General features: G+C 53.0%; 1 protein-coding gene across 1 annotated transcript; it reads left to right on the top strand.

Moving 5' to 3' along the window:
• Window positions 1–18149: 18149 nt before the first annotated feature.
• ATP6V0D2 (ATPase H+ transporting V0 subunit d2) lies at window positions 18150–48120 on the top strand. The gene is made up of 8 exons (XM_059672652.1): window positions 18150–18449; window positions 29783–29954; window positions 36884–37062; window positions 38059–38138; window positions 39363–39440; window positions 45111–45287; window positions 46094–46171; window positions 47690–48120. Exons 1-8 carry the CDS (start codon window positions 18320–18322, stop codon window positions 47849–47851), a joined length of 1056 nt encoding a protein of 351 aa, XP_059528635.1. The 5' UTR covers window positions 18150–18319; the 3' UTR covers window positions 47852–48120.
• The last annotated feature ends 22472 nt before the right edge of the window (window positions 48121–70592 follow it).

Here is a 70592-nt window from a genome sequence, read left to right as displayed (position 1 = left end):
GAAAAAAATGAACCACAGTGAGGGAACACTTCACTATCCTATCTAATAAAGATGGAATATGCAAATTGACCATCACTCCATGACAAAGATGGTGGCACCCACAGCCAATAAAGAGGGAATATGCAAATTGACACGACAAAGATGGCGGCAGCCCGGATAGGATGCTTGCGTTGTCACCATGGCCCTTCTGGGCCTCTGGGCAGTGCACAGGGCCAGGGTGGGGTGGGACGCCTGCTATGAGGGTGGATGTGGGGGGTGGAGGGAACTACAGGAGGGTGGCAGGGCCAGAGCGAAGGTGGAAGGCAGCTCCAGCAGGAGCAAAGGCAGAAGGTGGCAGCCGGAGCAAAGGCCCGGGTCCCAGGTGCCAGAGGGAAGCCGGTGCTGGCAGCCAGGGGAAGGAAGGCCTATTCTTGCATGAATCTTCGTGCATCAGGCCTCTAATATATTACAAATGTGTGAAGACCCCCAGGCAGTGCACTGCCTGTGCCCTGCGTAACCCCAGGCCGTGAGCAGGACAGGAAGACACAGGCAGGGAGAGGTGGGAGCTGCCCAGGCGAAGGGAGTGAGGGGACAGGGGAGGAGACAGGCTGGCTCTCGGGCGGGCGGGAGAAAGCACATGAGCTTCCACCCACGGGGTCTCAGGTGCTGATGGTCTCTGGTTTTCTTGGAGGTTTGTGAAGATGAGTAGAAAAACAACTCACTTATCTCCTCTGGAAGGAAAAGACTGCGGGGTCCATTTTAATTATTTAAGTCCTGTTTCCATGAAAGACTTGGGCACAGACTGTACCTTCTCTGCTCCCTGTTAGGAAGAGGCTGACGGTGTGACGACACAGCAGGAGCTCAGTAATGAACCCCTTAGAGATGACAGAGGTGCAACCAGTGGCTGTTGCTCGAGGCGTCGCTGGAGAGGTATTCTAAGAGCCTGGTTTCATAACTTACACGGGAGGAGAGAATGTGCCATCGCGGGAAGTGCGGAGGCACTGGAGCGCTGGAACGAGGGTGTGCTGATACAGACAGTGCATCCCGTCCCTGAGGGCTGCGGAGAGGCTAGGTGATGGCGTGTCCAGGTAGGCCAGCGCCTGGGGGAGGGGGAGGCGGGTCAGGAGTGGTCAGCCAAGCCCTGTCTGGCATCTCTGACCAGCCTGTGCCCTCATCCCGGGAGGAGCAGTGAGGAGCCACAGGCTGTCCCTGTTCAGGGGCTGTGAAACCCAGGCCAGTGGAGCTGAGTGGCGCCGAACCCCGAGGCTGTAAGGAAAGTTCCGGATCTGGCAGGGGAGCAGCCTGTGAACACCTGAGGGGCTTAGGAAGCTGTTCTCTCTCCCAGGCCCAGTGGCGATGCTTCCTCCGGCTCAGAGAGCAGTCCCAGGAGCACAGCATGATGGCCAGCACAGGGCTCCCAGCTGAGCCGCAGGCCAAGTCCAGTGCCGGCCCGGGCGGTTCTGTGTGTTTCCCAGGGCATGGCCATCGGACGCGGCAGCTGGCCCTGGGCTGTGCCCGGTGCTGTGGACGGAGAACGGCTTGCAGCCAGGAGAGCACTGCTGTAGCTTCACTAAGACACCCCAGGAGGGGCTCCGCGCCGCGGCTTGTCGGGCGGCACAGGAGAGGCGGCAGCGCCAGCCATGTGTCCTGCGCTGGTCACCGGACCTCCGGGCCCGGAGCTGCAGCTACTCAAGGAAGGTAAGGACCCTGGTCCACAGCGGGCGCGGTGGGCAGGCAGCTGGCTGCTCTGGGCCAAGGAAGGCAGCTCCGCACCATGCGTGTTGTCATTGGTTTCTTTTCCCATAGCTTTAATAGACAGTAATTTACATATAAACTACACTGTACTTTTCAGTATATTTTTATTTATTTCAGAGAAAGGAAGGGAGAGGGAGAGATAGGAAGACTGATGAGGGAGAAACACTGATTGGCGGCCTCTTGCATGTCCCCCACTGGGGTTCGGGCATGTGTCCTGACCGGGAATGGAACTGGCTACCTCCTGGTGCATGGGACACGCCCAAACACCTCAGCCACACTGGCTGGGCAGCTACAGATATTTTAAGTGTACGTTGTGATGCTTGGCAGGTGTGTACAACCGTGAAACAGTCAAGGTCAGGAGACTGGGCACACCCATCGCCCCCAAAAGTTCCTCAGCCCTTTGCTCCCCGTCCTCCCCCCCCCACCCCCGCATCCCTTCGCGTCGCTGGGGTCCCTGAGCAACTACTGATCTGCAATCCATTACTACAGTTCAGTTGCATTCTCTAAAGTTTGCATAAATGGTATCATCCAGTACATACTCTTTTTTGTCTAACTCCTCTCACTCAGTGTAATTATTTTGATTCGTCCATATCGTTCCATGTATCAAGAGTTCATTCTGTGTATGATTCTATCAAGTTTTCCCATCCAACGTCCCGAAACTTTTACTCCACCGTGAGGCATCCCTTTGAGTCAAGAAAAGTGTAGGGGGGCACCTGTTGCTCTTAAAAACTCAAATCTGCCCCCTGAGGTGTCCACTGACAACTGCTAGCGGTTAGGTGGTCGCCTGCTGTGAGTCTGACACACGGAGGAGATGCCAAGGGAAGAGGACGGAGGTTCCTCTTCTGGGGACTGGAAGGGTTGGAGTTGGGCTGGTCACACAGAACTGACTCAAGGCTCAGAGTAAAAAACTGATGCGTATTCAGGCACCTGGGTGCAGGTGGACTGGTTCCGAGGGAACAGTCAGTGGCGAATGGGAAAGGAGCAGGCTTTGTATGTGCGTGGGAGAGCTGCCGGCAGCTTCTGCTGGCGGGTACCGGGACCGTGCTGCCCGTTGTAGTTTTAGGGCCGTTTGCCCTTTGTCCTTCCGCTGGCGCCAGATGCCCTCCCCCTGGGGGCTGCGAAAGGGTTATGGTCTCACAAGTTCCTGTGAGATACTCACTCAGGGGGACATGTTTGTGCAAAGCTTAGGCTTGCGAATGAGTTTCCCTTTGACATTTGTTAGATTTTGTAAGACTCAAGCCTTGTGTTCTCCAGTTTACCCTTTCCGGGACCTACCCCCAAAATTTGAGAACATTTATTGACAAAGACATATGTTCATTGCAGCATTATTCACAATGGTTAGGACATGGAAACAACCAAATGTCCCTCAATAGGTCGTTAGGTAAAGAAGATGTGGTACATATATACTATGCAATACTACTCAGCCATAAAGAAAGGTGAAATACTGCCATTTGTGACAACGTGGATGGACCTGGAGAATATTATGCTAAGCGAAATAAGTCAGACAGAAAAGCTAAGAACCAAGTGATCTCACTCACATGGGGAATAGTAAACTGAAAGCCACAAATGAACAAACAAACAAACAAAAACTCATAGACACAGAAGCCGTGTGGTGGTTACCGGAGGGAAGGGGTTGGGGTAGTAAAGGGTCGAGGGGGTCAACTATATGGTGATGGAAGAATTGACTTGGGGGAGGGGGCAGGCATACAATGCAATATACAGATGATGTGATTACACACTGGAAACCTATATAATCCTATTAACCAATGTCACCCCAATACGTTCGGTTACAATTATTTTTGGAAAGAATATGAGCACTGCCTGGGCAGCAGGAGGTGCCGCAGAGGGACTCTGAGTCTTTGCTGCTTAGCGGTGCCCGCACTCACTGTCTCGCGGCGCTCTGACGAAGGAGCTGAGTACTCCCGCTGGCCAGGCTCCCGCAGTGTCGGGGCACCTTCCCCTCCACACCCCCTTCCCGTTGGCAGACTGCGGTGCCCGCCTCTGCTGCAGGAGCATCGCCTGTGCTGAGACCCCCGGAGTCATCCAAGGCTCCTCCAATGAAGGAACAGATGTCCCACCCGGTGGGCTTCCCTGGCGGCTTGCCAGCCTCGCGGCACGCGGTCCCAGCAGTCCCCTGCCCACCCCCTGCCTCCTGTACGTTCCTCACTCCTGCTCCGACACCCTCCTTCTGAGCTACAGGGAGGGGGGCCTGGGTCCGGCCAGGGTCCCTCCATTTCTTCCCAAATCTACTGTTAGTTCCCAGCGCCTGGGTGTCTCCCTCGGGCCATTCTTCCTGGGTGTGACGTGTGTAACTGAAAAAAACAAAAAAAACGATGGACAAGCTGCTTCTTGACCTTTTGTGGCCAGAAAACAGTCTTATTTCTCGAATTAATGTGGAAGCAGGGTCCTGGGGAAGCAAGTGGGGAAGTAAAACACAGCATTAACCTTTCCAGATATTATCTTAGTACATGCATTTAAATCATTTACATGCACTTGCAATCCCTTAATTTTAATGGACCAGAGCCACTGTAAAATGAAATTTAGTAAAATGCTCCCCAGTCTGAGCCCAGAGCGGCAGAGGGCTCACTCACTGGGTCCGCTGTTTGACCTGGGAGCCAGCTTGGCTGCGGTTAAACTGAAAGAGTACTTTGCGGCCTTTTAGACAAAAATCTGAAATTTTTTAAAAGAATCGATATTGTCATTATCCAAAACCACTTACCAAGCATCGCATTCCTGTGCTACTTTGAGCCAGGGCTGAGCCGAGAGGCCCCGGACACGCTAATGCCGCCCCGTCCCAGCCCGACAGGAGAGCCTCCTGCAGAGCAACCAGGACCTTCCACCCCTGGTTTCCAGGTTTTCAAGGGAGTGAACCCCAAGGCCCCTGCCTGGTGAGGGTCCCATCCACCCTGAGACCCCCGTGTCACGGACACCACGATGCCAAAGGCCTGCAGGCTCCGGAAACCCACCACAGAAGCCACGTCAGTGACCTCCACCCACAAATGGGCCCTTGAGTCCCGTCTGGAAGGTTCAGTCACTCATTCATCGAGGGCTGCGTCCAGGACCAGCTCAGGCAGAGGGCACAGGAGAGGGTCCCCCTCACGGACGCACTGCCTTCCTGCCTCAGCAGCCTCAGCCACGCACCCCGTGCGCTCCGACGTCCCTTCACTTTCACGCGCCGTTCCTGAGCTTGCCTGACGCTTCAGGCCCACAGAGCTCAGGCGCCAGGAATGCCGGCTCAGCCGCTCTCATATGTAGGAGAGATTCATTGATCGGCTGCCTCCTGCAGGCCCCCCAGGGATGGGGCCCGCAGCCCGGGCATGTGCCCTGACTGGAGACCCAGCCGTGACTGTGACCTCTTGCTCACGGTCAATGCTGGGCTCATGTGCATTGCTGTGCAGGCTGGTCTGTATGCTGGTGGTGGTCACAGGGCCTGCATTTGTCAGAAGTCCTAGAACTGAAGGTTTCTGGACATAATTACCAACGAAGGTGCCGGGGTCCTATTAAAGGGGTTCCTGAAGAAGGAGTTTGGGAAACTAGTTGAAATCATAGGGCTTCCACTCCTGCTTTTCTCGAGACATTGGGGAAATCGCTTGTTTCTGTGCTGTCACTCAAATAACCCCTGATCCTCGTCTTCCAGCGCGCCGTGCGGACAGCACCGCACACGGAGACGCAGGGCGAGCGCACCGCAGCCAGGCCCTGTGCGAACACTCGGCGTTTCCCAGCCTCCATCCAACCTCCCCTTCCTCCTCCAGCCCCTTCCAGCCCCTTCCAGCCCCCGGCTTTTCCCCGAAGGGTCTGTATTTCTTCTGCATCATGAAACACTGGGTGCTGAGCAGGCCATGCGCCCCCCGGCAGGGAGAGAATAGTCTCATCCACACGGAGTGCTCATGACAGAAGCCGTGGGCTCTGGAGTCTCACTCATCCCGGGGCCCAGAAGCAGGAGTGCTCCGGCCGGGCCTTCCCGGGGGACTGCGCACGGTCGTGCCGTGACCAGCACACCTGCCTCAGCTCCTCTCAGACCTGCCCCAGCATCTTCCATCCCACACCCGACTACTGGGCCTGCGCTCACCCCGCTTTCTACAGCCTCTTTGTGTGTAGGGTGTGTGTGGGCAGGGGATGCAGGGGCGTGTGTGTGGTGGTGTGTGTGTGTGATGTGTGTATATGTTGTGTGTGGGGTGTGTATGTGTGTGTGTGTGTGTGTGTGTGTGTGGTGTGGTGTGGTATGTGTGGCGGTGTGTGTATGTGTGATGTGGGTGTGTGGGGTGTGTATGTGTAGGGTGTGTGGGGTACATATGTGTATGTGTGTGCAGTGTGTGGTGTGCATGTGGGTATGTGTGGTGTGTGTGGGATGTGTGTATATGTTGTGTGGTGGTGTGTGTGTAGGGTATGTGTGATGTAGTATATCTATGTGCTGGTGTGTGTGTGATATGTGCATATGGTGTGTAGGGGTATGTGTGTGTGTGTAGGGTGTTTGTGTGGTATGTATATATGTGTGTGTGTGGTGCGCATGTGTGTGTGGTGTGTGTGTGATGTGTGTATAAGTTGTGTGGGGGGATGTGTAGGGGGTGTGTGGTATGGTGTGGTGTGTGTTTGTGTGGTGTGTGTGGTGGTATATATGTGTGGTGTGTGTATATGGTGTGTGTGTGCATGTCTATTTGGTATGTATGTGTGTCTGTGTGGTGCGTATGTGTGTGGTGTGTGTATGGTATGTGTGTGTGCATGTCTGTATGGTATGTGTGTATGTGTGTCTGTGTGGTGTGTCTGTGTGTGGTGTGTGTATGCATATAGTGTGTGTATGAGTATGGTGTGTGTGGTTGTGTATGTGTATGTTGTGTATGTTGTGTGTCTGCATGTGTAGTGTGTGTGGTGTGTATGTGTGTCTGTGGTGTATATGTGTGGTGTGTGTATGTGTATGGTGTATGTGATGTATGTGGTGTGGTGTGTGATGTATGGTGTGTGGTATGTGTGTGTGTGGTGTGATGTGTGTGCTGTGGTGTGTTGTATGTGTGGTGTGTGGTGTGTGTATGTATATGGTGTGTGTGGTGTGTGTGTATGTGGTGTGGGGTGTGTGTGGTGTGATGTGTGTGGTGTGGTGTATGTGTGGTGTGTGGTGTGTGTATGTGTATGGTGTGTGTGGTGTGTGGTGTGCATATGTGGTGTGTGTGGTGTGTTTGGTGTGGGGTGTGTGTGTGGTGTGATGTGTGTGGTGTGGTGTGTTGTATGTGTGGTATGTGGTGTGCGTATGTGTTTGGTGTGGGGTGTGTGTGTGTGTGGTGTGGGGTGTGTGTGTGGTGTGATGTGTGTGGTGTGGTGTATGTGTGGTGTGTGGTGTGCGTATGTGTCTGGTGTGTGTGGTGTGTTTGGTGTGGGGGGGGTGTGTGTGGTGTGATGTGTGGTGTGGTGTGTTGTATGTGTGGTGTGTGGTGTGCGTATGTGTCTGGTGTGTGTGTGTGGTGTGATGTGTGTGGTATGATGTATGTGTGGTGTGTGGTGTGCGTATGTGTCTGGTGTGTGGGGGGTGTGTTTGGTGTGGGGTGTGTGTGCGTTTGGTGTGTGTGGTGTGTGGTGTGCGTATGTGTCTGGTGTGTGGGGGGGGTGTTTGGTGTGGGGTGTGTGTGTTTGGTGTGATGTGTGTGGTATGTGTATGTGTATGGTGTGTGTGGTGTGTGGTGTGCGTATGTGTCTGGTGTGTGGGGGGTGTGTTTGGTGTGGTGTGTGTGTGTTTGGTGTGATGTGTGTGGTATGTGTATGTGTATGGTGTGTGTGGTGTGTGGTGTGCGTATGTGTCTGGTGTGTGGGGGTGTGTGTTTGGTGTGGTGTGTGTGTGTTTGGTGTGATGTGTGTGGTGTGCGTATGTGTCTGGTGTGTGTGGTGTGTTTGGTGTGGGGTATGTGTGTGTGGTGTGATGTGTGTGGTGTGGTGTGTTGTATGTGTGGTGTGTGGTGTGCGTATGTGTCTGGTGGGGGGGGGTGTTTGGTGTGGGGTGTGTGTGTGCGTTTGGTGTGTGTGGTGTGTGGTGTGCGTATGTGTCTGGTGTGTGTGGTGTGTTTGGTGTGGGGTGTGTGTGTGTGGTGTGATGTGTGTGGTGTGTGTTGTATGTGTGGTGTGTGGTGTGCGTACGTGTCTGGTGTGTGTGTGGGGGGTGTTTGGTGTGGGGTTTGTGTGCGCGTTTGGTGTGTGTGGTGTGTGGTGTGCGTATGTGTCGTGTGTGTGTGTATGTGTATGGTGTGTGTATGTGTATGGTGTGTGTGGTGTGTGGTGTGCGTACGTGTCTGGTGTGTGGGGGGTGTGTTTGGTGTGGGGTGTGTGTGTGTGTTTAGTGTGTACTCCATTACAACAATGAGTGGAGGACTCTGGACACTCATGTAACAATCTCTGACGGAAGTAACAGCCGTTTTTTTCAATAAAGGAAGTCCCCAGTCAGTATGTGGAGACAAGTAATGTCACTAAGAAAGATGTAGGCGGTATCTCCCACCCACTTCAAAGGAGCACCGGCTGGTTTAAACTGGATATCCCTGCGGGGATATTCCTTACGGTTCACTGTCAGCCTATAGAAACAACGTACGAAAGGTCCCCCAGCCGCTCCTGCTCCTCGTCCTGTCTCGTCTCCCTCGGAGCCCATCTCAGAATCAATGTCACGGTGAGGGCTAGCAGGGTAGAAACGCACCGTCCCTGCTCATGTTCTTGAAGCCATAGCTTTCCTGGCATCGGGCCTGGCGCTGCGGAGACCCTGGGGGTGTTTCCAGATCTGGGCTTCCATTCAAAGGGAGAACTGGCCGTTAAACAGGAGGTGACTTGGCTTTGGGTTCATAATCGCAGAAACTTATAAGCTACTGAAGCGTCACAAAACATCCGAGAGACTGACTGGAGTTCACAAATCTACATTCTTTCCACCGACCTCAGGGCTGGGATTGTATTTCTCTGTGGCCTCAGAGTGCGTCACTGTAGTCCTGACGACAAGGGAGCCATTGACTGGGAAACAGAGGGAGGGGGACCGCCCCAGCACCGCGACGCCCAGCGCCTGTGGGAAACCTCTACGCTCTCTACACGCAATCTGACAAGAGCTCCTCGTGGTGAACAATCCACATTCATCCCCCTTACCTGCGGTTGTCTGAAGATGTATCAACATGCGAAAACAAACCTCCCACAATGATTTCGGCAGGTTCATGGCTCCTTGGCATCTCAGCCCGGTTTTGGACTGAGATCATGTTCTCTGGCTGTGAAAGAAAATGTCTGACTTCCCACCATGGGTAATAAAAAGGTATTTAAATTTGTGTTTACATAATTAAATAGAAATGCATGCAATAAAGACACAGAAAATTAAAAAAAGGCATGATTTCCCACCATGTTTCTGAGTTTCTCCTTTTGGTCTTGCACTAAATTTTTTTCATATTTATGTGTGTCTAGGGTTTGCAGTTCAAAGTCAATAATACCATCTTTTATTCTGAAGTAAATAATAATAATCTTCCCAAAAGCCTTATAAAAAGAACTCCTGACGTGCACAGACATCCTGAGATCAACCATGTCGGTATCCGGTCCCTGTCAGAGTCTTCATCCAGTTCTCAAACACCAGCAGCCAGAAGTTGAGCCCGATTCCTCAGAAGCCATTCTATAAACCACTGTGGTTACCGTGTTCCAGGTTATGAGGATCGATGTTACCCAGGTCTCTCCCATCTGTGGGGGAAACATACCCAGAGCGGAAGTCGCTATGCCATTGGGCGGGGTCTTCATAGTCTGGCTTCAGAAACCAGACCAAGACAAGCATCTAAGTGCCAGCACGACGTCAGCTTGCTCCTGCAGGGACTCCTGGTGGCCCCCGAGTAAGTCCAAATGCTTAGCACCAAGGCCACCAACAATCTGCCCCTGCTTCTTCAACACGTTCGCTCCCACCCTGTGCTTTCCAAGATTGCTCACTCTATAAAGTCAACTAACTCGTGTTTCTAAATTGTTATGAAGCCCTTGCGAGGAGCCAAGCTCTTGTTCAGCACTGGAAGTTCATCAGCGCACAGAACAGACAGAAATGCCTGCTACATGGGCCTCACATTCCAACGGAGAGAGAAAGACAGCAAATAAATGATTCATTCAGACCATCTCTTTTTCAATCAGCACTCTCACTTATGGCTACCTGTTTGAAATAATTACCAAAAAATAAATCAGCCCTAGCCAGTTTGGCTCAGTGGCTAGAGCCAACGAGCTAAAGGGCTGTGAATTCGATTCTGGTCAAGGGCACGACCTCAGTTTCACCTTGATCCCTGGCCTGGTCATAGCGTGTTCGGGAGGCAACCAATCGATGTGTCTCTCTCATATCTATGTTTCTCTCTCTCTCTCCCCCTCCCTTCCACTCTCTAAAAAAAAAAAGCAATGGAAAAAATATCCTTGGGTGAGGATTAACAAACCTATATAAGTAAACAAGTAAATTGTAACTTTTATGTTGATATAAAAATAAACACATTAAAGATTTTATTTCATTCAATCAGTGGGGTAACCATGTGCATTTTCTAACTGATTCAAAAGAGAATCCAAAAAGTAGACCCAACCTTTACACAAAAGAAAACACGACATTATCTTTGGGAAAATTCACCAGAGCCAAGTGACCAACTTTCACTTTCTGAGATGATATTAATGACTTTGACTTTGGATAAATTGCAACTTAGTTCTGACTTCATCAAGATCCCAAAATGTTGTTTTTTGTTTGCTTGTTTGTGTTTAAAAAGGAGATTGCCTTGCTAAAGTGGTGGGCCTCCTCCAATCAGTAGAAGAACAAAAGCTGCTATTTCCCAGAGAAGGAATTCTCCCTCAAGACAGTAGCAGCCAAATCTTGCCTGGGCTTGCAGCCTACCTGCAGGCCCTGCACACTTCGCTCTAAGGCTACAGCACCCACTCTTCCTCCTCTAGTTTGTGACTTTGTAATTGACCCTATTCACCACCCTAGACCTTCAGGAGGCCAATATTACCTGTGCTCAAGCCTGCCATCTAGTGGTGGAAATAGAGAGGACTCTGGAGGAAGGGTTTCCCTCCTGGAAAAAAATCCTATATAATAAAGAGCTAATATGCAAATGATTGTCATGCCCTTGCACCGGAGCTGGGGGACCTGAGGCTGCGCCCCCCTGCCCTGTGGGGCTTGACAGGGGTGGGACCGGCTGGGTCTGGGTCTTGCGCAATTTTGAGGCGCACGCGGGTGGGCAGGGACTTGACTCTGGGTCCCATGGCGTGCCCCAGACTCTGAAAGGCGGGAGAGTTTCATACACATTTTACTAATTTTCTTTCATCTCTGACACTTCTATTATAGAGAAAGGGCAAATAGCAATATTAAAATATTTCCTCTAATTAATTCCCTTTTAATGTGCACGAATTTCATGCACCAGGCCACTAGTAAGTAAATAAAATAAAAACACCACTTGAGAATACAGCTCTAGAGTAAATTGTCTAATAGTAAACTCATATTTGTCTAAAGTTATGACTACTTTATAAATCACTTTTAAAATAGTGGAGCGAATCATAAGCCAGGAGTCAGAACATCTTCCTTCCATGCCCCAGCTCTGCCATTATTGAGTTATGGTTCTGTTACAAGTCCTTAACCTTTCTTTCGGAAGTTGGGCTTCCCTCTCTTTAAGGTAATAAGACTGTCTTTGATGTTCCTAAATGCTTTGTTATTTCCAATACGTTTTATAATTATAATTCTATATGGCATTTGAAGAACTCTTCCATCAAGAAACTTCCAGAAAAAAAGAAAAGTCACTTCAAATATTTTTAAAACCTATTTTGTAACAATTTTTAAGAGAAATTTGCAAACCAAATAAAATAAACTTTTTTAAAACCTTATATCTTGCAGAAATAGAGCTAGTTAATTGGAATTGTATGGGGCACATTTTTCTTTATTAGAAAAGAGGTATTTCTATTATTTGGAAATACCTGTAAATGTAATGATTAGCCTCAAAAAGCACAAGTCCTTCCCTATCTCTGCAGTTGGTGTGACATTATATCAAATGGCCTCTGAGGTCCCTTCCTTTTATAAGACTACTAGAGGCCCGGTGCACAAAATCCATGCATGGGAGGGGGTCCCCCTCAGTCCAGCCTGCACCCTCTCCAATCCAGGACCCCTCGGGGGATGTCCGACTTCCAGTTTAGAACAGGCAGTCGGACATCCCTCTCACAATCCTGGACCACTGGCTTCTAATCGCTCACCTGCCTGCCAGCCTGGTCGCCCCCAACTGCCCCCCCTGCTGGCCTGGTTGCCCCCAACTGTACCCCCCCCACCAGTCTGGTCGCCCCCAACTGCCCCCTCCCTGCTGACCTGATCACCCCTAACTGCCCCCCCTGCCAGCCTAATTGCCCCCAACTGCCCCCCTGCCGGCCTGGTTGTCCCCAATGCACACCCCCCCAGTCTGGTCACCCCCAACTGCCCCCTCCCTGCCAAACTGGTTGCCCCTAACTGCCCCCCCTGCCGGCCTGGTCACCCCCAACTGACCCCCCCATCGGCATAGTCACCCCTCACTGCCCCCCTGCCAGCCTAATTGCCCCCAACGCCCCCCCTTGCTGGCCTGGTTGCCCCCAACTGCCCCCCCTGCTGGCCTAATCACCCCCAACTGCCCTCCTCCCCTGCCCCCCGCCAGCCTGGTCACCCCAGGCAGCCTGCTTATTCAGTTGTTTGGTTGTCCCTCACTAACCCCCCTGCCTGACAGGTGGTAGGCAGCCATCTTGTGAGGGTGTGAGGGTTAATTTGCATATTACTCTTTATTATATAGGATAAGTTTTGTTAGTGTAAAAGCTTTTCTGATTACAAATCTGTCTTCTGTGACATTTCATTAGACTTATAATAACAAAATAATGAGTTTCCTATCTATAGTAATTTATTTTCCTTAGTTCCTACTTTCTCATAGAAATACAGGGTGTCCCCAAAAATGTACACACACACTGTAACAACTGATAGCTCAATGTTGAAAATGAAATGCATTTTAATAAACACTTTCTTTATAATTATTCAAAGTGTGTGCACACGTTTGGGGGGGCATCCTAGAGTATTTTCAGCATAATAACGTCATTTATTATTTCTACTGGCGAATTTTTCATCATCAGTTCATGTAATCACCATGCAACAGGTCCTGGGATCTGTGCCATCAAGAAAGAAAAAAAATTTAAAATGGGGACTATTTGGAGGGGCGAAGAAAGCATTGTAAAGCTACCGAGTTTTAAAATACATGTGAATTCAAAAAGATACAATTTCTTCGGTTGTTGAAAGAACTGAGGCCCGGAGTTGTGCGGCCAGGGTCCGCAGGGCGGGCGGTGTGGGGCGCGCCCCGCCCTCTCTCCCGGCGCCCGGCACCGGGGCAGGGATGCTGCCGAGGGCGAGCAAACCGATGCAAAGGACGGTCTCCAAGGTCCGGGACTCAGCACAGCCTCGGCCCCGCCGGGCGTGCCTGGGAGACGCCGCTGGTCCCGGGGCTGCAGCCCGGGAAGCTGACCCGCCTGCGCGCGAGAAGCGGGTCTCCCTCCGCCAGACCAGCCTCGCTGCAGCTCTCGGTCCGCCCGAGGGCACCACCCGCGGAGAAGCTCCTCAGTTCCCCTGCGGACAGGCGGTGCCGCCCAGATGGGGCGGGGCCTGGCACCCAGCCTCCCGGAGCGCGGGGCGCCGCGCCTACTGAGAGGCCATCCCGCCCCGGCACGGGGCTCCCACCGCACAGGAGGGAACTGGTTGGGGATCGAATTCTTGGTTGACTGATCTGACCTCCATGACCCGCTGGAGGGCGCGGCTGCAGCGCCTCCCCTGCGGGGCCGTGGGGAGGCTGCACCCTGCGGGGCCGGGGGGAGGCTGCACCCTGCGAGGGGTCGGCCCGCTGAGCTGCGCGGCTGTGCCCGCGGGTCCCTCGGCTCCCGGCCTCCGCCGCGTTCTCGCCCGCAGCCCCGGCTCTGCGGGGCCCTGGGACCTCCCGGAGGAGCCCTTCCCCGCCCGGGCAGGCAGAGTAGACACGGCGGGAACAGGTGTCCGGGCTCGAGTCGCCCTGACCGGACGCTCACCTGTGACCCGCACCGGCCGAGGACGAGCGTGGGAGTCGGACTGAGCTCGGCGGCGGGGACCGCGCCCCTCCCCCATCACTGCCCCGCACGGCCACGCCAATCACCTGCGGCCAGGTGGGCGGGCCGAGCTCGCTGCCCGCTGTGATTGGATGCGCGGCCTCTTGGCCCCTCCCACGAGTGCCGGCCCTGCCTCAGGGTTGTGGTTCCCAGGATGCAGCCGTTCACTGAAGATACCTTACTGAAATGCGTATTTTACTTAATATAAGTATATTTTGGAACAGAGAGAAATGAGTTGAATGCTTATATAATAGTGTGATGCATGAGCTTTGTAACACCTTAAAAATAATTAATGTGCCCCGGCCGGTTCGGCTCAGTGCATGGAGCGTCAGCCTGCGGGCTGAAGGGTCCCGGGTTGAATTCCAGTCAAGGGCACATGCCCGGGTTGCCAGCTAGGTCCCCAGTAGGGGGCGTGCAGGAGGCAGACAATCAGGATTCCCTCTCATCATTGATGTTTCTATCGCTCTCTTCCTCTTCCTTCCTCTCTGAAATCAATAATAAAAAAAAATACTTTTAAAAAAGCTTTTTAAAAAAATAACGATTAATGTTATAAGTCAGAATTTCTCAAATAATGTTCCAAAGAATACTACTTCAGGTTGTAAAGGCCTGGCGTGCCCGAGGAGAGGCAGCCATTGTCCAATCAGGTGTTTGGAAAACACGGTTTCTAGGTCACGCCAAGGACTTCTCGGAGACTCCACTCCGGGATGCTCACTCTATGTCCAAGGGGGGACCTGCTACCTATTGCATTTCCCAAACCTGTTTGTTCACAGGGCTTGTCACCCCCACCCCAACCCACTTCACAGAGCATCTCGGGATGTGACACGTCTCTGTGGATAAACGTGGTCATGAAACCAGGCTGGGAAGTCACCGGTGAAAAGGAGAAGTGATTTGCTGTTTAGGAGGCAGAGGCTTGCTTGCGTCAGTGATGAGACCAACGATGTTTGGAGGTGGGGAACAGAGGGCTCCTGGTGTCTTAAAAAACCTCTTGACAGAAGCCACTGGAAGCCCCTTTAAACTGATGTGACATTCTCCAAGTGAAAAACTGTACAGTTAAGGTGACGCCAACGACAACTGCTATGATGTTCTGGTGACCTCTTGTGGCTCAAAACCAAAATGACCTTTTGAAAGATGAATGCTGCACCATGAGCATCACACATTTTGGAGCCTAAGTCACCTTTTTCAGTGCTCACCCAAACTACTGTTAGTGTTTTCTCTTCAGGCTGGTGTTAGAGGACACCCCACCTCAGATCTTTCTCTAATGGTTGGATTTTTGCAAAAAGCATGCTTTGCTCAGTTGAGCAGAAAATAAAACAATAAAGACAGAACAAAATATAAAATACAGAAAAAAGTAATCACCTTGCTGGCTCGGGCAATTATCCACTTCTCTGCAAGTCAGGATATAAAATTTGGATAAAAGTGTTACCGGAAAGGGGACCAGGTCGGAGCGGGTCGGCCCCGAGCTGTTGGTAGTGTGTGGGTTCTGGAATTCGTGTAGAAAAGATTTCACAATATGAGTCCACGTGACATTGAGAGGACATTTATTAAAGCTGGGACAGAAGACACAACAGGAGACTGGGCAGGGCTGCTGTGGCTCTTAGAAACGTTAAGGGAAGATAGTGAGACAAGGCACGCTGCCGTCAGAAGGGTCATGGGAATCGCTGGCTTCCAGGGCCCATCACTGGAAAGTCAGAGAAAGGGCGCCCTGGAGACAGGTTGGGGTTACCCGGACAAGCTGCTACTGCCCACTGCTCCCCTTGTTGCAAGTCTGTGGGCACCTCGGAGTTTAGGGGGGAGGAGAAAGGCAGGGGCGAGATCCCAGGGTCTTTGTGTTGAGGGTTTTAAGGGTTTGGAGTTTAGGCTCTCAGGGAGATCTCAGTAGAATACTCATCAGCTTTCCAAGTGCCCTTTCAAGGCTGTGGGCTCCACTGATGGCCAGCGCCAGGCAGGGTCGTATCATCGCAGCCCGCCCGGCTCGCCCACCTGGTTTTGCTGCTTTTCTGAGCCTGGAGCTGAAATGCAACTGAGGCCTAGATGTTCTCTCTAGGAGGCAACCTGTATCTGCTGTAAATTGCTCCGCCACTTTTGTTCAGCTGCCTGCCTCAGTTTCCCCATTCCACTTGCCAAGGAATTTTTCTACCTTCTTACTATGCTGCCTCAAGAATACGAATTAATGACCTTAAGCTTTTGAAATAAAGTCATCCTAGGATTTTGAACTTTTTTACCTGCACTTTATAGTGATACCTATGTAAATATTATGAGTAACAATTGATTCTTTCCTGATGGGATTAAAAACTGTTGCCATTAGAGCAGGTTTTGTTTCCAGAAATGAAACAGGGTCACTAAAGAACAGGGAGACATGTGCTATCCCAGGCCCGGGTGTAATTGATACCACATAAAGGCAAAACTGTTATTTTGTTAAATACGACAGGTGGACCATCAGGGCAAACAGCACATGGCCCGTCACTGGCAGCTCAAGTTCACAGCCAGCACCTGAGGTGCTCTGTCATCTCTTCAGGAAGAAGGAATTCTCCCAGCTCAGCAAGGTGCAGTCCCATCCCTCACCTCAAACTAAGAGCCCTCCTGCCGAAGGCCCCGAAAGACTGAGTCCCAGGACCATCCACAGACGCTCCTGACTGTGAGAAGCAACGGAAAGCAGGCCCCCTCCCCCAGGTGACGAGAATCGGGGAGGGGAGGCACCCCAGGTTTGCCTGGAGCGCCAGCCTGAGCCACCCCGGCTTTCTGGTTCCTCACTGGATCCACTTGGATCCGTTGGGGTTTCTTTTTTTTTTTAAAATATATTTTATTGATTTTTTACTAAGAGGAAGGGAGAGGGATAGAGAGTTAGAAACATCGATGAGAGAGAAACATCGATCAGCTGCCTCCTGCATACTCCCTCCTGGGTATGTGCCCGCAACCCAGGTACATGCCCTTGACCGGAATCGAACCTGGGACCCTTGAATCTGCAGGCCGATGCTCTGTCCACTGAGCCACACCGGTTAGGGCCGTTGGGGTTTCTTAAACAGCACAGGAGCCGGTTCATGTGCTTTGACCCGTTCCCTGGCGGAGGGCTTCCCGTGGGCAGGTGTCGGAGGTGTGTTCTGTTCTATTAGAAAAGTTAAGTGCTGGACAAGTTAAGAAAGGTGACCTTGGGCCCGCCCACCCAAGCCCTGCCGTGCTGAGCAAGACTGCTCCCAGCACCCGCTGCAGTGCCCCACCCTGCTTCCCACCCTGTGGGCTCACCCAGCCCGCCGCACTGCAGATGCTGGTCTTGTGGTTGGCAGTCAGACACGAGCAGAGCAAGGACGATGGGCCAGGTAAGAAGGTCACCAGGATGGACAAGCCATTGTAGGGAGGACCTTGTCCCCAGGGTGACCTCTCCCCCCTAGCATATGGCAGGTCATGCGGTTTGGACCCCTGACCTTCCCTCCGTAGAGACAACATCTAGGCCTCAGTTGTATCTCAGCTCCAGGCCCAGGGAAGCAGCAAAACCAGCCACAGCTAACATCAGGACCAGCTGCATTGGACAGTGACCCCCTGCCCAGGTGCCGGCCAATCCATCATGGAGACCACAGCCCTGAAAGGACACCCTGGGAAAGCTGCTGAATATTCTACTGAGATCTTCCCTGGGACGTCCCCTAAGGTCTCCACCCTTAAAGCCCATAGGATGGAGGGCCCAGTGAGCGCTCCCACCCAGGAGCACGCCCACGCCTTTCCCGCCCCCTCCCTTCCCCCGCCCCCAGTGGGGAGGTGTGGAGGGCAACCAATCATTGTGTCTCTCTCAAATAGATGTTTCTCTCCCTTTCTCTTCCCCACGCTCCACTCTCTAAAAATCAATGGGAAAAATAAATATCCTCACTCCTTGGGTGAGGATTTTTTTTTTTTTTTTTTAAAGGCCCTTGCCTGGCCGGTGTGGCTCAGTGGTTGGGCAGCGACCTCTGAAGCAGGAGGTCACAGTTCAGTTCCCCGTCAGGGCACATGCCCGGGGTGTGGGCTGGATCCTCAGTGGGGGGCATGCAGGAGGCAGCCCATCAATGATTCTCTCTCATCATTCATGTTTCTGTCTCTCCCTTTCTCTCTAAAATCAGATTTTAAAAAGGCCCTCTCTTTCTTCACACTGCTAGTCACTGCTAGTCCTGAAGACATGAGGACAAATGTGGTTTACATTCCAAAGCTCCGGGGGAGGGATGTTTACAAAACACTCGGGTGTTTCTCCTTCCCTTCCCTGGCAAAGCTGGGGCGGGGGGGCCCTGGGCACCGCAGCCCGCCCCGCCCCTCCCCCCACCCCCAGTGGGCTCCTGGGCTGATGGGTCATCCAGCTTATTCACTGTTGCCACCAACACCACTGAGCCCTCTGCTCAAAGCCACTGACCCCGGAGAAAACCAGTCACAAACCCGACTGTCAGCTGACAGTGACTCTGTGCAGCCAGTGCATTTCCAGGCTGCAAGGCTCCAGGGCCCAGGACGCCGCTCCCGCCAGACCCGCTGACCCCACCTGGGACCCCCAGCCGTCCCCATGCTGGGAAGCGCCGAGCTGTGCTTCAATGTGGACCACGGCTACCTGGAGGGGCTGGTGCGAGGCTGCAAGGCCGGCCTCCTGACCCAGCAGGACTACCTCAACCTGGTCCAGTGCGAGACCCTGGAGGGTGAGCTGACCCCAGCGGTGGCGTGGCGGGAAGGGCTGCGGGAAGGGCTGCCGCGGGGGGAGCAGGGGAGGGCCGGTCCCAGCAGGAGCCCAGAGCAGGTCCGCCTCCAGGGCCGGGACCTCAGGGGTCCTGAGCTTGGACCAGGAGACAGTTAATCTCCGTGTTCAGGATTCTCTGTGTGAAGTGTGCACTTCCTTCCCTTACGAACGTAGGGGCTTTGTCACCAGTAGAAAGTCAGTATTTTCAGATGCTGGCAGTTCTGCCGGAGTTTGAAATACCACTGTTTTCCCTGTTTCAAAGCCACAGGGAACTGCCCTCCCTTCAGCCCTGGTCTCCACTGTCCAGCAGGAGCACAATGCCGTACATATCTTGGTAACCGTGCTGTAATGTATTTGGTTTCCTTTGAAGTCCCACCTGTTATCACTCTGCATATCTGTAGATATTATTTGGATAAAGGCATCCCCAAATTGCCCAGGGATCTATGGAAAAGGAAAAAAAGCTCCGAGCCTTGGCCCAGAGAATGCACGCTCTCCCAGTTCCCCAGCCTCGCTTTCAGGAGGGTTTTCTGGGTTTGTCTCCGCTGCTTACAAACAGCACAGCGGCCTGAGGTGAGCCGCGGGCGGGCGCGGGCGGCCCTGCAGGTGCCGTGGAGACCTGGGCCTTCGTTCCTAACGTGCGATGGTCGCGCCGCTCAGTCCAGCTGTTTGGAGAAATCGATGAGCTGTACGTGGGAGAATGTTGTCAGAATGGGAAAGACGCTGCAAAGGGACATTATCTGTGTTTTGAAACCAGTGGGTTGAGGTCTGGTCAACATGAAAAGCTGTACATGTGTATTGTAGACAACACGGTGAGTTTAGAGATTCGTGTCCACCTGTGAAACCACCACCACCTCTGCCACAAACCTGCCCCTCACTCCACACACTTCCCCCTTCATCATCATCACCACTATTATGACTGTTATTGTTGGGGGTGTTAAGGACAGGCTCCCGGCTACTCTGTAGATCCCACGACCTGCTCCCCTTGTAAAACTGAAACTCTCTGCCCTTTGACACCGCCCAGGCCCCCTCTCCGGAGATTATCTCTGAGCTACAATATTTTCAAAACCTTATCGAAGACATCACATGGTACAGTATTATTATTCTTAAAAACAGCTACTCACTCATTTCGAAACACACTTATAAAATCAGTACTGGGTGTGTCCCTAAGAAGGTGCTTTAAAGCTTCCAGATTATTCTAGAAAAAGCAAGAAAGCTGCAAGGATCCAGACTGCAAAAGCAAAGCGGGAGAAGGTGAAGGTGACTTTGCAGGTGGCTGGGGGGGGGGGGGGGGGCGGGGGGGAGGGGGACCTGAGGTCGGTCACTTGTGGACGGCCTGACCGGTCGGAGCCGGTGGGGCCCAGCCGCCCAGGAGAGATGCACATCTCCTTTCATGGCGATGGGAACAGCCGGGAACAGCTTCCAGACGCCAACTAATGCTGTTGGCTACAAATAATAAACGCGACCCCAGCTCCTAGTCACGTCAGCGTGTTATATGAGGAGTGGGGGACTGGGGGGTCTCATGTATCGAAAATCTGCATAAATTGAGGTAGAAAAAAATGAATGGACATGGCAGAACGAGAGCTTCTGAGAGAAGTTATTTGAATAAATTCTATTTAGTTTTCAGTCAAACTTTCAAATGGGCTAAGAAATGCAAATTTAAACTCAGATACAGAAATGTCCTCAGGATACACAACCAGGCGTAGGCAGCTCTCTAAAGAATGCCAAGAGGAGCCGCCCTCGGCCTCAGCTGGGGCAGAAGGGAAGGTTGCAGACGGGAGGCCTGAAGCATGAACCTTCTCAGTGCAATGCACACGGTGCACACGCAGAACGTCCACCTGGTGTCGGGTGAAGGGCCCGACGTCATCCCTAGAGTCCCACGTGAGGGCCTCTCCGTCCTCCGTGGCTTCTTGTCTTTGCATCTCATGTGTCTCCCTTTCTTTCCTCCTAATGATATATTTCCGACCATTTTTGCACAACTATGTTTGAATCCGTGCCAGTCGGCTCTTCGCAGCTCCCAGGAATATCAATGTGATCATGAAACTGTGGGTCATGAGTGCTGAGATCAGTCTAAACACAAGGGTCTCAGGTCCTGGGCCAACCTAACCCTCCTGCCGTCCGGATGGAGGACAGGAGGTCTGTGTCCGTAGTTCACTGGAATGCCTGCCTCTGAGCTGGGTTAGGGTCCATGCCCAGGTCCCCTTTGTTCACAGCTCCGTTGGACACAGAAACGGTGCCCTCCTGGTTATGTCACAGGCTATTGGTTGTAAGTAACGTGAATGGCAGCGCGCCTGTTGCATCTGAGAGAACCCCCGCCGCCTGCAGCCGCCCTATCAGACAGAAGTTAAGACTTTGGGATTTGTTTGCTTTTGTATACGATATGCACCATGAAATGGTGGGTAAATAAGATTGGGGGTAACAGCATCACAAGAGTACTGTGTGCTGAAGCAGACACTTTCTAGAAAAGAAAAGCTAACTTGGCAAAAATAAGTCCTCTAATCTTTAAAAAAGAAGTGGTCTGATATAAGCATATCGTTGTTTTTTATTGATTTCAGAGGAAGGGAGAAGAAGAGGGAGAGGGAGAGGGAGAGGGAGAGGGGGAGGGGGAGGGGGAGGGAGAGGGGGAGAAGGGGGTGAGGTGGAGGGGGAGGGGGAGGGGGAGGGAGAGGGAGAGGGTGAGGTGGAGGGGGAGGGGGAGGGGGAGGGAGAGGGGGAAGGAGAGAGAAACATCAATGATGAGATTAACATCAATTGGCTGCCTCCTGCACGCCCCCTACTGGGAATGGAACCCACAACCCCGGCTGGGAATCGAACCTTGACCTCCTGGTTCATAGGTCCACACTCAACCACTGAGCCACACTGGCCAGGCCTCAGCATATTGTTTTTAAACCACTTGCAAGGAGCACATAAGGGTTCCGGTGGGTTCAGAAGCGAGAAAAGTCCAGACAAGTCCTGCAAAGCCCTGGCTCGTGTTTGTGCAGAACTGTGTGCATGTGGCCACAGCACTCATCTGCTCCAGGCTGCCCTGAGTGACGGAGCTGAGCCGCCGGGGCCTCTGACTCAGCCGCTCCAGGGCCAGGAGAGGGAGCTGGGCCGGGTCTGCTTGGAGCTGCGTTCTTTACAAGAGACTTGACCCCGGAGGTCAGAGGCCGGGCTGCAGTCCACGGCCTGCCAGGCGGCTGGCCCTGACCCAGCTGTGCAGGAGCGCCTCCGGCTTCTCAGGGCAGCACTCTGTTTTCCTCCAACTGTTAAATTATACATAAGACTTGTAAACATCCTTTCCCCTTCAAAAAGACAAGGCGGTACAGTGAGCGCTTCGAGGCTCTGGAATTCAGTAATAATAGTTTTTTCTAAAATAAACGGGTGAGGTGAGAGGACTCAACCAGCCGTCACGGACACGCGGTCCGAACTGTTTGGGAGGGACGGCGAGGAGCAGGTTAAATCTCACAACAGTGACGTCCCGCGAAGGGACACGACCTTCATTCCTTTTCAGCGGTGCCTTCGTGTGGCAGTTAGTTCTACAACCCCTAGGAAGCTCCCTCTCCCTGCAGCCACGGAAGTGCAGGTAGAAAAGGTATGTCCCTCCCCCGGTTGGGTTGTTCGGTGGGTTAGAGCATCCTCAGATAGGCCAAGGTTGTGGGCTCCATCCCTGGTCAGGGCACATAGAAGAGTCAACCAATGAATGCACAAACAAGTAGAACAACAAATCTCTCTCTCTCTCTCTCTCCCTCTCTCTCTCTCTCTCTCTCTGAATAGATAAATTAAAAAAAATTTTTTTGAAGGTATAGCCCATGCCCTAAAAGGGCCTTTAAGCTAGAGAAGAAAATAATATCCCTGAAATGCCATCTCCCTGGCCTACGGCTGGTTTCCAGGGCAATCACAGATTTCCGAGGATGTTTTGTAAATTAAATCATAAGAATTCTTGGGGCTCCCTGAGGACCCTGAACTGCAGTGCATCTACAACAAGAATTAGTCTCTGCTAGGCTCTTGAATTCCTGAAATAATTCTTCCCATTTCATGGTTATGGTTAGTGGTGTTTGAGATGTGATTCCAAATTTTGGGGGACAGTCGGTTGGAAAATGCCAATGAGGCAGGGGTGGGGGAGGGGAGGGGAGCTGGGGAGCCATTCTGGGCCCACAGGAAGGTTAATGAATTACTGATAAGGAAAACTAAAGCATGTGGGTGGGCTGGAGTCCGCTGGCTCCGAGACTGGACTGCGGGGAGATAAGGCTGGAATTTGGGCTGGAAAAGGTGGAAGGGCCTGGAAGGTCTGATCGCGGGCTTTGAGATGCGGAATGAGAGTCAGATACTTGCTGCTTAACACCAGGAGCGGGTTATTTCTCTGGCCTCCATTTTCCCCTATGAGATGGGGTTATGTTAAGGTTAAGAGACAACGTCTGTTAAAACCGTCCTGTCTGCTAAGAGTCCATTAGGAGGCGGCCACAGTGACAGGCGGCCACCCGGGTTCTGAGCCACAGGTGGAGGGTGAGACTCAGAGGCCATCACGGAAATGCAGGCGATGCGGGGTGGGTGGTAAGACCCCAAAGAGGACGATGCTTCATCGCTGTAAGCAGCGGTAAATGAGCGAACACGGGGAAGAAGTCGGGTTTTACAGACATTGATATAAATATTAAAATCAGAGTAATTGTAAGACATGATGGTCAATTCCAATATTTTGGTTGGAAAAAAATCTGGTTCAGAGAGTAAAAACCACAGTTCATAGACAACTGAATCAAATTAATTTGGGTGTAGAGGCTACAAGTGAGAAGAAAAAGGAATTAATATTACAGTGGCTTCTACACGCTGGCTCCTCCCCGCCATCTGGTGTAATCCTCACCACAACCCCACAGCGTGGGCTCTATACCCATTTGTAGAGGAGGACACTGCAGAGGGTGGGGGGCGCAGGGCCTGGGCAGAGGGCACCCTGCACAGGTGCCCCTGGAGGGGCTGCCTTGGCCTCGCCCACCTGGCGAGCGGGTCTGCGCGCTTAGAGAGGCCCAAACAGGAAGCTGCCAGAACACAGATAACAAACTCCATTTTCTAAAACTGATCCACCCAGTAAATTAATAGATGACCACGTAGCCCTGGCCCTTGTCCTGTCTCACTAGTGATAGGGGAATTCACTGACCCAGGGACTGAGCCCGGAGACCCATTTTCTTTTCTTTTTTTTTTTTTTTAATTAAATCTTTATTGTTCAGATTATTATATTTGTTCCTCTTTTTACTCCCCAAAGCTCCCCTCCACCTGGTTCCCACCCCATCCTCTGCCCTTACCACTCCCCAATGGCCTCATCCATAGGTGCACGATTCTTGTCCAGTCTCTTCCCGCATCTCCCACACCCCTTTCCCCCCCAAGAATAGTCAGTCCATTCCCTTTCTATGTCCCTGATTCTATTATAATCAACAGTTCATTCTGTTCATCAGATTATTTATTCACTTGATTCTTAGATTCACTTGTTGATAGATGCATATTTGTTGTTCATAATTTGTATCTTTACCTTTTTCTTCCTCTTCCTCTTCTTAAAGGATACCTTTCAGCATTTCATATAATCCTGGTTTGGTGGTGATGAACTCCTTTAGCTTTTCCTTATCTGTGAAGCTCTTTATCTGACCTTCAATTCTGAATGATAGCTTTGCTGGATAAAGTAATCTTGGTTGTAGGTTCTTGGTATTCATCACTTTGAATATTTCTTGCCACTCCCTTCTGGCCTGCAAAGTTTCTGTTGAGAAATCAGCTGACAGTCGTATGGGTATTCCCTTGTAGGTAACTGAGTTTCTTTCTCTTGCTGCTTTTAGGATTCTCTCTTTGTCTTTTGCTCTTGGCATTTTAATTATGATGTGTCTTGGTGTGGTCCTCTTTGGATTCCTTTTGTTTGGGGTTCTCCGCGCTTCTTGGACCTGTAAGTCCATTTCTTTCACCAGGTGGGGGAAGTTTTCTGTCATTATTTCTTCAAATAGGTTTTCAATATCTTGCTCTCTCTCATCTTCTGGCACCCCTATAATTCTGATGTTGGTACGCTTGAAGCTGTCCCAGAGGCTCCTTACACTATCCTCGCATTTTTGGATTCTTTTTTCATTTTGCTTTTCCGGTTGGATGTTTTTTGCTTCCTCGCATTTCAAATCATTGAGTTGATTCTTGCGCTCCTCTGGTCTGCTGTTGGGCGTCTGTATAATATTCGTTATTTCAGTCCGTGTGTGCTTAATTTCTAGTTGGTTCCCCAATATAAGATCGAGGGTCTTATTAGTTTTCGTGTAGATCTCATTAAGTTTATCGGCAGCTTCTAAACAGTTCTTGAGAGACCTTAAAAGTGTGGTTCTGAACTCTATATCTTCCATTGACAATTTTGTCCTGTTTCTTTGTCTCCGCATTTTGTTATGCTTCCTTGGTGCACCCCCTAGTGGTCTTTGTTCGCAGTCTTATAGTTAAATCTTGATTGTTGTAGCTAATTCCAGGGAGGGTTTGACCTCCAGGCCAAGTGGCTATGAGAATCAGCTGTGTCAGCAGTGAGAGAACTTCTGTCCTCTAGGGAGGTGCTAATCTAGCCTTTGCCTGAGGCTATCCGGCAAATGCCTCTGTGCAGGGCTTGGGCAGGGCGGGTCGCACAGGATCAACAGGGTGGGCTGGAGAGAGCAGTTATGGCGGCTCTCAGTCCTGTCCCCAGGGGCTCTGCCTCTCTGAGTCCCAGCACCCGCTGCAAAGCTCGGAGAGAAAGCTGCACTCGCTCTGACCCAAGCCAGACAGTCCCGCTTCTCCCGTTTGAGTCTGGGTCCCTAAAGACTCCCCCGGATCTGGAGCTCAGAGTCTGCGACTCCCTCCCGATTGAAAACGCCAACCGCGCCCTCCGCCGCCAGCCCGCTCTGCGCACTCCGCACCTCAGAATTTGACTTCAGCACTGCGCCTCCTCTGAGTGTCCGTGTGCGTTTCTCTTTCCTCCTAGTTGTAGGACTTCCACTCAGCCAGTGTTCCTGTGGTTCTGGGTGATGTCCCTTCCGTTTTTTGGTTTCACTTTTGAAGTAGTTGTTCAAAGCAGCAAACTCCGGCGTTAACCTATCTGGGTGATGTCCCTTCCGTTTTTTGGTTTCACTTTTGAAGTAGTTGTTCAAAGCAGCAAACTCCGGCGTTAACCTATGCCGCCATCTTGGTTCTCTCCGGAGACCTATTTTCCACTGTGACCCTTAACCTGCATGCCCCTGCACACGCCTGCACACATGTGTGCACACCTGCACACCCTTGCACATGCCTGCACACCTGTAAGCCCTGCACACGCCTGCACGCACATGCACACACGCACACACTCCTCTGTGTCCCATGCTCTGGTATTTGTTAGGAGAGCCTAGTAGAGGCCTTTTTTCTGTTGCTGTTTGGGACGTAATAATCTGATCTAATTGAAAGTGATCCCACAGTTGGGACATTTTTCATGTTCTCATTTGTATAAAAAAGAAAAAACCCTCCACTTGCTGCACAGCTTCTCTGGGTGAAGAAGCTGTGAGTTTCCAAGTGCGCTGTGCGTCCCTGGGTGCCGTCCCCGCACTGGGGGCGCTAGGGGAGGTCACCCAGATTCACTGGCAGAGGCTTTCACGCCTGCAGTTACGAAGCCTGTTTATTCCAAAAAAAAAAAAAAGTTCCCTGAAAGAGAAGAATCCACACAGCAAAATAGGAAACTGAATTACAGGGAAATCTGAGAAAGAACAAGACATTCACCTGAGACATATCCTGATCAAGTTACTATGATTCAAGACTAATGGAATTCTTTAGACATTCGAGCAAAAGTCAGTCATTTCAGGAGACAGAATAAAACTGCCCCACCCTGTGCATGTGCCATAGGTATCAGAAGGGTGTCACAGAGTCCCGAGGGGAGAAAGTGTCCCCCTTCCGCCCCGGGCATGGCCAAGTCGTAGTTACAGTGGCAGGAAAATAAGGAGATAGTCTAGTCCAGCCGTGGGCAAACTATAGCCCGCGGGCCGGATCCGGCCCGTTTGAAATGAATAAAACTAAAAAAAAAAAAAAGACCGTACCCTTTTATGTAATGATGTTTACTTTGAATTTATATTAGTTCACACAAACACTCCATCCATGCTTTTGTTCCGGCCCTCCGGTCCAGTTTAAGAACCCATTGTGGCCCTCGAGTCAAAAAGTTTGCCCACCCCTGGTCTAGTCTCAAGAACTCATGCTCCGTCCTGAAAGCATTTCTTCACCATGAGGTGGAGCCAACCCAGGCCTCAGAATGGGAGGAGCTATTGTCGGAGGACGCTAATGCAAACACCGAGTCCACTTAGGCACAAGAACCGTGGTTGTGAAATAGAATGTAAACACTGTAAACCCTGGAAGGTAAAAGTAAGAGAGCTGACAAAATCGGGAACTGGGACATGGGCGCGGAAGAAAGCACAACTGTGCTCATTTCCTCTTCTTGTAATTTCGCACGTCGTCCCGTCTAAAGTTAAAATGCGTAGTAAAACTTTTTTAAAAGGAAGCCTGTTTATTCCGAATTGTTTCTCCACAGAGTCTGATTCATCACGTGCCCACCCGATGAGCACCTGGGAAATGACTGAACGCACCCATGTGGGAATATAAACCTGCGTAAAGCAGTGCTGTTTGTTGGCCCATCGCGGCCGGGGCAGGCATCGAGTCCTAAGATGCTCTTAGAGTCGGAGTGCGTGTGCTGGGCCATCACGGCACCCATCGAGCTCCGCGAGGCATTTAGGTTCAGGGTCTCCCTGGTGGCCCGAAGGCTTGCGAGTTGTTTTGCTTAAAAGAAACATGTGTTAATGCAAAGAGCACTCAGACCTGTAAAGAATTTTGTGAGTTTATTGGAGCCAAACTGTCCACATATGCCGGGAAGCAGAACCTCAACGAACTGAGATCGTGCTCCCGAGAATGGCGGGTACGTCTGCGTTTATTCACTGCAGTCAAAGGAAAAGACGCAGGTGGGTTCCATGAAACCCACTGGTGATAGATTAAGGAGGTGGGAGAAAGCAAAGTGGGGAGACCTCTGGGGTGGGATAAAAAGTGCAATGATGGGCATGTGCTTCTTTTACACAAATGGCTACAGGACAGTTTAACATAATTCACAGTTGACAATTACCTTGATAAAAATAACAATGAGGGAATGTCCTGGTGCCATTTGTTGTGCCCTGAGGGGTGGGGGATGTGGGGGGAAGGAAGTTGCAAGTCACCCAGACATCTTGCAGATATGTTATCATAGAGGCAAAAATGGGCTCAGTAAAGATCTAAGTTGATCTTTGTCGGGGAAAATACTGGCCTAGGACATGACTACCCAGCATAACCTGTTTGTAGTTAAATATTTAATTTTCAGACCATCTTTTGTGGTTATTTTAGCTCTTTGAGCTTGCACAACCGCCATGCAGGCCTTCCCTGAACTAGTCAGGTTAGCATATGGCCTCTTTCATCCACACATGTCACATGAGCAAATGTCACGGTTTCTACAGAAATGCCCTGCGTCCCTTCTGCTGGCCAACACACTGAGCATGCAAACTGTCAAACGATAGGAAGATCTGAAAGAAAAGACAAATGAGACATGGCCAAAAGAAGTGTTTTTTTAAATTAAGCTAAATAGGTAATTGAGCAAGTAAATTCTGCAGCCGGACAAACAGCATTCCCGACGCATAACCTCCTTCAGATCCTGAGGGGCCCTGGCCACTGAACGGAATTGCACATTTAAGAGTCACTGCTGCCTCCCTCTCGCCACCCCACCAGCCGTGCCCACCGTGGCTTCCTGTGTCCTCAGGATAGAGGTGCCCTGCCCAGCCCCGCTTGGAACCCCCCTGCTTGTTCCCTGGCTCGTTTCTCTCGCTCCCCCTCGGCCCTGAAGCTCTGGCGACAGGGGCTGCTGTGGCCCCGCCGACCCTGCACTGACTCACGGGGCCCTTCCTCTGGCTCCTGTGGGCACGGAGGCGCCCGGGCATGGCAGCCTCCAGGGCACGTTCCTGGGCTCCCGTCCCTGTGGACCTGGCCCGCTGTGTCCCCATCACTCAGGGTCCTGGTGTCAATCGCTGGACTTAGCTCACAGTTGGACCTTCTATTTGTGGTGCCTCGTCCCCCATCAGACTGCGTTTCCTGGGGACGCGGAGTCCGTGTGGCCAGCGCACAGCAGCTGTTTCATCAACGCTGAGTGAAGGCCCACGCGCTGCAGGATGCGATAGAAGCCCGGTTGTGTGCTAGATGGTGCCAAGGACGTCTCTGGTATTCAGATACTTAACACTTAAATATGGGTGCTTGGCTGCTAGTGTAACGGCCTGTGGGGTTAACGCCTTGTGGCAGGTGCTGGCTAGAAGTGTCCTCAGGGAACTCGGAAATTCAGACGAGTGAGAGCAAGTAATTCTGCTGAGAACTCAGGCTGCACAGAACAATGGATAACCTAATTGAACGGGTTGGCAATAAAATACAGATTTTAAGTGGCTCTGGAGTCAGATAAGCCTGGCTTAGAATTGGTTCATCATTGTGACCTTGAGCCAATTATTAACCTCTCTGAGCATCAGCCTTCTTATCATTCCTGCCTCCTAAGCTCTCCATTAAGTGAGCTAATACATGCTTAGCACACTAAGCCCTGAGTCACTGGTAACTACTGTTTCACTGTTGAAGGATCCGTTATAATGGGCAGATCTGGGGGAAGCTGGGGCTCCTGGAGAGGGTGGGGCAAAAGGAAGGAGGCTGGGGAACACACCTTGCTGAGGAGGAAGCAACAGCAAGTGGAATTTAATTCAATAACCTGGAGCCAAGAACATTTGATCAAAGCTGCTGGCCTGGGCCTGAGGAAACGGTTGATTTTAGGGTCAGGAGACCCAGGTTCGAGCTCTGCCCCGGCTAACCGCGCCCTGTAGCCCCAGGCTCGGTGTCCTCATCTGTAAGGAGGTGCCGCCTCCCGCACCGCTGGCCCGTTCACTGAGGAACGTCTCTTTTCCACCACGTTGGGCTGGACCCCCAGGGCCTTCTCAACAGTTTGCCAAGCAGCTATTTCCAGCGCGTGAACCGGCTCCCGGCTCCGGGGAAGCTCCTGGCCATCTCTCGCCGGGTGGTCATCATTGTTCTCCGGCCGCACTAAGAATCCTGGACTCTTAGGTCACTGAACATGAGTGTTGTACCAGAATACCCATATCGATATGGAGTGGGTTGCTTTAGAGAAACCCACTGGTCTAAGTCATGCACAGACCTCAGGCCGTGGGCTGTGAGGTAATAATAATTAACGTGCGTCCGCATGAAGCTCGCATAAATTCAGTGACGACTGCAAAGGCTGTTCCTGTGTGTTCACCGCTAACCGCTCTGGGTTTCGTTGGGTTTCAGATCTGAAAGTTCACCTGCAGACCACGGATTACGGCAACTTCTTGGCTAATCAAACGAATCCTCTCACTGTTTCCAAAATCGACACGGAGATGAGGAGGAAGCTGTGCGGAGAGTTCGAGTATTTCCGGAATCACTCCCTGGAGCCGCTGAGCTCCTTCTTCACCTACATGACGTGAGTGGTGGCGGGAGCCCTGGGGCCCTGCCGGCGCGCGCGGGCGGGCGGGTTCTAGACCTTTCCTGTTGCTCTCATGTCTGAATGCGTCCCGACCTCAGCAACTGCGGGGCTCAGGGGCCGCAGCCCACGGTGAGAAACCAGACTTCAGCGTTAACAGTGTGGCTGTGGTGTGGCCCCTCGGATAAAGCTTGTCTTCCATTTCCTTGTTTCAAACGCCCAGTGGAGCTGATGGGGAAAGTGTGTGCTGCTGGGACTGGCGGGGACACCATGACATTTTGGGGTCACTTGTGGTGGCGCTGAAATACCACAGATTGTTCTTCAGGCCACAGCTGCCCTTCCCGGCCCCCTCACGACGGATAAGGAGCCCCAGCGCAGTTAGGAGTGTCTGTGTTTATCCTTCTCTGTCACCAGTGGTCACAGCCTTTCAATGCAAAGGCCCTTCTTCTAAAAATGCTGAGCCCGGCCAGCGTGCTCAGGGGTTGAGCATCAACCTATGAACCAGGAGGTCACAGTTGGATTCCCGGTCAGGGCACATGCTCAGGCTTAGGGCTCAATCCCCAGTAGGGGTTGTGCAGGAGCAGCTGATCAACCATTCTCTCTCATCATTGATGTTTCTCTCTCTCCCTCTCCCCGCCTCTCTGAAATCAATAAAAATGTATTTTTTTAAAAAACAAATATATATATATATATATATATATATATATATATATATATATATCCCCAGCTGGTTTGGCTCAGTGGATAAATCATTGGCCTGCAAACTGAAGGGTCCCAGGTTTGATTCCAGTCAAGGGCACATGCCTGGGTTGCAGGCTCAATCTCCAATGGGGGGTGTGCAGGAGGCAGCCGATCAAAGATTCTCTCTCATCACTATGTTTCTATCTCTTTCACCCAATAGTAAACGTGCTTTCATTAGTCCAGTTACTAAATTATATCCAGCACTCAAAACTATGCCCCCCCCCCCCCGCCCCGGCTCAATGGCAAGCAGGGAGCCATGGTCGGCAGCAGCTGGACCGTGTTGCGTGCGTGCAATGTAGACGCCCTGTACAGCGCTATGAATACGAGGCCAGGCCCTCGACGGGCTCAGAAACGCATAAATGAAAATCTCCCTCGCCCCCGACTGGATGCCTCTTTGTGTCCCTGTCCGGAACCCGTAGGCAGTATAGCCACTGGGTGTTTGTGGAATCCATGTTCACCCCTGTAATCAGCAGCACGTTACAGAGCTAGAAAACCCCTCCCAGTCACCTCAGAATTTCATGTTATGCGGCCTGGTGTGTTGGCGATTTCTTAGCCAATATGTTCGGGGTGAAAACCACCAGAGGCCAGCCCCGCAGCGAGTGCTGCCGTTGGGTGGCCGGTGCCACGTGACATCAGCCACATCTGTGTCGGAGGGTTAGGGTGTTGGTTTAATGTCGTGGGTGTGGGATGGTGTGGGTTGCCATCTCTACAGCAGGTCCCTGAGTGGGTTACAAGATCTTTCCTTTGCTCTCCCTCACCGTTCTGGTTAGGCATCCATCGACCACCAGGGGGCATGACTGATCACAGGAACCCCTTCTCCAAAGCACTGCACTCGCCCTCAACTGTTCCGGAGAGATCGGAGGCGACCTGGACTCTGCTGCTGAGCCAGATGGCCCCTCATTTGATCTCATTGGCTTTATCCTTTTCATTTATTTTTTAAATATATTTTTATTGATTTCAGAGAGGAAGGGAGAAGGACAGAGAGATAAACATCAATGATAAGAGAGCATCATTGAATAGCTGCCTCCTGCACAGCCCAGGCATGTGCCCTGACGGGGAATCGGACTGAGACCCCCTGGTTCATAGGTCAACACTCAGCCTCCAAGTCTCGCGGCTGGGCTTTCTCTTTCTAATGAAAAAGAAGAACGTGTACTTTTTTAAAAAAATTTTATTTCATTGTTTAAAGTATTATAGATAGAAGTACATGTGTCTCTTTTTTCCCCATTGACCTTCCCTGAATGTGTACTTTTTATTTTTTATTTTTTTTAAAATATATTTTATTGATTTTTTACAGAGAGGAAGGGAGAGGGATAGAGAGTTAGAAACATCGATGAGAGAGAAACGTCGATCAGCTGCCTCCTGCACACCCCCTACTGGGGATGTGCCCGCAACCAAGGTACATGCCCTTGACCGGACTGGAACCTGGGACCCTTCAGTCCGCAGGCCGATGCTCTATCCACTGAGCCACACCGGTTAGGGCAGAGCCTGTACTTTTTAAGAGCTGGGGTTTTTTTTAATGTATTGGGGTGACACTGGTTTAGTAGAATTACATAGCTTGCAGGTGTACAATTCTATAATATATCATCTGTATGTTGTACTGTGTGCTCACCACCCCAGCCAGGTCTCCTTCCATCACCATTTATCCTTCTTTATCTTCTTCTACTGCCCCCGGCCCTCCCCTCTGGTGACCACCAGGCTGTTGTCTGTGTCTATGAGTTTTTTGTTTTGTTTTAACTTAAGTAGTGCTTTCTACAAATCAACACTCTCATAATCATTAAATGTATTACTTTTTGTTAATCATCACCCAAGGATATATTTTTCATTGATTTTTAGAGAGAGTAGAAGGAAGGGAGGGAGAAGTGGGGAGAGAGAGAAACATTGATGTGAGAGACACATCATGAATGCACCCTGAATGCACCTGAGCAGGGCTGGGGATTGAATCTGCGACCCTGCGGTGCGAGAGAGATGCTCTAACCACAGAGCCACACCGGCCAGGCCTATTAAATTTATTTATTTTTATTTTTTAATATTTTTTTATTGATTTCAGAGAGGAAGGGAGGGAGAGAGAGATAGAAACATCAAGGATGAGAGAGAATTATTGATTGGCTGCCTCCTGCATGCCCCATGGGGGATCAAGCCTGAAACCTGGGCGTGTGCCCTGACCAGGAATCCAACTGTGACCTCCTGGTTCATAGTTCGATGCTCAACTGTTGAGCCGTGCTGGTCAGGCTATTAAATTTATTTGATGTCCACAACAGCACAACAACCCTACCAGGTGGCACTAATATTACTGACATTTTAGAAATAAGGAAACAGATAAGGACTGTACGTCAGTACCCAGTTCCCAAAGACCAGAGACCAGAGGTAACCACTCATAAGTTTATTGCAGATCTTTCCAAATTTTTTTTTAAAAAATAGAAATATGTGTGTGTAAACAAAGAAATATAAATATGTGTATATATACAATTATACATACACTAGGGCAGTGGTCGGCAAAATCATTAGTCAACAGAGCCAAATATCAACAGTACAACGAATGAAATTTCTTTTGAGAGCCAAATTTTTTAAACTTAAACTATATAGGTGGGTACATTGTTATTAACTTAATTAGGGTACTCCTAAGGCTTAGGAAGAGCCACATTCAAGGGGCCAAAGAGCCGCATGTGGCTTGCGAGCTGCAGTTTGCCAGCCACGGCACTAGGGGACCAGTGCACAAATTCGTGAACCTTGAAAGGAACTGTGGGCTGCGAGGCTGCAGTGAACACAGGGGCAGGTCTCGGCCCATCCTCCACGCTCCCGCCCGGCCCCTCCCACCGCACCCCTGGTCCCCTGTCTGCCAGCAGCCCCACTCCCACTGCAGCTGCTCCCATGCGCTGACAGTGCAGGCCCACACCCGCTGACAGTGCAGAGCGACTGGGGCCCAGCATCCTCAGCAGGTGTGATCGCCCTCAGGAGCAGGGGGAGGTGGAGAAGCCCTCAGGGGCAATCGGGGCCGGTAGCTGCCACTTGCACCTGCTGATGGCGCCAAGCAATCGGGACTGGTGCCAGGCACCGGCAGCGGGTACAAGCGGTGGCTCTGGTGCCGGCAGTGGATGCAAGCAGGGTGGGACTACAGCATGTGGGACAAAGATTTTTCAGTAACCACCAGAGGCTTGCCCCGATGACAGCGACCAGCACCCCACCTTGGTCTGGCACCCCGCTCACCTGCTCCACCATCCCTCCGTAGCCAAAGCCTGCCATGCTCCACGCTCTGATGTCTGCTGCTGATGCCTGCCATGTTCCGCACGCAGCCCCTGGTGGTCAGTGCACATCATAGCAACTGTTGGTTTGGCTGTTCCACTGTACGGTCTATTTGCATATCACGGTTCTATATATAGACTAGAGGCCTGGTGCACAAAATTTGTGCCCTGGGCGGGAGGGGGGCTCCCTCAGCCCGGCCTGCGCCCTCTCACAGTCCAGGACCCCTTGCTCCTTACAGCCACCTGCATGCTGCTCCTTACTGCTAGGCTTGCTGCTCCTTAGCACTGCCGCCCCTGCGCTCGCCAGCCGTGAGCCTTGCTTCTGGCTGAGCAGCACTCCCCCTGTGGGCGCTCACTAACAACCGGGGGCAGCTCCTGTGTTGAGCATCTGCCCCCTGGTGGTCAGTGCACATCATAGCGACTGGTCATTCTTTTTTTTTTTTTTTTTTTAACAGAAGGGCTTGACCACAGGTGCCCTGGCAGCGTCAGAGGATCCCTCCGAATGGGGCCAGACCAATCCCGAGGGGCAGGTCCCTGGGCCAAGTGTCCAGGAGCTCAGGCAGCCACAGGGGGCTATTTTTTTTTTAATATATTTTATTGATTTTTTTTTTTTTTGTGACTGGTCATTCTTGTCGTTCTGCCGTAATAGTCGCTAAGGCTTTTATTATAGAGATAGTAGGTTTCATTGTTTGTTTTAGAACAAGGAGATCATATTATATGTATCACATAATTCAATTTGTCTTTTTCATGGACTCTATGAAGAGTTTTCTACATAGATTATACAGAGCTATCTTATTCAAGGCATACATTGTGTTCCATTGTGTGGGGTGTGCCATCACTTATTTAACCGTTCTGCCTTTGCCCAGCTAGGTGGTTTCATTTCTTTGCTATTTCATTTAATGCTGCAACAGACTTCATTGTACATATATCAGGCTTCCTCGAGCCAGCACTTCTTTGGGATGGATTCCCAGCAGTGAAATTGCTCTGCCAACGGATATGCGATTTTTGATTTTGATAGATACCTGCACAGGCTCTCCGTTCTTGTTCCTCTCCTGTCCTCTCGGCTGCTTTTCTTTCCTGAGCATAAGAAATGCGATTCTCTCAAACCTGTCACGCTGGTGTCTTGAGTGAGGTAGGTGAGAGCTGCCCATTCTGTTCCTAACGGGGTGCAGGCAGGTGACGGTCAGCGCTCCGCGCTTACCCCTCTGACTGGCAGGAAGAATCGCTTGTTGGTGTTCCCTATGAGCCACCTAATGTCCACAAACGTGGCCAGGAAAGGGCCACCTTGGAGCCCTCTCCTGGACGGAAAAGGGTAGAAAAGGCAAGGACGAGGCAGCGATGACCCCAGAAAGGGGTTGGGGGCAGGTGCCAGGGAGCAGTTAGCTCCTTCACTTCTGCTTGCCCAGCGGGCACTAGAGTTCACCCGACTGTCCCCACAGAGAGAAGGTGTGTAGCCGATTGAAAAGCATCATCGCGTTCGTGTTCGGGCCCCTTAGAGGCCACAGATAGGTACTGAACAAAGACCCGTCTTCACGGATATTAGAACCAGTACAGATGGTAGGCGTTCTCTCTGCACGACTCTATTTGAGATGAACGTGTACAGGGACTTTCCCAAAAGCAGTGGATTAGTGCTTACCTCCTCGGATATGTAGTAAATATCTGTGAGTGGATGAGCTAACTTGTCCTCTTGTTCACCGTTGTTAATACCAATATATATCGAAGATTCATTTCACCCTGGGATAAATAGAAATGAAAAGTGCAGAGAGAAAAAGTCACTTCTAGCAGGAGACACTTGGAAAGTGGACCAAATGTATTTCACACACCCAGTCCTTCCCATGAAAGATGGCTCCTGGTTCTGCATGTATGTCACTGTCCCTGTATGTACCTCCCACATGGACAAGTGTGACCTGGCAGACAGCACGTTGTCCTGGTCGCCTGGCACCGAATTGTCGCCGAGAACGCGGTTGCGTGTTGCAGACCCAGCCTCTCAGGTGGAGGGGACCCTGTAGCTCAGTCCTGAGAGGGGGCGGGCGCGGGGGGGAGTCACGGTGCCCTAGGGATGGTCTGCTGTGGCCACGGAGTTTGCCAGCTGCTTGCTGTCCAGTCCCCCCTAAGGGACGCCCAGCCGTCCTGAGGCCTCCATGTGACACAGGGGCAGGCCTTTCATGTGTCAAAGCAAGCATCATGGATGACGACTAGCTAACCAGCAGCGTTTCAAGTTTAATGAACACATTCCCCAAAAGATAACACGAAGCCTCCTAGAGTTCACACATCTCAAAGGGAATGGCCTATAAAACAAGGGCCACACAAGGGTAACTCTAGGGCTACAAGATGCAAAACAGGGTGCTGACAAATGTCATGAAATGGGCATAAGTCAGACTTTGAGCGAACATTGCCACAGGTAACATGGTTCATGGTCTGTGGGCGTTCCGGTCTTCATGCCACACCCGGATCGATAGCCCTCATCTTCTACGAGCAACAGGTGAGTTTAGCAAGGATTCTGTTGACTAGAACTAACTGTAAAACACGGAGATGTAGAAACCTGAGGCTGAGCAAGGAGCATGAACAGGGCAGATCTTTTACACGAGAGATTGCGGGGCTGGTCGTTTTCTGCTCCTTTTCCTCCACAGTCCCGTTTACAGGAACTTCTTGCTCTGGGACTGTGGGACCCTCCTTAGCCAAAGCCACTGCCCGGGGCTTTCCCGTGTGTGTGTGTGTGTGTGTGTGTGTGTGTGTGTGTGTGTGTGAGTCCCGTGCCCCCAGGTGCGGAGACGCCCCTCCAGATGAGGAGGCCGCTGGCGCGGAGCCCGTGCGCCCGTCCTGTCTCAGGGCCCGGCTCCTCCGCGGGGAAGCTCGGGGTCACGCACCTTCCCCGGGAAGCACCCCCTGGTCTCCCACGGGTGCGTGTGGCCGGGTGCGTGTTCCCCTGACGGCCGTGCCTTCCTCCAGGTGCGGCTACATGATCGACAACGTGATTCTGCTGGTGAGCGGCGCGCTGCAGAAGAAGTCCGTGCGGGACCTGCTGGGGCGGTGCCACCCGCTGGGCCGCTTCTCGGAGATGGAGGCCGTCAACATCGCGGACACGCCGTCCGACCTCTTCCACGCGGTCCTGGTGGAGACGCCCTTAGGTACGAACGTGGGGCCGGCGCTCGCTGCCTGTGCGGTCACTGCCATTGGGAAGTGTGCCCCCATGGCACCGTGTCCCCGTGAGCACAGCACCAGTGGAGAGGGTGCTGGGAGTGGGGGGGCCTGAGGAGCCGTCGGCCCAGCCCTCCTTCCTCAGCCAGACAGGACGCCCCTGCGGTCACCTTGCCATTGGCTCAGCTCCAGCGCCACCCGCTGTGCCCGACCCTGCAAGCACCGCAGGCCTTGTGGCTGGTGGAGCCCTCCCTTCCGAGGTGCAGTTTAGAATCAGCGCCTCCCCTTCCCTGTAGTCGCCGGTCTGCACCGGCTTCCGGAGGGCGCGGGTGTTGGGCGCCCAGGAGTCCGTCAGGGCGCGGGTGTTGGGCGCCCAGGAGTCCGTCAGCCCTGACGGCACGGAGATGCCACCGGCACTGCCCACACGTTGTTGTGAGGAGGTCTGCACAGGAGCGATGCCCTGCTGGTCATTTGGCAAAATAGTCGCCATTTTGGACAAAAGTTTTAGAGAAAAATACATGTGTCATCAAGTGCCTGGTGCTGCGGTGCAGGTCCCGGGAGGGAGGGGTCTGGCACGGACGCCGTGAGCGTGAGCGGCCCAGCCTGTCCCACCAGGCGCGTGGGCAGCTCAGTCCCCTCACCCCACTGCAGAGCTCTGAACGCGAAATAAGACGTAAATAAGTACAACTCCGTGTCGGCACAGAGTAAGGGCACGGGAGGTAAGTGTTACCACTGGGTGGCTGGAGACGGCAGATGTGAGCCTGGACGTGGGCACTGCCCACGCTGGGCACCCGCTAAGCCAGTGAGCCGCGTGCTGCGCCCACGCAGCCGTGAGTGCCTAAGGAGCGGTCCGGGCGGTGCCGCGTGGCCGTCCTGCCGGGTGAAACCCCCGTGTCCTCCTTGTGACCAAGGCGGTGCGTTCAGGAGACCCTCTCCGCTTGCAGTCCTGCTTTTCACTGACTCACCTGTGATGACTTCCGTTCCAGCGCCATTCTTCCAAGACTGCATGTCTGAGAACACACTCGATGAGCTGAACATTGAAATTCTGCGCAATAAGCTGTACAAGGTAACTGCTGTCTTTACCGCACACGCCGTCCTAGCCAGGGCTCTTGTCAGACGCGATGCCTCCCCACCCCCCACCTCCGCCCCCCATGCACGGCGAGGCGAGGCGAGGCCTGTTGGAGCATGCGTGTCAGCTCCCGGGCAGGAGGTGGCTGAGAGGAGGTCACAGCCATGCTCTGTGTCCCCAGGCCTGGCTGGAGCGTAAAGGTGGTGATGGGCAGGTGGACAGGCAACAGCCGGCATTTACAGGGCCCCTTCTGTTAGGCAGAGCTCACCTCTGTCCTCCATTCTGTGAGAGTCCTGGATGCCGGCTAACCTGTCCCACAATTGTCATCCACTGACAGTGGGCAGTGTACCGATGACCAGCTGGCGGGGCGTCCTAGGTGCCACTCGCATAATCTGGCCACTGACTGTCTGGACAGTGCTGCCCCGTCCAGGCCTCTCTGTGTAACAGGCGCTGAGTAAGCTCTGTCCTTGCACTTGGATGACCACAGCGCCTTCAGAGCAGCTGAGTGAACATAGGCACCACCCTCTGTGCAGCACGCCCTGCTGCAGCACAGGGTCCTCCCCGACGCACTGCATTGCAGGCATCGTCCTGGTTATGAGTATGGGCTACAGGAGGCTCCCTGACACAGCCAGCGAAGGCCCTGTCCAAGCAACGTAGAGGCACTAACCCACTCTACCCAGCTAAACGGTGTGGCTCCTCTCCTCAGACGAGACCAGGGGGCGTGGGGTGAGGCGATGAGACCAGGGGGCGTGGGGTGAGGCGACATGGTGAAACAGTTCCCTAGTGAGTGCAGTGTGGGCTCGGGCCCAGGGGGCGGTGACTGCAGCCAGGCCTGCCTTCCACCCCGTGCTCAGAGCCCCCCCCCCCCCCCCGTGTGCCTTCTGAGAGGGGACCAGAGCGGGAGTCTTCACTGAGCTGTGAAAGGGCTTGGCACTCTTGGTAGAGGAGCCAGAACAGCCAAGTGAGGTCACCGAGATCACGCAGAAAAGCGATGGTGAGTGGTTTCGAGGTGAGATAAGCACAGCTGTGTTCTTTCATGGAGGCCCTTCTTCAGCCTGTGCCACGGGCGTTAGTGTGAGCACTTCCCCCATCGACTCTCTCTCCCCTGGGAGAAGTGGTTCGACTCCATGAAAGCGCTGAATCAGCCATGAAAAGCAGATCTAGACAAGTCCACAAGGAGCAGATGGTCACCCTGTTGCTTTATGGTCTCTTCCTTTCCAGTCTTACCTGGAGGCGTTCTATAACTTCTGTAAGGATCATGGTGACGTCACAGCAGAAATCATGTGCCCCATTCTCGAGGTGAGAACGCGTCCGTGAAGCGTTTGTGCCAAACGTGTGCTCCCACGTGTTTCATTTCTGTCATCAGACAGATGCTGCCGTATCGCAGAAGCTCCTTTATCTAAAGTGAAGCGAGCAATGCGTTTTGCTCTCTGTATGTCATTTGATCTCTTCCGTTAATAGTGGTATTTTCTGGCCCTGGCTGGGTAGCGACATCGGTTGCGGGTTCGATTCCAGGTCAGGGCACATACCTAGATCGAGGGTTCTCCCCCTAGTTGGACATATAAGGAAGGCAACAGATCTCTCTCCTCCTCTCTCTCTCTCTCTCTCTCTCTCTCTCTCAAATCAGTAAAAACATATCCTTTGGTAAGGATTCAAAAAAAAGAGTGATTTTCCAAGTTTCCTACATTGAAGAGTTGTTTTAGATTCAGAAAAGAATAACACATAACAATGTGATCATGCTTGCTGTATAATATGAAGAAAGGTCACAATTAGTGAAAAATTAGTAAGCTATGGCAATTACACGCTATAGGAATCAGAAGGACCCCCAGCTTCCCCCAGCGAGGGGACATGGTCCCTGTAGAAGCCCTCCCCTGCAGGCCGCGCATGCACCCAGCGCGGGGGGAGGGATGGGGAAGGGCTCAGCACTGGCTTCTGCTTCTCTGACAGGAGCTATTATATGTCTTAACTCCCTTTGTCGTCAAAGGGGAATCTCGCCTGTGCCCGAGACCTCTTGTTTCAGACGTCACCGCAAATGCTCGGAAAGCCAGGCACTGAGGGCCTCGGGCATCTGGGCACAGTTGGCATTCAGCGCAGCCTCTGGCTGGCTCCCTCAGACACTTGGACTTAGAAATTAATGAATAATTTAAATAAATATATAACTTACAATAAATATGTAACTTAATTTTTATTGTAGAGAGAGGGAGAGGGAGAGGGAGAGGGAGAGGGAGAGAGAGAGAGTGTAACATTGATTAATTGTCCCACTTATCTATTTGTTCATTGGTTGACTCTTGCATGAGCCCTGAGTGTGGATCGAACCCACAGCCTTGGCGTATCAAGACAACGCTCCAACCAACTGAGCACCAGCCGGGGCAGGATAGAATTTAATTCTAAGTTATACTAGTTTATTCTGGGTTTAGAAAAGCCCTGTGAAAACAATGTTTATCCAAAGACTACCTTTCATCATTAGGTTATCTCTTGCTCTGACTTCATTGGTGGGCAGATCCTTGAATATGGATCGATGACTTCTGAATTCAAGAGAAACCTGAGGAGAACTACCCTTTAGGCAAAAGGGCGGGGAGGGGCTCCTGAATACCTTCACCTGCACGTGGTGTAGCGCACGGTCCTGAACGGCACCTGGCAGCATTAGTTCCCCTAAAGCAGCTCATCCTCCCAGGGTCACAGCTAGAGACACTGCCGTCCCTGTGGGAACGGAAGTGAGCAGCCTGAGAGAGTGTGCCACTGGCCACTCCAACAGGTCTTTTTCCTCGTCTGTCCCACCCAGGGGTGGGGCTCGATGAGTAAGGAACTTCTTAAGGTCCACTCCACGTCAGGACTTCTGGTCCCATCACACACATCGGCAGCCTGGTGACCCGACGAAGCGCTGTCCCTTCTTCTCATGAATTTAACTACTAGCCATGCTCGAAGCAGCCACATCATCCAGGGCTCATAGTGTCCGCATTCCTAATTCCCATGGCGTAGAAATGGTTCTTACACTTTACACCAACAAAAGTGGAATCGGAGTCACGTTGAAACAAAAGGTATACAGCAGCACTGGGACCAGCCAACACTCAGTACGTGCCAGATACTGTCCTAAAGGTCACACACATGGATTCCCCTGGACTTCAACATAGCACAGAGATGAGTAGTTTAGCGTCTATTATTCAAGAGGGGTAATTGAGGAACAGAGGCCTGATGTCACAGTTAGGGGAGGCCAGGATGGGAACTCGGGCATCCTGGCTCCCGGCTCCAGTTCCTACGTGTTCATCCGCCTCTGCATTAAGTGCACAACCCTTACCCACAGGAAGGCTGAGCTATGAGCAGGATCACAGCACGTGGGCTGCAGGGCCCTAGAACCCCACGAGAACGGTCTCTTGGCAAGGACCGCGTAGGACTGAACGCAGGCTGTCACTGGGCCGGTGCGACCGGCTGCTGAGTCCCAGGTTCTCACAGCCATTTCCTGTCCCTTAGCCTACCACGCTAGGTTAGGTTTTTCTCAAGCTGCGGTAAAAACAAAAATCCATTTAACCATCTTCATACATTTATGTAGAAACATCAGTTACATGTGGCATGTGATTATATGTTTTTTAAAATATATTTTATTGATTTCAGAGAGGAAGGGAGAGGGAGAGAGAGATAAAAACATCAATGATGAGAGAATCATTGATCGGCTGCCTCCTGCATGCCCCACACTGGGGCTTGAGCCCCAACCCAGGCACGTGCCCTGACCCAGAATCGAACCGTGACCTCCTGGTTCCTAGGTCAACACTCATCCACTGAGCCACACCAGCCGGGCTGATTATAACGTTTCTTGATGTGACCAGATTTGTCAGGTTTATAGCAGCATTAGATCACGTAACCTCCCCTTTATCTGTGTAGTTTATGAAGTTCTCACGCATGTGGTCTCGTGCTCTCTCGTGTGACAGGACAGACTCACAGGTGGAGGGTGTTACCTGGGCTTGCATGCGAACATTTGACTGAATTTCAAGACTGTGACTTCATATAGAAAGTTCGCTTGTGTCCAGGGCACCCCTGCTGTCTGTGTGGCTAATGCCACAGGACACAGAGCCCAGAACATGCCATGCCGTCTGGTCTCCTGGTCAGTACACAGCTGACAAGCCCAGCCTGCTTCCAGTTCTCGTCACTGTCCTCCGCGGCCCTGGGCCACCCCAGCTCCTTGCGCTGTCCTTCACAGCACCCAGCCCCCCTGCTCCCTGCAGCTGTCCCCACCCCTGCTCCTTGCACTGTCACCACCCCTGCTCCCTGCACTATCCCCCACCCCTGCTCCCTGCCACTGTCCCCACCCCTGCTCCCTGCCGCTGTCCCCCTCGCCTGCTCCCTGCCGCTGTCCCCACCCCTGCTCCCTGTGCTGTCCCCCACCCCTGCTCCCTGTGCTGTCCCCCACCCCTGCCCCCCACACTGTCCCCCACCCCTGCCCCCCACACTGTCCCCCACCCCTGCCCCCTGCCGCTGTCCCCCACCCCTGCCCCCCACACTGTCCCCCACCCCTGCCCCCTGCCGCTGTCCCCCACCCCTGCCCCCCACACTGTCCCCCACCCCCGCCCCCTGCCGCTGTCCCCCACCCCTGCCCCCCACACTGTCCCCCACCCCTGCCCCCCACACTGTCTCCCACCCCTGCCCCCCACACTGTCCCCCACCCCTGCCCCCCACACTGTCCCCCACCCCTGCCCCCCACACTGTCTCCCACCCCTGCCCCCTGCCGCTGTCCCCCACCCCTGCCCCCCACACTGTCCCCCACCCCTGCCCCCTGCCGCTGTCCCCCACCCCTGCCCCCCACACTGTCCCCCACCCCTGCCCCCTGCCGCTGTCCTCCATGGCCCCCGGCCTACCCCTGCTTCCCCCAGATGTGAAGGGGCGAGAACAGGTGGCCTGACAGCCCAGCTCTAACGGGTGCAGCTGACAGTGACTTGGAAGGAGCCCCAGAGCCCAGTCACCTCCTGCAGCAGCAAAAGGTTGTGGCTTCAGAATGAACGGGTGTTTGTAAGGAGGCTGAGGGAAAGGACCGGACTCTGACGTACCTGCACCCACAGGCGCTGCCCGTGTGCCCTCCAGCCAGGGTGTCAGATGCAGATGGTCAGCCTCTTACAGTTCCCATTGCATCTTCTCACCCCTGCAGGCGGGAGGGAGCCAGGCAGAACAAGGGGAGTCACCAGCTACTGGGGTCCAAGGAAATCATCACCGGGAGGGGAACTAGCAGGGCTTCCTGTGAAAAGGGGGTCTGTGGGCCCTCAAACGCAGGGAGGATCTCAGCAGGTTGAGTTTTGAGTGGAGCTCATGCGGTGCAGGCTGCGGAGACGTGTTCCCAACGCAGACGTGGCTGCTCAGTAGCGCTGTCTGGGGCGTGGCCCTCTCCTGGTGCAGCCCGAGCCGCCCTGACCGCCCCCCCCCCCAGGAGGCGCACTGAGGACCTGCCCGTCAACCCACTCCGCCAGGGGCCATGTGGAGGTTCCTTTGCCGTGGACCGCCCTCTGGCCCATCCTCCCTGACCGTGCGAGGCCTGAGAGTACGCGGGCCGGTGCTGTCCAGGGCCCGAGGCAGCTGCCTTCGACTCCAGATAAGGCGGCCCGCCCTCTGGCCGGCTGGGAGGATGGGAGGACTGGCCGCCTGGCTCCTCGCCCCGGCTCCTCGCTGTGGCCTCTGGGTTTGGGAGGGGCTGTGAGCGGAGGCCGCCCCAGGAGAGCTGACGGGGCAGAATCGCAGGCCCTTCTGGCGGGCCCACCCGACACCTGCCACGGGTCGGGCGCTGGACGTTCAGAACGAACGTGGACAGAACAGGCATGGCCCCAGAGGGTCTGGTCTTGAGGGGAGAGAAACCCAGGCAGATTTTTAAATGATGGGTCACGTGCCGGGCAGGGGCTCGGGTACCGAGAAGGGTTCCCAGCACCAGCACCGGGAGGAGCCGGTCTGGGCTCGGGTGGGGGTCGGAGGAGGAGGACGGGAGGAGGAGGACATGGAGACCAACGGGAGAGAAGGACAAGGTGCTGGTGCCCTGGAGGCCCCGCGGCCGTCTGCCCGGCGCTTCGCTCAGCGGAGAGGACAGGTGAGCACACTCGACCCATCGCCCCACAGATGAGGAACCTGAGCCAGAGAGCAGGATCACCTGCTCCGAGTTGTATAAATCTTAGCTACAGAGTCAGAGTTACTGCTATTTAACCTAAAAACAACACCACCCACCTGGCCGGTTTGGCTCAGTGCATAGACTCTATACCACAGAGCATCAGCCTGCAGACCAAAGGGTCCTGGGTTCGGTTCCAGTCAGGGGCACATACCCTGGTTGCAGGCTCCTCCCGGGCCTGGGCCCTGGTTGGGGCTCGTGAAGGAGGCAGCCAATCGATGTGTTTCTCTCACATCGATGTTTCTCTCTGTCTTTTCCACTCTCCCTAAAAATCAATGGGAAAATATCCTCTGGTGAGGATTAACAAAAAAAAACAACACAAGCAAAACAAAATAATAACCCCACCCAAACCACGGATAGCACAGACTCTCCGCATGTGAAGAGGCCTGACCCACAGTCAGGGGGGCCTGGAGGGCACGGCGCCCACAGTCAGGGGGGCCTGGAGGGCACAGCGCCCACAGTCAGGGGGGCCTGGAGGGCACGGCGCCCACAGTCAGGGGGGCCTGGAGGGCACGGCGTGCACTTTCTCTTCCCAGCGCCCACTAGGCCTTCCCCGGGCACGTGTGCTCTGTCCCGGGGCACCCACCGCGCAGCCCAGACCTCACGCCCGCGTCCAGGAGGAGAGCTGCAGGCTGCTGGCCGGGCCACACACCGGCGCCTGGGAGCTGCGTGGGGTTTGGAGCAGCTGCTCAGTTCTCGTTCATAACCCTGGACGGAGCGACAACTAGATGCAGAGCCGAACGGGAAACAAATCGGGGAAACGCTTGCCTCCCTAGGGCTCTGTCTCTAGCCTTGAGCAGAGGCCGGTCTCACCGCTTTCTCTCTTGCAAATTCAGTTTGAGGCCGACAGGCGAGCTTTCATCATCACCCTCAACTCCTTCGGCACCGAACTGAGCAAAGACGCCCGGGAGGCCCTGTACCCGACCTGTGGCCGGCTCTACCCCGAGGGCCTGCGCCTGCTGGCCCAAGCGGAGGACTTCGAACAGATGAAGAGGGTCGCGGACCACTACGGGGTACGTACATGACCCAGTGCCACTCGCTCTCGTGGGCCCTGGACGCCGCACCCTCCCTGAGGTGCCTCCCTCCCGGAGGGCTGTGAGGTGCACAGGGATGTCTCTGTGACCATTGGGCAGCACGGTCCTCAGGGGCTGACGCAGCGATTCCCTGGGAACGGCGTCCAGGGAACGTGAGCTCACGTCAGAGCAGGTGGAAGAGCCGACCCAGAGGCCCTTCGAAGCGGCCGGGTAAGCAGGTGAGGGGCCCCTGGCTGTGCGCCCCGGCCCTCCGGGGCAGGATGGAGAGGCCCCACCTGCCGCCTGCAGCTCAGGTCCTCCTCCTCCCAGCCGCTCCTCGCTCCTCTAACTCAGCCCTGTAGGCGGCTTCCGGACTGAAGGACCTGCCCATCTTCCCCGGGGCTCCCTGGACGCCTCCGGGGACCACGGAAGGCGGAGGCTGTGCCCAAACCTCTGCAACACCTGCTGTGCCCAGGGGCTGTGCGCGGACTCTCCGAACCTGGGCTCCCACCCCCGCACTTGCAGTCCCACGGGGGGCATTCCCTGAGCCCCAGAGTGAGAGCCGAGCGTGGAAACCAGCTCCCACGCCCCCTGGCCTGGTGGGGCTGCGCTCGCCATGGGCTCCGCTACCATCCCACCCGCTGTCACTGGGGAGATTTGGTATTTCCTCAGGAGGCCTGAGAGTTACAAGAGCATGGCCTCTGGGGATAGGCTTTTAAATAGATGCCGTTTCTGTTTGCTAGGAGCCATATACATTTATGAGAAATGAGAACTTGTTACAAAATAGTCTCTCCTCTATTTCGAAGGTTTACAAGCCCTTGTTCGAGGCTGTGGGTGACGGCAGTGGGGGGAAGTCGCTGGAGGACGTGTTTTACGAGCATGAGGTAGGGCCCGCTGGGCATGGATGGCTGTGCCCGCTCCTTTCCCCGCCCTGGGGTTAACGTCTTCTCGCGTGGGCTGTGAGTGAGGGCTCCGCCTCACAGCCGTGGTCTCAGAGGGCGGCCCCTGTGCAAGTCCCTGTGGGACGGAAGTGCAGAGCGGGCTGGGAGGGAGGCGGCCCGAACCGGAGCGAGGGGAACGGCCCAGCCTTCTCGCCATCACAGCCTGCCTATCGTCACGGGCCAGCCCGGTGGGCGCTGCCCTCCGGGTTTGTCCAGGGTTAGGACGCAGCTCGGGCACAGCTGTAACACGTGGGAATTATTCCTGCGGAATTCCACGGAGGGTCCTCATCACGGTTCCCTAAAAAGGCAGAAAGGTCCATGGGTGCTGAGCTGCTCAACAGAAGGACTTGTTTCGTTTGTTATACTTTTTACCAGCAATGTCCCCTAGTCTAACACATCTTTCTAGCGCCGTCCATTCATTCCTCCCAGCCACCGGCCCTTCCACTGCAATTGACTGGAAGCTGCAGAGAGCCCTGGGATGGACCCTGAGAACCTGTGGGCTGCACAGGCCGCAGCGGGCGGACCAGCTCCTGTCGGCCCAGCTCTGAGCGCTCTCAGGGCCCAAGGGGCGTCAAAACTGCCTCCAGCTCGGCCCTCTCTCCTTCCCTCCACGGGGACAGAATTCGGAACGGTCCCATTTCCGACTGTCCAAGTTCAAGTTATTTTTTGAAAAATTTCTTTTATCTCCCTTCTACAGAGAAAAACACAAACAATTGCCCTGTAAGTCAGGTTGCTGCAGAGCGTTCTAGAAAAGCTCATCAGAGCTGAGCCTGGACGCCAGGGGCTGGGATGCTGCCCTGGAGGGAGTTAGGCAGCTAAAACCTTCCCAAGCTTTTAAGGCTGTGGCCAAAAAAATTTGCTTTCCCTGAATGCGACCAGCCCACAAGCCAGATGCCAAGTAAATGTGGTTCCAAAATCACACACAGACACACACACACATTCAAAAACTCACACAGAGACACACACACACACACACAAACACAGACACACACACAAAGACAGAGATACACAGACACACACACATACAAAACAGGCACACACATGCAGACACACACAGGCATGCACACATACACATAGACACACACATGTAGACATACACACAGACACAGACACAAAGACATACACATGGACACACACATAGACACAGACATACACACACATATGTGCACACACACAGGTCCTAGGAGTCTGCTCAGAGTGCTGCTGAGATTGGCAGATTGCCCTGTGGGCCTACAAACTTGGTCTAAACTCCTGGTGTCCACATTTATTGCTCCAGCACAGCCAGTCTGCCGCTTCCTACTGGGTAACGCCTGCGCTCTGGGCGAGCTGATGGGGCGTGCTCCGCCCTCGCTGGGCTGACGGTGCTCCGCGCCCTCGCTGGGCTGACGGTGCTCCCGCCCTCGCTGGGCTGACGGTGCTCCGTGGCCTCGCTGGGCTGACGGTGCTCCCGCCCTTGCTCAGGTGAAGATGAACGTGCTGGCGTTCACCAGGCAGTTCCACTGCGGCGTGTTCTATGCGTACACGAAGCTGAGGGAGCAAGAAATGAGGAACATCGTGTGGATCGCTGAGTGCATCTCGCAAAGGCATCGCACTAAGATCAACAGCTACATCCCGATTCTGTAACCCGCCCGGGCCGCGGGGGCAGAGATCACAAATGTGAAGAGGATGCTATTGAGCAAAATAAAAGGAATTGCGTTAGATTATCGGGGCTACACCGAAGGAAGCCGCGCAGCCCCGTGTGAATTGCAGACATATCTTGTTTTCACGTTTATGTCTCACTCTTCGCCGGCCTTGGGCATGCGTTTTCATTAACCCTTGGGGGCTTCCCCTACTATTTGTTGTGTTAAAACCAAATCTAATAAAAGTGTTTTACTCCTGCTCTTCATGCTTCTCCACGGGCCCGAATACTGGGTGTCTGTTTTACCGTTTTCCCCCTCACCTGAGGATGTGCTTCAGTGATTCCAGAGAGAGAAGAAGAAAGAAAGAAAAACATCGATTGGTTGTCTCCTGCATGCACCCCAAATGGGGAATCAAACCCGCAGCCTGGGTATGTGCCCGACCTGGGTGCATAGGACATGGTCTAACCCCTGAGCGGCCATCCGGGGCCTGTTTTGCTCTTTAACTGTCGGTTCCTTCCATCGCCCACAAACCCCGAGCTGTGCGTAGCCCACATGGCCACGTGTGACAGGAAGGTTCCTTTTTCAGGGGCGCTTGGCCTGGTGGGCTCAGAGAGCTGCAGCTTAGCATGAACTTCCTGCAGGGGGGCAGTGTCGATGTGTCACCTGTGCAGCCTTCTCTAAACACAAGGCACAGCTCTCTTTATTACCGTTCCTTCATGCTTAGCCTGAGAAGGAAGAAACCTCACTAGACTGGATTTTACACATGAAGCAGCAGAAATCATAGGGTCCATTTGCAGGCTGTGGATTTTCTATAAACCTTCACTAGAGCCGGTGCCCAGAGCCGCCCAGAGGAAGACAAGCAGTCCACACGCTGCTCAAGTCCTTTCTTTCCAACTAAAAGGTTCCAACACAGGAGATCTGTGCTGCTGTTGGGGCGGGGGGTGGGGGGCGCGGGGGGCGCAGGTTGGCGGGGAGAAACTTTCCTCGACCTCCAGGTCCTTCTGGCTGGTCTAATAATCACATAGACAGGAGACAGGTGAGCCAGAGAAAATGACGAGATTAATCCGTATGTATGGGGACCCTGCATACGAGAGAGGCAGGCTCAAGGGGGATGTGGGTACAGAAGCCCTGCGCTAGGGATGAAGTCAGGCGTCCTGGGGAGCTCACAGGGTCATTGAAAGACGATGAGAACGGACGTGCAGTAAATAAAGCTGCCCCCCCAGATAGGTGAGTGCATCCGAGATTGTCGCTGAGAACCTGTTATGGGCAAGGCCCCTAGTTCAGTTCTAGGTCAAGGGTGAGGAACGTCCAGCCAGCGGGCTGAATAAGGCCCTCGAAATCATTTGGTCTGGCTCTGCCAAGGCATTAGGGGTGAGCTAATTAAATGTTTGACCAAATAAAGGAGGCCAATCTTTAAGCTGATGATTTTGTATGGCCTGCCAATGATGCCATAATATCCAAATGGCCCTTGGCAGCAAAAAGGTTCCCCACCCCTGCTTTAGGGACTTAAAGGGAGGGCAGAAGTTTCTCTTGGTCATGAAGCTAAAATTGCTTTAGCTCAAAACAAACCACAGAGCACATCATGGGGTCTAGCTCTGAATCCCCACAAGGGGTTTCATTAGTAACTAGAGGCCCGGTGCACAAAATTCATGCATGGGGGTGGGGAGTCCCCTCAGCCCAGCCTGTACCATCTCCAATCCGGGACCCCTCGGGGGATGTCCAACTGCCTGTTTAGGCCTAAACTGGCAGTTGGGCATCCCTCTCACAATCCAGGACCGCTGGCTCCTAACTGCTTACCTGCCTGCCTGCCTGCCTGATTTCCCCTAACAACCCCCCTGCTGGCCTGGTCGCTCCTTACTGCACCCCCTGCTGGCCTGGTCTCCCCCAACTGCACCCCCTGCTGGCCTGGTTGCCCCCAACTGCCCCCTCTACCAGTCTGGTCATCCCCAACTGCCCCCCGTCAGCTTGGCCACCCCCAATTGGCCCCCCTGCAGCCTGGTTGCCCCCAACTGCCCCCCTGCCAGCCTGCTCTCCCCCAACTGCCCTCCCCCATTGGCCTGGTCACCCCCAACTGCCCCCCCCCCATGCAGGCCTGGTCGCCCTACATATCCTGCTGTTCAATCATTTGGTCATCCCTCACTAACCCCCCTGCCAGCCTTGTCACCCCATGCAGCCTGCTGTTCAGTTGTTATTGTTACTGTGATGGCGTCCCAGTTGCATATTCCTCTATTATTAATATAGATAGCTCTTACCATCTACCACTGAAAAGATACTGTCAATCACGTCAGAAGCTACAGGTAAGACACACGGGAAGGATACAGACACTGTCTGTTTTGTGTTCGTTTCAGGAGGAAATGAAATTCTCCTTGTTGGATTCATCTCATTCATTTTGAGTCATTTTCACTCCAGCAAATGGGAGCGTCCGCTTCCTGGTCCTGAGCACAGCTGTGAGGGATGCACGCCATGCACAGAGGGACACATATGCCATACGCAGGGCACCACTCTGAGTGCTCCTGTCCCTGTTTCCCAGCACTGAGGCCCAAAGTGTGGGGCTCGGCTGCTGTGTGGCTCTCAGTGGACAGGCCTTGTACTAGTAAATATGGAAGGGGGTGCAGAAGCCACAACCCAGCCCGCCTGACCTCAGCAGTTTCCTCGGTTACATCATCACTCCGTCTGCCTCCGCGGCCCCTGGCTGCAGTCTCCCACCCCTGCCTCTGACAACTCACTCTTACAAACTATTAGAGTAGAAGCACTGCCCACTTTATTCAGTGAGTTAACATGTACTGGGAACTTCCTGGGCACCAGGCTATATCAGGTCCCCTGCAGGCACCCCGCTATCACTGGTCTCTTTCAGATTTCCAGTCACAGAACAGGCTTCCTTGGAGCCACGCCCATCCACGCCCTCGCTCTACGTGGACCTTTTCCCACTGAATCTTCACGTGGCTGGCTCCTTCCCTGCAGGTTTTAATGTCACTGTGTTGCCTTCTTCAGTGGGCACCTGTCCCACCTTTGGGATTGTACACAGCAGTCTTACATATTCACCTCCTCACGGAGGTCCTCCAGGCTTAGGGGACACCTTGTGCTGGTCTCAGTCGAACACCCTGCTCTGCATTTCATAATTCTTACCAAGTTTATAACCATGAACAGGTTTGTTTGCTTGGTGAGGTTGGTTTCCTATCCAACAGAGCGCTCTCTCTGCAAGTCCGAGCTGTATTCCCGGATCACCGCTGTGTCAGCCTGGGCACAGGCCTGGCACTCGGCAGCACCGAATAAATGTCTGCCTAGTGAATGAGGGCAAATCCGCCGCCCGGGGGCTCTGTGATAAACCACAGAACCGCCAAGAGAGACACTTGGCATGTTTAAGAGTTTATTTGAGCAAAAGCCTATTCTAGTTGGACAGCTCCACCAGGAAGTGGTTAGAGGTGTCCCGGACAGGAGCCAGGGAGGAATTTCTAGAGAAAAGGCGGAAGCAAGCCAGGAAAGTGTCCCATTGGCTGTTGCTTAAGCGCCATCTGACTTGGAAAAGCCCAGGTGGCTGTGGGTGGTGGCTGTTCTTGAGTTCTGGCTCCTGCCCCGAGACGCCGACAGGCTCACCTATCGGGCAGGGCAGGGTTGGGGTTCCTTACGTGGCAGCTGAGGCGTGGGAGGCGCTGCGGTCCGGCCGCCTCCTCGCTCAGTTTACTTCACAGGAGGAAAGGCCAAGACGTGACTTGGCAGGGATCTGTCACATCCTCAGGGGCACAGACATCTCAGTGCCAGGAAGACAGAAAAGGCCGCAGCCCTCTCTCTGTGAAAACGGGACCCCTAGGAGGCAGGCGCTGAGTGTCCGGTTCCTGATCTCCGGACCTACAGCATCAGGACATGGCGGCAACCACCACGCTTATGGAACAAATACTAGTAAGCGCAGATGCAGGCAAGGATGGTATGGCCACCCACACTGCCTGGGGACCGAGGGGGAGTGTGGCGCACAGCTTCCGCGCCCCGGGAGCAGAACGGCAGGTGGGGCTCACCGCCTGCAGGCACGCCTGGCCCAGTGCTCACGGTCAGCCCGGGCCAATCCATCGCAGGAATGTGTCAGCTAAGAACCAGGTACCTAAATGGAGCCCACAACACAGGTCCCCACAAAGGACAGGCCGTAGGACAGGTAAATCCTCCAGCCTTGCTCCAGGGGGCCCTGCACAGCAGATAACCTGACTAATGGCTTCATTTATTTGCCTGCTCCAACACTGACAGCTCCTGGAATTCCCAGGAGTCAGAGAACGTCACGGGCTGGCTCATTCCCTTGTTTGTGGGGTTTATGAAAGGGGGGAAGACCGCTTAATCATCGAGGCAGATGACTCTGCTGCCTGCTGTCTGTTCCCTCAACGAGTGACGTTCTCTCTCCTTCTAAGTGTGCGCAAGGTGCGGAGACAACAGCAGGAGCCCGAGTATTTGATTTGGGCAATGAAAATTAATGAGGGTGTTAAGGGGGAAACAATAAATGCTCTTTAGAAAAAAGGAGAGAGATAAAAATCATTTCAAACAAATGCAAATGACATCCACAGTCCCCGCCATCGCTGAAATCAGTGTCGGCTGTCCACCAGGCCCACGCACACGCCACGCGTCCCATCAGCCACGAGGGACACGCGGACGGTCCCCTGAGCTGCAGGAGGAGGGTCTCAGGTTGGCTGAAGTAATCGTTGGGGGTTCACACTGAGTACACACTCACCGTGGGCGCTGTAGGTATTAGGTAGCACGTAGGCATCTTTTCAAAACAAACAATGTTCTTTGCTTAAACACGGAACTCGGGGAGAGAGGGAGGCCGTCCGACCCAGCGCCCTCAGGCTCAGGTGAAGCCTGAGGCGCACAGACTAAGCGCCAGCGGGTGCAAGGAGACGTATGAAACCTCTAGTTCCGAGACCCTCCCGTGAGGAAGGCTGGAAACGCGCTCACCGGGGAATGCGGGGTGTTCCCTCCAGGGGTCCCAAACAACGCATCTGCCAAGTTTCCCAAACGCATCGCTCCAGCCACAGCAGACACGCCCCGCTCAGCCAGGCCAACGGTCCCAATCCTCGCATGAACCTCAGGAAGACGCCCTCACGGACCCGGCGAAGGCCCCCGGAGGCAAGGGCCCCTGGATGTCCTGCTTGTGGCCCCCCTGGTCCTCGGGCGTCCTGGCTGCGGAGCCATCACAGGCGTGGAGAGGTGTGTCAGGGCTTCCTCAAAGGCGTGGTCTGCTTTGACAGCTTAAAAGTCAGTGTGAAGTGACCTCAGAGGGGAGTTTTCTCCACACTCCACCTCCCGGATGACAGGCTGGCCCCTGCCGCCATGGGGGTCCTTCCCTGCCACCTCCGACGCCCGATCTCCCGTCGGACCCTTTGCTGTGCTGGGCGGGCTCAGCAGACCCAGACCTCACAGATGAGCCCTTCAGATCGTGGTGGCTGTCCAGCATGCACGCACGTGGCTCTAAGGAGGCCATCGGTTAGAGCAGAAGAGCCTTTCTGGGAAGACATGGGAGCCAGGACTCAAACCCATGTCCCCAGTTTCCAGAACTTTGTGGACATTGACAAGTCACTGAACTTGCCGTTCCCCCTCCTGTGAAAGTGAGATAATTATATCTATCCTAAGACTGCTGTAGGATGTAGATGAAATAATAGGTTGAAATGCTTAATATGCAGCCTGCACAAAGCAGGAGCCGTCCATGGTCTGCTCACACCTCCTCCGGGACTGGCCTGAGAGACTTGTGCAGCGGCCTCCGTCACCGCTGGGAAGCAAGGACCATCTCCTAACTGCCTTGTTTCTCCATCCGTTCAGAACACAGTGTTTGCTTCAAAGAAGTCACACGTGCTTTCCAAACAATATGAAACATATGCTACTGGACACTGACATATAAAGACAGATGACTAAAATAATTCTGCTTCATTCCCAGCTCACAATTGGCTGAAGATTAACTAATTCTCATAAATGAGTCTCATCGCCTTCCCTGTCAACCTGCACAGCACTGTCTGGTCTGTTTTGTATGGTCATGTCTGTTTCCACCCCAAGGCCTCCCTCCCCAAGCCCTGCACCGCTCCGACTCCCGCCCCTTCCTCTCCAAGTCCCTCAGCCTCCTGTCTGTCTGCAGCGGGGCTCAGCCTGAAGCCCCGCCTCCCCTCGGTTTCCTGGGCCTCATCCCTGTGTATTGGGTCTCCTCCCACCACACTCAGCTCCGTCTAGTCTACAATAAGCCCCAGCAGGAAGTCAGATGGATCCCTTCCCGAATAGAAGCCTCTGTTGGAGGGAACTCTTCTCGATGGAGAGCCCTCCCTCCACCACCCTCCACTGCTTTGTGCTTGTTTTCATAATTTCTATTTTTTAGAAAGTTACCTGTGGGGTCGCCATGTCTGAGCAGAAGAGGGTCCCCAGGACCTGGGCACCCTGCTTAGTCCTAAGGGACGTGGCACCTCCCTGCACAGGGGGGTGAGGGCAGCCACGGGCAGTCGCACTGGGAGGTGCACCAGGCCTCTGTGCCCTAACCCTCCCTCCAGCGGCCACCCAAGTGCCAGCAGCCCCCCCACAGCCCCCCACAGCCCCCCACAGCCCCCCATAACCCCCCACAGCCCCCCACTGCCCTCCTTTGGGTGCCGTGTGTGAGCGCACAGTGAATGGTTGTGGGGTTCCATTTATAGCTGCCTTTCTATAAGCACTAAGTTAGGCAGTATCTTTCATTACCATTTCAGAATAGAAAAGGCACAAAAAAGACGGAAACAACAGCAGCACCGCCTTGCCATGGGGCCAGGCTGAGTGAGCCCAGGTGCCGGTCTTTGAAAAGACTGCAGCCAGGTCCGTGCTGGTGGCTTCCTGGTGGCACTCTGTCATCCCCGGCTTCTCGCTGCCGCTGTGATAGGAGTTATTTTGATGACTGTCTCCCAGCTTCTTCTATTGAGTCTGCTGGTTGCTCACCCCCGGGAGCCATGAAAGTGACCGGTCCTGAGGGTGGACTTGGCCGTGGCAAGGACAGCCCGTCGGCGCCGCGCGGGCAGCTGTGCTTGGACTCAGTGGGCCCTCGAGGCTTTATCTCCTATTTCCCCGGAGCTGAGGTTGCTGGGTTGCCGGGTACGGAAGACACTGACCATGTTAGTGTTCTGGGCGACAGGAGGTGCTGGAGCCAAGTCAGCCCTCGCTAAGTCCTCCAATCCGTTTGAAATGACGCTCCTTGGGGGCCTGGGGTGGTGGAGGTGCCGTGGCCACGCTGCTGCGGGAGCAAACCACGCCTGACTCCTGAGAGCCCAGCAGCGGGCAGGGTCTCTTCCGTGGGCCTGCTCCCAGCTGGGAGTCGGCAAGGCGGCGGCACGCTCCCCTCTGCTCCAGCTGGATAAGTGCTGCTCTGGGTTTCCGGACATACAAGGCGATGTTCACCCAAGGCCACACAGCTCTCAGCCTGGGGGGGAGGCGCAGCGGCGTCCGCTGATGAGGAGAGCTGCTCCGAAGCTGCCGGGACGGGAGCAGCAGGTACTCCACCCACCTCGTTCTCCTTGGCACCGAGGACACGGACATCCGCTCTGGAAAGAATTTAAGCCAAAACCCTTTGCTAGCTGGACATGGCACGTTAAACTTGAAGTGAAAGTCATTTTCTTCCAGGGAAAAATATGTCCTTTTTATGAAAATAGGGCACCTAAAAAGAAAAGGAAAACTTGACTTAACTGTGTTGATATGGTTTGTAGAAAAGATTACTGCCCGGCTGGTGGGGCTCAGTGGTTGAGCGTCGACCTGTGAACCAGGAGGTCAGAGTTCAATTCCTATCAAGGACATATGCCCAGGCTCTGGGCTCCATCCCCAGTAGGGGGCGTGCAGGAGGCAGCCAATCAATGATTCTCTCTCATCGTTGATGTTTCTGTCTCTCCCTCTCCCTTCCTCTCGGAAATCAATAAAATATATATAAAAGGAAAGGTTACTGTGTGTCTGTCTACCGCTTCTCTGCTCAGCCGACGCCTTCGGGCGCTGTCCAGTCTGTACTCAGAGGCCTTCCCCGTGTGAGTCTACGAGCATCGCTAGCCGCAGCCGGGACGGCCAGGGGCTCGCACACCTCCCGCTCCTTGTAAGTGGCGCTTCGGTTAGACTCTTGTCTTCAAGTGGAGGACGCTGGCGCCAGCTCCTCCGGATGACACGCAGAGCGAGGCTGAAGGGCCGCTCAAAACTCAAGGAGGGCAGGTGCCAGGCAAGGAGGGCGGAAGTCAGGCAGGGCCAGGAACCGCAGGGCTGGCGGCACTCCTGCCCGGCCGGGGACTCGGGCAGCTGGCTCTGGAGAGCCTCGGTCTCCCTCCTCTCAATGCAGTTTCCAGGGCTGCCCTGGGTGGTCGGGGCAGGGAGGGCGGTCGTCAGGGCCGCGTGGGAGTCAGGCGACCAGCCAGCCCGGCTGCACGGGCTCTTACGGGGGCCTGTCCTCAGCCTCCAGACTCCCGCAGCTGCACAGCGATCACTGGTTTCCCTGTGTTTCCCTTTTTAAGTCAGTGAATAGTTTCCACACTTTAGTGAGAGCCTGCGGTGCCGGGGAAGGCGAAAGTCCAGGGGGAAAGGGAAGTCCTCCCTCAGACGGAGACGCAGCCGCCGAGTGGGCAGTGGCTTCGATGGCAGCAGGCTGGCCCGCCTGGTGCCTGTGCGGGAGGCACTGAAGCTCTAGGGAGGGTCAATCCACACCCGCCTCGTCTGCAGGGGCACTTCCCAGGGGAAGGCCAGGTAGGTCCTGCCTCAGGAACGTTCTGTACCTGAGAGCTCGCCCTCCAGCAGCGAGGGCCTCCTCAGGGCACAGCCCTGCAGGGCGGAGGGGGCAGCCCGGCTCCGGGTCCAGCACAGCTGAAGTTGTGAAATCTGAAGAAGTTGACAAAAGTGAGTCTGGAGAGAGGCTAGTTCCGAAGTTTCTGTTATGCAACGTGCAGGCGAAGGGAGAGGGCCCTTCAGTGGGTGAAGGGGTGCTGCCCTGGGGAAGTGGCAGGATCCATGGAGGCTGGTTTGGAGCAAGGATTCATGGAGGGGGGAGCGGGAAGAGGAGAGCAGCTGCAAGGCCGTGAGGAAGCTGCCGCCCCCGCGCGTCCAGCTGGGTTTCTGTCCTTCGCCGGCCACGGCTACTGTGTACCCTTAACACGGAGAGGAGCCAGGAGCGAGGCCGCAGAGACACAGGCCCTGAACGGGAGGGTCCCAGACAGCAGCCCGTTCCTGCCCGCCCGCGTGCCCAGGCCCTGCTGTCCTCCACCGTGACCTCCATCCTGGCCGCGGGCTCTGCATCAGGAGGGCTCACCGCCACTGTCCTGTGCCCAGCGAGCTGGTCTGCGGGGACGCATCCCTGGGCCGGAGTGCAGGACCGAGCCAGGAGAGCCAGCGGGAGCCTGAGGGCCTGAGGCAGGGAAGCTGCGGAGCCGCCAGGGCGGGAGAGAGGCGCCTCCGGAGCAGCAGGAGGGCCGGCCGCCACCTGGGTCCTGCCCACCACCTCGGTCCTGCCCGCCACCTCGGTCCTGCCCGCCATGTGCAGGAGCAGGAGCAGGAGCAGGAGCTTCCGGTCAGAAACTCAGCTTGAAAGGTTGGCTTCTGTGCGGTTGGACCGACCCACACAAAACCTCGGTCCATGCTGACATTTCACCTTCGCCATCAGAGGGATAACTTTTCAAGGAAATGCAGGCGCCCTAGCCGGTTTGGCTCAGTGGACAGAGCATCAGCCTGCAGGCGGAAGGGTCTCAGGTTTGATTCCGGTCAAGGGCATGTACCTGGGTTGCAGGCTGGATCCCCGGCCCTGGTTGGGGCGCATGTGGGAGGCAACTAATTAATGTGTCTCTCACATCGATGTTTATTTCTCTCTGTCTCTCCCTCTCCCTTCCACTCTCTAAAAATCAATGGAAAATATCCTTGGTGAGGATTGACAAAACAAAAACAAAAACGAAAAGAAAGAAATGCAAGCAGCCCTGACCCGTGTCTCACTGGGTGAGCATCGCCCTGTGCACCAAAAGGTTGCTGGTTGGACTCCCAGTCAGGGCACTGGCTGGGTTGCGGGCTCCATCCCCAGTAAGGGGCGTGCAGGAGGCAGCAGATGGAAGTTTCTCTCTCCCTCTCCTTTTCTCTCTCTCTAAAAATTAATAAAAAAAAATCTTTTTAAAAAAATAAAAATGCAAGCATTTGGAAATCATTTTCACCACTAAAACAAGCTGGGGAAACAGTCATTTCCAAATAAGAAAAATAAATACATTACAATGAACCCTAAGAACTTCCCCTCTAAGTAGGTTTCAGGAAAGTGTTCTATGACTGAGTTAGGGGCCAGAAAAGCCTCCGCCCGTGTCTTACACTATTTACCTTCTTTTTTAAAAATCCTTGGGTACACGCGGCCCGGGGCCTGAAGCCACGTCCTTCCTGTGCAGGGGCTGGCGCCCAGCCTGAGCCACCTGCCGGGCTGCTAATGCCGTGGCTGAGTCTCCAGATGGCTCAGACCTCCCTCCGCCCGCCATGTACCCCTGGAGGTTTCCTTTTGTCCTGCTTTCCTGGGTTCTGACATGAACCCCTTCAGCATCTGAAACTAACACACAGCTCGGCCATGTCCTTCAACACCCTCCACTTTCCTCAGGGAGACACAGCCCATCCTCGCTGGGAATGTGGAAGGGCGCACTAGAGAGTTGGCAAAAAGTACTGCAGGGAGGGGCGGGTGGTACCGAGGCCGACCAAGACCCGGTAACCTCCGCAATCTCAGAATCTCAGACACGATGTGCTGTTTGGCCATGAGCTCTGATTCTAACGACCAGCAGTATTGTTTTCAACTTCGCTGAACATTTTCTACTGCGTTTTAAGGAGCCTCGATACTTGTGAAATGCAAGGCAACTCTCTCTTAAGATGTCAGAAATTCCTCCACCCACTCTGCCTTGTTATAAAAACAAACAGCAGGAAAGCATGAACGTCTGAGCTGGATGCTGACTTGCTCAAGTCTAGGTGCCTGGTTTGGAGGAGAGTCTAAGACAGTGGTTCTCAACCTGTGGGTCGCGACCCCTTTGGGGGTCGAACAACCCTTTCACAGGGGTCGCCTAAGACCATCGGAAAACACATATATAATTACATATTGTTTTTGTGATTAATCACTATGCTTTAATTATGTTCAATTTGTAACAATGAAAATACATCCTGCATATCAGATATTTACATTAAGATTCATAACAGTAGCAAAATTACAGTTATGAAGTAGCAATGAAAATAATTTTATGGTTGGGGGTCACCACAACATGAGGAACTGTATTAAAGGGCCGCGGCATTAGGAAGGTTGGGAACCGCTGGTCTAAGACCATCTGAACTGCCGCTGGGGAAGAGCTTCCCACTGCGCAGATCCCCGGTGGCGGGGCCCCTCCTACCGGCTCCACGGTGTGTGTGCATAGCTTCCCGCGAGCCTCACAGCCACCCCGAGGATGGATGTGACCACACTTGTCCATCGTGTGGCCCTGCTGGCCGGTCTCCACCTCTATCTGGACACAGTCCTTCTCAACCTGTCTGTGTCCCTCATTCAGGAACTTTCTGGCTGAACACCCTCTCCCCCTGCAGTGCGAGCTGAGCTCTCGTGTGGCTGCAGCTGAGGTGTCCTCCCTGCGGGCAGATTCCCGGCATCAGCCCACTGTCCCCTCCGTCCGTCCGTCCTGGTGCAGGACTTGGCCCTGTCAGGCCATGGCTGTGCCTCCACTGATGGGGCTGGGTGGAGACTCAGCAAGGCCACTTCCGTTCGAACACAAGATAAGGAAGCTTTGCCCCCTCCACAGGCACGTGCCCATATCCAGGGGAGAAACGATGGCATGACTTCTTTGAGGTCTTTCGCTTTCCAAAACCATATCTCTCCGATCCAGCCTTTAAGCTCATAAAATATTTAGCCGTAAATCACTGATTTCTTTCTAGAGGACTTTACACAAGTTTAGTCGTTTACATTTCCTGTATAACTTGGGTGCTGTTGGGCTCTTGCTGGCTCCGTGGTGATTTCTGCAGAGCTTGCCATCAGCCTTCCCAAAAGCCCAAACCAAGAGCCGGCCTGGATCCCGTGTGACGTCAGGAATCATGTGAGCCAGAGTACTTCTCAGCGAGGAGCACAATGCATGTTTCCTGTGAGCAAAGGAAAACATTGCCTTTTGCGTTTCTGCACGGTATTTCTTTTTAAAATGCACGCTGCTGTGATAAGATTAGGACCGACGCTGAGTAATGCAGGTGGAGCCCAGAGCACGCCCCTGGCTCGGGGACAGGAACACGCAGGAACACCCTGTTCTGCAGCAGCGCTGGCGTGGCCCGTTTGCTTAATGAGTTCTGTTGGTGGCACAATGCTGAGTGCATTATAGAAATTGAGCTTTGACGCTACATTACCCTGTGAGATTCTCAAATAAAATCCCGAATAGGCTAAGAGACAAAGTCTGTTCTTAATGCAATTCAGGGACCATTCCCATGAGGCAATGGGCTGGTAGCAGCAGTCAGCCGTGTGACGCAATGTTCCACGGGGGACATTGCAGATTTTGCCACTTATCAGACTGTCCTAAGTTCTCCAGGGGGAGCAACAGCTATTAAGTTTCTCACAGAATCTGTTCGATACCATGCCACCACTCCTCCTAACAACTCAGAGAAACCAATAGTCATTAGAGAAGCTGACACTCACTCGTCTAGTCCTCATTTACGCATGTAATAAAAACGTTTGCACACCTACGCTCACTGTTTCACAGATTTTTATGGAGCATTTACCATGTGCCACATACTAGACATGGGAAAACATATATATATGGCTGTGCCTGCCTCCAATTTTAATAGTCTCATTAGGCCAAATCATGACTATTACATTTGTTAAATAAAATAGAGGTCTTAATTAATTTAAAATAAGGTTAACTACTATTTATCTTGTGTGAGGAGCTGAGAAAAACAATTTATCTCATTTAATGTAATATCTCATTTAATTCTCATTTTTAAAAACTGCAGGTGTTAACCCCAGTGTGCAGTTGATGAAACAGTTTAAACCAAGCAATCAGCCTCTCTCTTCACTAAGGGACCACGAAGCACTGCATGTGATCACTTTTGCCCGTTAAACCGCTTTGGGCTTAAAGCAGAATAACTGGCCCAAGTGTCTTCAGTGAAAGCACGTTCGGCTGAGAGGCGTACGAAGTCCAGACGAGCAGTCCCAGGGCCGGTTCCAGATCTCAGCTTCTCCGTCTGAGGATTCTCTGCTCTCCACGGGCCTCCCGGCTCCCACCTCAGGACCAGGTGGCCAGTGCGACCTCAAACCTCACGTCTTCGCCGGGCAAAGTCCAAGGAAGGAAGGGCTGGCGAACTTGCTCTGGCTTCTGTCTCTGAATCGGGGAGAACATCTTGCTTATAAACTCTGCATCCGCCCCTTCCTGACGTTCCGTTGGCAGACACCCCTGAGCCAAGCGCCGGCCAGGAGCACAGCTTACAGGGATTGGCTAGGGTCACCTCTGGTCCACCCCTTGAAGCTGGGAGTGGTTTGCTTTTTACCTGAATAAAACCAGTTGTGACCAACAAGGGAGAAGGGGCAACCAGCCGGCTCTCCCTCCAGGGCCAAGAAGCTCCCCAGTGCCATGGAATAAAGAACTGTCCAGCTTGCCACAGACATGTCACCCTCCATAAGACGTTAACCCGAGAGACATTTTGAACAAGCCCTTAACCTGAAAACGTGGGACTGAAGGGTGAGAAAACGACAGGACATCTGGCCTGGCCAGCTGCTCAGTGGTGAGAGCACTGCCTGCTCACTGAAGGTCTCGGGTTCACGTCCACCAAGGGCACGCACCTGGATCTCAGATTCCCTGCCCAGGTTGGGGCTCATGTGGGGGCAACCAATTGATGTGGCTCTTTCACACCAATGTTTCTCGCTCTCCTTTCTCCCCCTCCTCTCTACCTGCCACTCTCTCTAAAATCAACGGAAAAAATATCCTCCAGTGAGGATTAACAGAAAACCAAAAGCCTATAGGACATCTTGTTAGGTTTTGCGCCTTGTGTAGCACATGTAAATGGCTGACACAAAATTTAACCTGGGAGGGGGCCCACTGCTGAAAGGGGAGAAATATTGGCCTAAACCATGATCCATCAGGACATTCTGCTTTTGTTTCAAAACAATTTACATTGTTAGACAAAGGTTTATGTATCAAACTCTTTCAACACTTTTCCTTTAAAATGTATTAAGAGTAGTCTTATCAATTCAGATTTCTTGACTGACTTAATATTTATTTTTTTAAAATCTTTGCAAATCTGAGTGCCCCCTCCAAAAAATAAAAGTCTGCAATGCGTATTTTTAGTTCTTTTTAAAAAAATATATATTTTTATTGATTTTAGAGAGAGGCAGGAAGAGAGATAGATAGAAACATCGATTTAAGAAAAAAAACAACATTGATCAGCTGCCTCCTGAATGCCCCCCCCCTCCCCCAGGGATCGAGCCCGCAAACTGGGCATGTGCCCTGACTGGGAATCGAACTGGGCATGTGACCTCCTGGTTCATGGGTTGACGCTCAACCACTGAGCCACACCAGCCAAGCTTTAGTCTTAATGAATTGAAAGTTAGACATCTAGGTTAAGACAGCAGACCAAAGAAACATCTTTTTAAGCCTCTTTTTCCATAATCCAACTAAAACTGAAATAAAGTGGGGGAGAAGGGGGAATAAAGGAGATTTTAAAATAAATACCTCGTCCTGGCTGGGTAGCACAGTTGGTTAAAACATCATCCCAATACATCAAGTTTGTGGGTTTGATACCTGGTCAGGGCACATATGAGATTCAACCAATGAATGCATCAGCAAGTGGAACAACAACTCAATCCCTCTCTCTCTCTCTCTCCCTTCCTCTCGCAAAAAATAAAAATAAATAAATAAATCAATGAAAACATATCCTCAGGTGAGTATTTTGAAAAGTGAACCAACCATGGAGCAAGTGTTGGCAGCACCTTCCGGCCACCCCACCACACATGTACACACGGGTGCCTAACACCCACGTTGGTGAACAGCTGTCTACCCATCTCCTTTCTGATCTCAGTGCTAAATGAAGACAGGGGGGACATGTCCTCACTTCCCCCACAGACGGTAAAATTACTGAAGAAAAACACAAGGATGGAAATGACCCTGTAGGTTTGGAGCAGCCTGTGTCTGCAGCCTCCTCTCTTGGGTTCTGGGCGCCGAGTTTGGAGGGTGGTGTGCCCTGGGGAGCAGAACCAGACACGGAGCTTCACCAAAGCAAGAAGGGGGCACTCGGCAGGAATGAAACAGCCACATACGAGGTGAAGTGGTGACTGCGGTGCGGGTGCCTGTGAACGGACCCCGCAAGTTGTGAGAATGTGTCAACGTGACAATCTGCTGTCCCCTGGCTCTCGTTGGTCCTCATGGCCACTGCCAGAGGGTCCATTCTCTTTCCTAGTTGCCTCGTGACCCTTTACTCTTCTTCCGATCCCAACAAAATCGCCACTTCTGGGAAAAGAGAGAGGAAACTTCCTGGCTAGCAAGGTTGTCCCGTTAGCGGCCTCCTGCCTGTGTGAAGAGCCCTGGGAAAGCGCCCCCTGTGGGCGTCCACGGACCCTGAAGCCAGCAGTAAGTGCACAAAAGGAAAGGAGGCCAGGATTTCGCGTCATGGACAGCGGACTTTCGGGAGAGTCTTCTTCTCAGTGTCCCATGTGTCGCCTGTGAGAATGACCTGACATGGAGTGCCGGGAGCCGGTCCATCCTTGCTGTTTCAAGGGACCTGGCATATATGGCATACTGTTCTTAATATGTTTGTTCACCTTCTTGGCACTATGTGTTTTAACCAAGGTCTCTGAGAAAGGTTGTTTTCCCCAGGTAGGGATTTTCCCCTGAAGTTAGGGAGGGAATAAAACCCCTCAACTAAGTGCCAGGCGGGTAATTAATCCCTTTAACTACGAACAATCATGCTTAAACTACATAATCTTTTCTCCCTGGAATGGAGATAAGAAACGCCCTAACCTTTGTAATAGAGATTGATAGGATTGAATCAACTGGTATAAATACAGTTGTAACAAGACAGAAAGACACAGAACTCAGAACACAGAACCAGACAGAGACACAGAACTCAGAACACAGAACTAAGGACACAGGGCTTGGAAGACAGGACCAAGAGAGACAGAGCCTAGGCACAGAACCTATACAGAACGTTCTCTAGAGACAGAAGGACTTCACTGGCGAGAGCATGCTAGAGGATCCTGGACAGGGACTGGCCTCGGAGCCTGGAGGCGGAGCCTGGCATGGCAGGGGATCCTGGACTGAACCTGACTGCGGAGATTGGCAGGAGAGCCTGACTAGAACCTGGTGACTGGACCTGCCTGGAGAACCTGGACTGAACCTGGCTGGAGACCCTGACAAGAGAACCTGGCTATGATGATCACCTGAACGCTGACTCCATGTCCTTCCTTCTTCGCCGACTCTGTCCACACCTTTGGGGACCCCTGGACCCGCTGGGGTTGGACCCCGGCAATGGAGTTAAACATCATGGTGATGGGCATGCAGTGTGCCCTGTGCCCTGGCCCATCACAGCACCAAGGGCAGACCTCTGACTCCCTGGTTGCCAGTCACTGCTGGACACAACATTTCTCTCGAGACTGAACCAAAGGTCAATAAAACAGAGAGATTTAGGAGAAAAGCAGCATAATTGGGCAAAAAAAGAAGGAAAGGCAGCTGGGAATGGAGCTGCCCCAATGCCTGGGACTTGTTTGCTCAGGTCTTCCTTAAAATACGGCACATTCTGGCTCTAGCTGGTGTTGCTCAGTGGATAAGGCATCGGCCTGTGAACCGAAGGGTAACGGGTTCGGTTCCATCAAGGGCACGTACCTTGGTTGTAGGCTCCTTCCTGGCCCAGGCTCTGGTCCGGGTTCGTGCAGGAGGCAACCAATTGGTGTGTTTCTCTCATGTCAATCTTTCTCTCTGACTTTCCTTCTCTCTTCCACTCTCGCTAAAAATCAATGGAAAAATATCCTCGAATGAGGATTAACAACAACAACAAAAAATACACAGCACATTCTTTAGCAAGTTGCCCTTTCGTTGGGTAAGTGAATGTAGGAGGGTTTCTGCTACTTAAAGCCAAATCCCACTGGATGAATAAATGTCTGTCCTTTGACCTCCGTCAGATTTCTTCCGTCTGCCCAAGCCGAGGCTGGCTGTCACACCCGTGGCTTAGGCCCCGAGGAGGAGCTCAGGCTGTGAGCAGTAGAGACAGAACACTCGCACTGAATGCTGCCTGCACCACTTCTTAGTAGGTTTCCGGACAATTTACTGACAAGGTTTCCATTTCCTCCACTGTATGTTGGGAGAAATGGAAGCTATCCTATATAATAAAAGCCTAATATGCAAATCAACCAAACGGCAGGGGGCGGGGCCGGTGAGCAGGCGGTGCCAAGCCAGCCAAGGCAGGTGCCAACAGGCAGGGGGAGGGATGGCAATCAGGGGGCAGCGGCGACCGGTGGCAGCTAGGTGATGGGGGGTGGGGCCGGCCACTCACCAGCCAGTGCCATCCCCCAATCCACCCACCAGTCACCTCCCGCAGAGGGAGGCCACTAGCATTGGCAATTGGCCCACTGGTCACCTCCCGCAGAGGACATCCCCCAAGGGATGTCAGTTGGACATCCCCTGAGGGCTCCCAGACTGGGAGAGGGCGCAGGCCAGGCTGAGGGATCCCCCCCTCCACCCAGTGCATGAATTTTCGTGCACCAGGCCTCTGGTAGAGATAATATCCCAAGCATCTGATAAGTTAGTAATGGCTATGGTTACTAGTTAAAGCTTTTGAACAAACGAAAGGACAACTTTTAGAATGAACTCTACTTTCCTCTTCTTTTCTTTTTTTTAAATATCTAACTTTTTTTAAATCCTCACCAGAGGATATGTTTATTGATATTAGAGAAAGAGGAAGGGAGAGAGAGAGAGAAAAAGAGAAGCATTGATGGGTTGCCTCCCAATCCCTAATCAGGGAGCAAACTCACAACCTAAGTATGTGTCCTGATGGAGTATTGAACCTGCAACCTTTCAGTGTTTGGGACGAAGCTCCAACCAACTGAGCCATGGGGCCATGGCCCTTCCTTGTTTCCATCTGTATTAGATTTATAGAGGGAGGCAAGGAATACAATACAACACCACATAAATCAAGTATATTAAATGCAGTAAGCCCAGTAGGGACCCAGGACCAGCGAGAGCCCTCCGCCCTTGTTTCCTGCCAGCTGCCTGTGGAGAGGCCCATCTTCGTGGATGGTCAGTGGACTTTGTAAACCTATTTTCGGTGAAAGGACCAGCAGTGGTGTGTCTGGCAGGGAAGCGGCTCCGACAGAAGCAGCAGGACTCTCCCATCCTCCAAGAGGGAGACTGCTCGGGTGCCAGCTCTCGAACCTCATGGCCCATTGAATCGCCTCCCCCATCAGAGCGGCCTCCTCTCTCGCTCTTTCCTCAGAACCTCGCTGTGTAACCCCGTGCACACTGCCTTCCTCTGCTGCTCCGAGCCCCCAGGGTCCCTGAATTAGCCAGGGCCTCTGGCCAGCATTTCAGTGTGTTAATTGCTCCTCCCGTTGGAAGATGGGACAATTTGCCTCCATCATTCTCTAAATATCCTCTGGCTTCTTCATTAAATCTTTCCCACCCCACCCCCTGAAAGCTGGACCCTCCAGCCATTGGTCCCAATGTTGTGCCGCTCTGTCCCGCTTCCCTCCGCACTTGCCTTGGGTATCACACTGTTCCCAAGCCTTCAGGTGCCCACTCTGCGTGGCCCACGGCTCCTGCCGGGTCTTGTGCACCTGCAGCCCCTGGTCTCCAAGCTCCACTCCTATCTGTCTACTGCTGTCGTGTTTGGATTCAATTAAAATTCCCACCTTTTCCACTTGATGGCACAGCAAAAGGTGGCCTTACCTTTTACTGAATTTCTATAGTAATCACAGTTTTGATTACTATAGAATAGCTCTGCAACCTGCCTACATTGTCCGCCTACCTCTCAGCCGTTAGCCAGCCACTCAGGGCAGAGGCTCAGGCCGCCTCCAGCCCGTGCTGGCCAATGGGGCCCAGGACCGCCTCCTTCAGGGCCCTGGCCAATGGGGCCCAGGACCGTTCCAGTGGGGCTGGCCAATGGGGCCCAGGGCCGCCTCCAGGGGATGGAGTCCACAACCCAGGCCTGTGTTCTGACTGGGAATTGAACCGTGAGCTCCTGGTTCATAGGTAGAAGCTCAACCACTGAGCCTGGCTGCTGAGCCAGAGGCATCTCCTGGGAAAACAGTCTTGAGCTCGGTGCTGGGAGGGTTAGTCTGTCTCCCATGAGCAGAGGGTGGTCGTCAGGGACAGCAGGCCAGAGGCGCCCGAGGCCCACCCAGAGCCCCACGTGTGTGAGTGCACTTTAGCACCCCGGTGGGCCTCACGAAATCCCTGCTCCGAATATGTTGATGAGTAAAAACATAAGCCCCAGCCATACACAAACACGCTCTTGACCACGTCTTCTCCCCTTTATCCATTGCAACTGAGTTTTAAAATTCTACAGACACGCCGATTTCTGAATTGTCCTGCTACATTGCGTGGGTCTCTGAAATAATGCAGTGCTGTCCTTCGTGGTCCCCCCTTCGTATAACGTAGCCTATTTTCAATCCTTAACAAAACATAAGCGATGCAAACAAGTAACTCAGTGTAAGATTCCTTGTTTTTTAATGATTATTAAAATAATCATTCAGATGGAAACAGGCATTTCCAATAAGACGATACGATAGCCAAAAGCCGGACTTCACTCCTCCCCAAGCCCATTCTCAGTTCTTTTTTCTGAAAACATGTTTTACAATCTGTATGGTTGCTTCCATAATCCTAAGTAACATAGGACTCTGATTCTCAAGTATCTCAGCTTTAGAAAGTGGTTATGGACTTACTCTCACTTGTGCGACCCCCTCTTCCTCCCATTTTTTATCATCAAACTTTCAAGGAGCAAAGTATTTGCCGCTCATTGGGCTCCTGGAGCCAGTGAACAAGGCGAGGGAGTGGAGCCTGGTCACGTTCCCTGTCCCTTGGCCGCTCATCCCCGTGGCCTGGGTCACAGGCAGCAAGACTGCACCGAAGGACAGGAGAGGCCTGGCCCATAGGCACAGGGAGGGAGGGTCCCCAAGGCCAGGGCTCTGACACGTGCTGACTTGACAAGGCAAAGCTTGGCTCTGAGGGTCTCCACAGCCTGGTGAGCTTGGAGCACACCCCGAGCCCCGGAAGTAAATTACTTCCAAATTATCCTCTAAGAGGAAATGAAAATGTTTGTGCTTTTGCTTCCGTTGTGGGTCAACTGGCCATTTTCTGGCCAATTGCATCCTGGAAAGCCCACTGATAGTTCTGTGAGATGCCACCACACGGCCGGTCCAGGTCCCCAGTGGAGCCATGCCTCCCTTCCTGTCCAGGGAGCAAGGACCTGGGAGCAAGGGGGGGAGGCCAGAAAGCTCGCCGATGGCCAGAAGCAAAGAGAAACAAGCCCGACACAGAAAGACAGGTATTGCATGATCCCTCTTACGTGAGGTGCCTAATAGTCAAATTCCTACATCGAGGAGCGAATGGTGGGAACCAGCGGCTGGGAGGGAGGGGGAAAAGGCAGTTAGTAATCAACATCTTAACATTTCATCTCAGCAAGAAGGACGAGCACTAACAATGGGCTGTGTAAACCGGTGCCTCTCACCAACCATTCTGCCCTCTGAACATTTGTTAAGAGGCCAGAGCCATGTTTACCGCTCTTATCACAATAAAATGTGTTAAAAGAGTGAAATATTTAACTCATGGAAAAAAAATAGGAACAAAGTAGACGCAGGGGCAGAGTTGGCTGCCGAGGTTTTTTTCAATTAATCTCTCACTTGCCTGACTGCTGTCCGGAGGCCCAGAGGGGGAGACCAGGCCCTGGCCTCACGGCAGGTGTGTGAGAGCCTCCTCCGCCAGCAGGAGGGTGGGCTTTGGCCGGGTTGAATTCCATTTCCCAATTTCTCAGTTAGAAGGGACCATCGGAAAGACTCTCGTGTGAGATTTAGAGACCACACTGACCAGGAACACCCGAGCTTGACCTAACTTTTCTCCAGGCCTGTGAGCCCTCTTCCCAACTCGGCCTTGTGCTGGGCCTGCGCAGTGCAGCATTTAGCGAGAACACCCGCCCCCTCCACGTCGAACCAAGTTCTTCTCAGTAATGTTCCATGTGTGAACCCTCGCTCAGTGCATCCCTCTGGCTGTAACCCCCACTGTCTCTGCTGTGCTAGGAGTTGGGCTCAGGTCTACACGGAATTCTCTCTCCCCATGGCACTAGCTCAAATAAAACCATCTTGCGTTTTTCACAAGTGTTCTATGCAATTTTTCTTTCACAACATACATCGTCTTACCTCCTTGCTGTAATGGTCACCTGTCTGTGGCTCACCTCTTGGGCATGAGCCTGCCCCTGCTCCCTGGTCATCAAGATCCTCCTTCCACTCCCCCGACTCCTGAGCCAGGTGTGTGTTTAGCTCCGTGATGAAGGGCCCCAGCTTCTGCAAGACATCTACTCCTTCAAGACTAACGATCGTTAGGACAGACGAGGACTCCATTCATCCCTTGGGGCTCCAACTCAGGCCTGTGGTTCCAGCAGGTTCTTGTTCTCCCCACCTTTACACCTGCCATCCCTTCTGAATCACCTGATCTTTGTCTTCCCAGCATCAGGCTTGGAAACAACCTTAATAAACACTCTTAACCAGCTCCCATAATCGCATAAGGTCAAATCTCTAAACAAACAAATCCTTTAAATTCATGTAGGTATGTAGTTAGAGGCTCAGATATAGACAGACAAAGATATAAAGATAAATAATATAGATATAGATGTAGATAAATAGACAAAAACATAGATACAGATTACCTAGTGGTTCTGCTTCTCTGAGCAACGCAAGGAACACAATTTATATAAACTATTAAAGTTAAGCAATGCCCTAATTGGTTTGGCTCAGTGGATAGAGCATTGGCCTGCGGACTGAAGGGTCCCGGCTTTGATTCCGGTCAAGGGCACATGCCGGGGTTGCGGGCTCAATCCCCATGGGGGGCATGCAGGAGGCAGCTGATCATTGATTCTCTCTCATCCTTGATATTTCCATCTCTCTCTCTCCCTCTCCCTTCTTCTTTGAAATCAATATATATATTTTAAAAGATGCCAGTTATAATCCCCAGGGCAACCATTAAGAAAATAACTTTTAAAAAAGAGTAAAAGAAAGAATGAGCAAATTTAAATGGTACACTAGAAAATACCTATTTAACACCATAGAAGGAAGTAATGAAGGAACAGAGAGGAATAAACAAGCACAGAGAAAACAAATAGCAAAATGGCAGACGTAAGCTCCACCTTATCAGTGTTATTTACATTTCATGTAAAAAATGCTCTGATCCAAAATGCAGACACAAGTAGAATGGATTTTTTTAAGAAAACATAATGCAATTATAACAGCCTATAAGTGACACGGTAGATTGTTAAAAGTACAGAAAGACCTAGAACTGTAATGAAAACAGTATCCACAAAAGAGCTGGAGAGGCTAAGCAAATTAGACTTTTAGAAAAAATTACTTCTAGACAGAGAGACATTTCATAATGATAAAAGCATCAACTTAGTAGGAATAAATAATAATTATAAACTATAAACACCTAATAACTGAGTCCTAAATACATGAAATTAAAATTGATAGAATTGGAGGCAGAAACCGAAAATTCAAAAATAGTTGTAGACTTCAACAACTCTGCTCTCAAAAATTTATAGAAAAAAACTATAAATAAAATAATCAAGAATATTAAAAACTTAAAAAA

This window comes from Myotis daubentonii, chromosome 17, assembly GCF_963259705.1.
Source record: "Myotis daubentonii chromosome 17, mMyoDau2.1, whole genome shotgun sequence".
NCBI lineage: Eukaryota > Metazoa > Chordata > Mammalia > Chiroptera > Vespertilionidae > Myotis > Myotis daubentonii.
Note: the sequence above shows the minus strand (reverse complement) of the source record. Positions and strands in the feature narration are given on the sequence as shown.

What these genes read in the sequence shown, in the direction of transcription:
- ATP6V0D2 (XM_059672652.1), top strand. Translation starts at nt 18,320, where the DNA reads ATGCTGGGAAGCGCCGAGCTGTGCTTCAATGTGGACCACGGCTACCTG. An exon ending in CCTGGTGGAGACGCCCTTAG is followed by an intron (nt 37,063 to 38,058) that starts GTACGAACGTGG and finishes CTTCCGTTCCAG; the next exon opens with CGCCATTCTTCCAAGACTGC. An exon ending in TGCGCAATAAGCTGTACAAG is followed by an intron (nt 38,139 to 39,362) that starts GTAACTGCTGTC and finishes CTTCCTTTCCAG; the next exon opens with TCTTACCTGGAGGCGTTCTA.